The sequence below is a fragment of the Sus scrofa genome, chromosome 8 (assembly GCF_054392235.1).
Source record: "Sus scrofa isolate SSC_HxYL_T2T_F1_AM1 chromosome 8, Sscrofa_HxYL_maternal_Yorkshire_Landrace_v2.0, whole genome shotgun sequence".
Lineage (NCBI taxonomy): Eukaryota > Metazoa > Chordata > Mammalia > Artiodactyla > Suidae > Sus > Sus scrofa.
The window spans coordinates 20,108,302-20,178,351 of record NC_139390.1 but is presented as its reverse complement, the minus strand read 5'-3'; the positions used below and the strand labels follow the sequence as shown (position 1 = coordinate 20,178,351).

At 44.1% G+C, this 70,050-nt stretch overlaps 1 protein-coding gene and 1 long non-coding RNA gene across 5 annotated transcripts; one reads left to right on the top strand and one right to left on the bottom strand.

The window, feature by feature from the left end:
* Positions 1 to 24,740: 24,740 nt before the first annotated feature.
* On the bottom strand, positions 24,741 to 28,823 carry LOC146400360 (uncharacterized). Its single transcript, XR_014812283.1, has 2 exons — positions 27,604 to 28,823; positions 24,741 to 27,201 (listed from the first exon to the last, which is right to left on the bottom strand). It is a non-coding gene; the product is annotated as an uncharacterized LOC146400360 (long non-coding RNA).
* CCKAR (cholecystokinin A receptor) lies at positions 27,857 to 60,307 on the top strand. Of its 4 annotated transcripts, XM_084971714.1 has the most exons (7): positions 27,857 to 28,032; positions 34,392 to 34,467; positions 47,220 to 47,549; positions 48,253 to 48,504; positions 52,527 to 52,788; positions 54,924 to 55,051; positions 56,202 to 60,307. In XM_084971714.1, the coding sequence occupies exons 3-7, from the start codon at positions 47,438 to 47,440 to the stop codon at positions 56,732 to 56,734; spliced, it is 1,287 nt and encodes a 428-aa protein (XP_084827840.1). In that variant the 5' UTR covers positions 27,857 to 28,032; positions 34,392 to 34,467; positions 47,220 to 47,437; the 3' UTR covers positions 56,735 to 60,307. The 4 variants fall into 4 exon arrangements, with proteins under 4 accessions (XP_084827840.1, XP_003356934.1, XP_013834019.1 ...); XM_003356886.5 differs by lacking the exons at positions 27,857 to 28,032; positions 34,392 to 34,467 and having other exon boundaries at positions 47,199 to 47,549; XM_013978565.3 differs by lacking the exons at positions 27,857 to 28,032; positions 34,392 to 34,467; positions 47,220 to 47,549 and having other exon boundaries at positions 47,959 to 48,504.
* Positions 60,308 to 70,050: the final 9,743 nt, after the last annotated feature.

Sequence of the window (70,050 nt, the reverse complement as noted above, 5' to 3'; positions counted from 1 at the left end):
ATCACACAAGAGAAAAGGCTAAACAATTCCGCTGCAACCTATCATCAGAAGCCAGCATACTGTTGGCATAATGAGGTGTATTTTAGAAGTAAATATTCACTAAGACAATCATTTGAAAAGTTTCAATTTAATGGCAGGGTCTCATTCACGAAGACAATCATTTGAAAAGTTTCAATTTAATGGCAGGGTCTCTGGAACGCTAAGCCCTGAGTTCTACTGATTACTAACAGGAAGGAACATCCAAGTATAACTTGCGGTTTCATGGACTCACACCCATTTGTCCAAGAGTCCAGCCAACAAATCCCTGATGGCCAGAAAACAAGGGAGAAAAAACACACAAAATCAGGAAATTGTACTAAAGGAGAAAGATCTGTTCCAATCCCCATCTCCTCATCAGTCTTCAGAAGCGTCACTGCTCACAGCTACCAAACTTCTAACCACCACCAGCTTGGGCTTTGTTTCTTGTGTTTTTCCATTTGTTCATCCAAGCCTAATACCTTTAGGTTTGTATTAATTATTTGGGTGATGGACACAATTTAGGTCAACGCCTAAATAATCTGGGTCAGCCTTGTCAAATGTCACTCAAATATGCCTTCCCTGACCACCCAATCTACATATGACACCTCAACCCATTACAATGTTTTATTTTCTTCAAAACAACCATGTTAATCTAAACAGTCCTTTTAAAAAAATGTTTGTTTATGTATTTATACTGCATTTTCTCCTATGAGCCCTGTAAATCAGGGTCCTAGATGGTCAGGTTCCCTGCTAGACATCTGGTGTCTAGGGAAGAAACCTGATACATGAAAGACAGCCAGTAAATACTGGTTAAATAAATATCTGAAAGCCTAAGGCACATGGTCTTAATTAAATCTCTTTCTTTCCTTTGGAATGAAAACTAAGTAAGGGAGAAAATCCTTTAAGAAAAATTGAAAAATTGGAAAAAAGTTAGGAGTAACTAAAAATAAGATTGAATAAAACAAGCAGAGCCCAATGACTATGTGATAGAGAATATATATATATAGTGCTGCAATGAATATTAAGGTGCATGTGTCCATTCAAATTATGGTTTTCTCTAGATAGATACCCAGGAGTGGGATTGCTGGATTGTATGGTAGTTCCATTGATAGTTTTTTGAGGAACCTCCATACTGTTTCCCATGTTTGTTGCACCAATTTACATTCCCACCAACAGAGTAAGAGGGATCCCTTTTCTTCACACCCTCTCCAGCATTTATTATTTGTAGACTTTTTGATGATGGGCATTCTGGCTGGTATAGAGTGGTATCTCGTAGAAGTTTTGATTTGCTTTCCTCTAATAATTAGTGATGTTGAGCATCTTTTCAAGTGTTTTTTGTACATCCTTATGTCTTCTTTGGAGAAATGTCTATTTAGGTCTTCTGCCCATTTTTTGATTGAGTTGTTTGGGTTGTTGTTTTTTTTTATATTGAGCTACAGGAGGTGTTTGTATATTTTGGAGAGTAATCCCTTGTCAGTTGCTTCATTTGCAAATATTGTCTTCCATTCTGTGGTTTGTCTTTTTGCTTTGCTTATGGATTCCATTACTATGCAAAACCTTTTAAGTTTAATTAGGTCTGATTTGTTTATTTTGGGGTTTTTTGGTTTTTGGGGAGGGTTTTGTTTGTTTGTTTGTTTTGTCTTTTTAGGGCCACATCCACAGCATATGGAGGTTCCCAGGCTAGTGGTCTAATAGGAGCTGTAGCCACCAGCCTATACCACAGCCACAGCAACAGCAACATCAGATCCGTGCTGCATCTGTGACCTGCACAACAGCTCATGGTGACACCAGATACTCAACCCACTGAGTGAGGTCAGGGATGGAACCCGCAATCTCATTGATCCTACTTGGATTAGTTTCTGCTGCACCATGATGGGAACTCCTATTTTTGTTTTTATTGTCATTATTCTAAGAGGTGTATCTAAGAAGATATTGTTGTGGTTTATGTCAGAGAGTATTTGGCCTATGTTTTCCTCTAAGAGTTTTAAAGTGCCTGGTCTTAGATTTAGGTACAGCTTGGGTTTCTATCTGGAGAAAACCATAACTCAAAAAGATACGTGCACCCCAATGTTCATTGCAGCGCTATTTATAATTGCAAGATATGAAAGCCACCTACATGTCTATCAACAGAGGAATGTATAAAGAAGATGTGGTATGTGTATACAATGGAATATTACTTACCCATAAAAAAGAATGAAATAATGCCATTTTAAGGAACTTGGATGGATCTAGAAATTATCATACTAAGTGGAGTTAGTCAGACAGTGAAAGGCAAACATCATAGGATATCACTTATACATGGAAACAAAAAAATAGATACAAATGAACTTATTTGCAGAACAGAAACAGGTTCACAGGCTTTGAATACATACTTGTGGTCACCAAAGGGGACAGGTGTGTGGGGTGGGAAAGATGGACTGGTAGTTGGGACTGGCATATGCACAGTACAGTATTCAGAATGAGGACATGCTGTGTAGCACAGAGAACTCTGCCCAATATTCTGTGATGGTCAATATAGGGAAAGAAACTGAAAAAAATAAGATATATGTACATATATAGATGAATCACTTTGTTGTACAGCAGAAATTAGCACCACATTGTCAATCAGCTATACTGTAATAAATTTTTTAAATTAAAAAAAAAAACCCACATTGAGGAATTCCCACTGTAGCACAGTAGGTTAAAAATTGACTGAAGTGCCTTGGGTTTGCTGTGGAGGCATGAGTTCAATCCCTGGCTTGGGAGCTTCCAAGTGCTACAGGTGCAGCCATAAAGAAGAAAAAAACAGCATTGCTAGGCACTGGAATCTTTACCATCTACTGCTCAGATGTAGTTCAGTGGGATTTACGGAACAACCACCACCCCAACAACAACAACCAAGTATAGTTCACCCAGCCCTTGTCTAGACTGCAACAATGCATCCCAAGAGATTTTCCTGATCAATTTGAGCTTTAGTCTTTTCTGTTATCAGCTTCCTTGATTATTACAGCATTTGGATCTTGCGGCTCAGACTAATCAGATTTAGACTTCGTTGCTCTCAATTTTCTTATCTGTAAAATAAGAAGTTTGTTCAAAATAGCTCTAAGATTCTCTCATCTCTAAAATTCTGAATCTAGGTGTTCCCTTTGTGGCTCAGTGGTAACGAAACCAACTAGTATCCATGAGGAGGTAGATTTGATCCCTGGCCCCACTCAGTGGGTTAAGGATCCAGTATTGCTGTGAGCTGTGGTGTATGCTGCAGATGCAGCTCAACAACAACAACCAAGTATAGTTCACCCAGCCCTTGTATTGCTGTGAGCTGTCGTGTATGCTGCAGATGCAGCTCAGATCCCAAGTTGCTGTGACTGTGGCCGTAGCATAAGCTAGCAGCCGTAGCTCCAATTCAACCCCTAGCCTGGAAACTTCCATATGCTGCAGTGTGGCCCTAAAAAGACAAAAAAAAAAAAATTCTGCATCTATATTTTTGGATGAATTGAAAGCAGAGTCTTGACGAGATACTTGTATATCCACATTCATGGCAGAATTATTCACAGTAGCTAAAGAATGGAAAGTAACCCGAGCACCCACTGACAGATGAAAGAATAAAATGTGATATACACATACAATGGAATATTATTCAGACTTAAAAAGGAAGGAAATTCTGATATATGCTACAATATGGTTTGAAAAAATTCTGAGTCTTTATTTTTCGATGGTTTGGTTTCTAATTAATTAAATCCAACTAATCTAAGCAATGTATGTCATGAGCTATGCAGACCTGGAGAGAGAAATACTTTGCCAGAGAGCAAAATGTCTTCCTAAATGATTTCATTTTAGAGCTAAGAGAAGGACACTTTGAATCCTAGGCCCTCTCTTCCCCCAGAAAATCTCTCCTGCTGCCTGACCTATAGAATTACAGATTTATCTGTTTAACTTAAGACCTTATCTTCGGGTAAAATACAAATGCCTCTGAAAAGGTCACATATTAAACATTATCAGTCATTTTTACCTTTGTTTGAATGAATTTTTTTTCAGTATGACCCTGTCTTGTTTCATGTTTCATAAAGGATTTGAAGCTGATTACTGGGAGGGAGTCAAGCAAATGCATTTCTGAGATCGGATCTGATGAAAGCCTGTGGGGACCAGGGGAAAACATGAGGAGGCAGGTGCCACCAACAAGAAAAGTTTTATGTAAATTGTAAAGTGCTGTAAAAATATTAGAGATAGTCATTAATAAAAGGAGGAGGCTAGATGGCTAAACATAAACCTTCCTCATTTCCCAATAATTCGGAGCCTATTATGTCAACAGGTCAAATTATCTTTCATTCTTCTTATGGGGCTTAATGATCCTTGTCTAATTCTTTGGACATTTTGTTAGAAAAAGAAATCCATTCATAATTTGCTCTTTACCTTGCTCGTGTTGCTTTCCTATTTCCTCGATGTCATAAAAGTCTGTTAGCCACTGTGCTGTCTGGGTCCATTACTTCCACAGTTTCCTAATTGTCCCTATTTCCTGGAAATGCAAAGATCTGTTCTCTGTCTTTGCATAAATAGGTGTCTATTAAGCCCAGGAAGGAAAACATTACTCATTTTAAGTAGTTTTCTTGAATTTGCCAGAGCCGATTGTGGCAAAATGGATAGTTCTGCCATAAACAGAAAAGTCATAGCCCATTTTCAAATGACAAATTTTAGCCAAACACAAAAAATTCAAGAAACTTCTAAATTATAGACTATTTTGTAAAAATAAGGCAAAAGATTATTTTATTTGGGTCACAAAGATAACAAAACCTTGACAATGAAAGAAAAGGAGACTTTTAAATCCTGAGAATTAGACTAGAAATTGCTCACTTTAAGGGAAGAGCCACCCCAAGAATGAGACCTACTCTAGGATCCAGCAATTCCACTTCTGGGTTTGTGTCTTAAAGAATTGAAAGCAGAGTCTTGAAGAGATACTTGTATATCCACATTCATAGCAGAATTATTCACAGTAGCTAAAGAATGGAAGTAACCCAAACACCCACTGACAGATGAAAGAATAAAATGTGATATACACATACAATGGAATATTATTCAGACTTAAAAAGGAGGGAAATGCTGGCATATGCTACAATATGGATGAACCTTGAAGACATAAAGCGAAGTAAAATAAGCGAGGCACAAAAAAGGCAAACGTTATATGACTTCACTTATAAGAGGTGCTTTAGAGTAGTCAAATCATAGTGACAGAGAGCAGAATGATTGTTGCCAAGGACTGGTGGGAGAGGAGATAGACAGTTGTTGCTTAATGGGTATAGAATTTTTGTTTTGCAAGATGAAGAGTTCTGGGCATGGATGGTGGTGATAGTTGCACAAAAATATGAATGTTTATTAATATCCCTGAATTGCATATTTAAAAATGGTTCAGATGGTAAACTTTATGCTATGACACTTTATCATAATGAAAAGATCACTTATAATCCATTTTAAAATTAGAGTAACAAACTTATGATATATTAACCTAAATATTTTAAAAATGTGTTTTTGGAAACAAGTATTACTGAGAAAGGAGGCATTATTTTAGATTTCTGCACAGTTCTATTGATGTTCTCTTGGCTTAAGGGAAGACTGCTGGGTTCTTCATTCTCCTGTGGTATTCAATCAGTGGTGCTATGTTGTTTTTGGAAAAAATCCAGTGACACATAGACATGTAACTGGAAGAGGGAGGAGTATTTTAATATCCTTTTCCAATATAGTGGATATTCTCCTTTGATAATACAGCAAGTCATATAACAAAAAATCAAGCAGGAAAATCATGAAAGGCCCTTGTTGCTTCTCAGCAATATTTGGAAACATGTGATATCAATCTAGTATTAACAGCATTTTGTTAGATCAAATGATAAATATTTACAAATGGTTTTAGACCGAAACCAAACAAGCCACACACCAAAGACGGAAACATCATGACAGCTGCATCATTTGCAAAGATTTTTCTCCCATTCTTTGGGTTGTTTTTTCTTTTTTTTTTTTTTAAATGATTTCCTTTACTGTGCAAAAGCTTTTGAGTCTAATTAGGTCCCATTGGTTTGTTTTTGCCTTTATTGTCATTATTCTAACAGGTGTATCAAACGAGATGTTGCTGTGACTTATGTCAAAGAGCATTCTGCCTATGTTTTCCTGTAGGAGTTTTATAATATCTGGCCTTATATTTAGGTCTTTAAGCCATTTTTATTTTATTTTTATGTGTGGTGTTAGTAAGTGTTTTAATTTCACTCTTTTATGTGTAGCTTTCCAGTTTTCCAAGCACTGCTTATTGAAGATACTATCTTTCTTCCACTGTATGTTCTTGCCTCCTTTGTCATAGATTACTTGACCACAGTGCTTCAGTCTATTTATGGGCTTTCTATCCTGTTCAATTGATCTGTATTTCTGTTTTGTGCCAGTATCATATTGGTTTTATAACTGTAGTTTGTAGTATTGTCTGAAGTTAGGGAACCTGATTCCTCCATTTTCATTTTTTTTTTCAATATTTCTTTGGCTAATTGGGGTCTTTTATGTTTCTATGCAAATTTTACAACTCAGCAACAAACAAACAAACAACCCAATTGAAAAATGGAAAGAAGACCTAAATAGACATTTCTTCAAAGAAGACATACAGATGGCCAACAGACACATGACAAAATGCTCAACATCACTAATAATTAGAGAAATGCAAATCAAGACTACGATGAGGTACCACTTCACAGCAGTCAGAATGGCCATCATTAACAAGTCAACAAATAACAAATGCTGGAGGGGATACGGAGAAAAGTGTACCCTCCTTCACTGTTGGTGGGAATGAAAATTGGTATAACCGCTGTGGAAAACAGTATGGAGGAACCTCAGAAAACTAAACACAAAACTACTATATGATCCAGCAATCCCACTCCTGGGCATATATCCGTACAAAACATTCATTCAAAAAAAATACATGCATCCCTATGTTCATCGTAGCTCTATTCACAATAGCCAAGATATGGAAACAACCTAAATGTCTGTCAACAGATGAATGGATTAAGAAGATGTGGTACATATATACAATGGAATGCTACTCACCCATAAAAAGAACAAAATAATGCCTTTTTCAGCAACATGGATGAAACTAGAGATTCTCATACTAATTGAAGTTAGTCAGAAAGAAAAAGACAAATACTGGATGATATCACTTATTTGTGGGATCTAAAATATGGCACAAATGATCCTATCTACAAGACAGAAATGGATCACAGCCAAGGAGAGCAGACTTGTGGTTCCCAGGGGGTAGTGAGGAGGGAGTGGGATGAATGGGCATTTGGGGGATGAGGGGGTTGGATGCCAACTGTTATATTTGCAATGGATGGGCAATGTGGCTCTACCGTATAGCCCAGGGAACTGTGTGTGATTGGGTCACTTTGCTGTACAACAGGAATTGAAGAAACACTGTAAATCAACTATACTTTAATAATAAAAAAAGAAACATCATGGCAGCCAAATAGTTGAAATAATACATTAAGACAATAGGGTTACAAGCAATACATATTCTTCTGCCAGAAAATATTGCTAGAAGATGTACCAAAAAACTGCTGCAAAACTGGATAAAGAGTATTAGTACAAGTTAAGCAGATGAGAAGTTTGCTATTCTGTTGCAGGAAAACACAGTCATGTGACTGTGCTTCATTTGAGTTTGGGGGGTTCTGCTTCCGTAAACAAGGAAGGACAGGTTCATTGTGTGTGTGTGAAAGAAACCGTCTAAGGGGGTGTCCAGTAGAAGAATTCAATAATGAATTCATGGCAAAATGCCTTGGGGGAAGGATAAATTAGGGGTTTGGGATTAACAGATACCCCCTACTATGTAAAATAGACAAAAAGGACCTACTGTAGAGCACAGGGAACTATATTCAATATCTTGCAAGAACCTATAATGGAAAAGAATCTGAAAAAGAATATACATACACGCACATGTGTGTATAAGTCTATATACACACCCACATATATAACAATCATCTGCTGTACATCTGCTACTAACACAACATCGTAAATCCCGATTCTGCTTCAATAAAAAGTTGTTTGTTTTGAAAAAAATAGGGAGTTCTTTTCACTAGAGAGAGAGAGAGAGAGATGTTTTAGTTAAAGATGTGTTAGTGCAAACTACTGATAGGGCCAGAGCATTGATAGGAATAAATAAACACTTTCTGGGGAAAGATTACCAAGATAGCACTCTCTGTAAGAGCGTTTATATAATATGCTTTAGTGAGATGCGAAGTGACCCAAAAATCTTGGGAAATGGAGTTCCCGTTGTGGCTCAGCAGGTTAAGAACTCAATGTTGTCTCTGTGAGGATACAGGTTTGATCCCTGTCCCAGCTCAGTGGGTTAAGGATCTGGCATTGCTGCAAGCTGCAGCATAGGTCACAGAGGCAGCTCAGATCCAGTGTTGCTGTGGCTGTGGCATGGGCCTGCAGCTGCAGATCCAATTCGACCTCTGGACCAGGAACTTCCATATGCTGCAGGCATAGCTGTACAAATAAATATAAAAATAAAAAAATCTTGGGAACTTGTGGTAAATTGAATGATTGGTCTCAATTTTTCGTTTTCCTGCTAGAGAATATTCTGCCTCAACAGCTTTGACATAGACTCATGGTACGCGGAGTATTCCTTCCACTCTTGACTTTGGGTTTAGTGTGTGACTTGTTTTGGCCAATATGATGTTAGCGGCTGTCACGTGAGCAGAGGCTCAAAATGTGCTACCCAAGCCCTGCTCATTTCTATGGCCATCAAACAAATATGTCTTGAATTGCCGCTGCCTGTCAGCCTGGGTTCTGGAATAAGACACATGAAGCAGCCTGAGGCCAAGCTCAGTCACCCACAGCCAGGACCAGACCTTGAACTAGAAACAATGCTTATGCCATAGTTCATTGAGGTTCCATGGTGGCGATGCAGCATCGTTGTAACAACAGTAGACTGATTGGTACCCCACATACAAAGCAGTTATCCCAAGGTAAAATCATTGTCAACCTTAAAGATGATACTCATTTTTCTTTCACACAAAAAACCCCCAAAACAAACCCAAAACATAAGTACTACAGATCTGCTGACCTTTTCTATGATGACAAGTAAATGTCACTAGCATGCTTCCTAGCAAATATTTTTCAAACAAGTAGATATGTTTAATCTGTCCCTTCAAGGTGAGGGTATTTTTTGTTGTTGCCTTTTCAGGGCTGCACTTGTGGCATACGGAGGTTCCCAGGCTAGGGGTTGAATTGGAGCTGTATCTGCCAAGCTACACCACAGCCACAGCAGCATGGGATCCAAGCCATGTCTTTGATCTACACCAGAGCTCGTGGCAATCCCGGATCCTTAACCTACTGAGTGGGGCCAGGGATCAAAGCTGCATCTTCAAGGTTACTAGCTGGGTTAGTTAACCACTGAGCCACAACAGGAACTCCCAAGGCATTTTTAATGATGAGAAAAAGAAGTCATTGTTTTTAAAAATATATCTATGCTCTTGGGGCATCAGTTTTGAAACTGGTATTGGGAGTTTCCCATAGTTATTTTATGTTGCTGCTCCCAACAATTTATATTTGTTTACCTGTAAAAACAGCCACATGCCCACACTTGAAAAACTTGGAAACTGAATTTTCCACTGCTTAAAAATCCTCCACTAAGCCGAGGATCGGTGTATTTTACTATGCGTGTTATCCTATAATAAAAAATATATTTTTTTCTAAACAAAAAATTTCAATGGATTTTAAACCCGTTTGGTAAAAAGAAAGAGATAGAACACCTAACAATTAGTTTGCAAGAACAAAAATGGAAGATGGAAATTTCCAAGCTGAATTTCAGTAATAACCCTTGCATAATTGATGGGTGGGAATTAAAAAAGTGTACCACGAATTGGTAAGCAAAGCAAATGACAGATGACTTCCAGTCAGATCTGTAATATCTTTGTGAGGTACTTTTTCAGCTATGACAGACATAAAAGGAAATACCAAATTAAGCTGAAATTAGAACCAGACCTTTGAATCACTGTAGTACAAAATGTTAAATTGAGATTTTTCAGGAGTTCTCTGGAGGCTCAGTGGGTTAAGGACCTGGTGTTGTCACTGCTGTGGCTCCAGTCACTGCTCTGGCGTGGCTTTGACCCCTAGGCTGGAGAACTTCTGCCAAAAAAAATAAATAAAAATAAATAAATAAAGATTTTCAGAGTTCCCATCGTGCCTCAGCAAAAATGAATCCGACTAGTATCCATGAGGCCGAAGTTTCCATCCCTGGCCTTGCTAAGTGAGTTAAGGATCCGGCGTTGCCATGAGCTGTGGTGTAGGTCAAAGACTGGCTTGGATCCTGTGTTGCTGTGGCTGTGGCGTAGGCCAGCAGCTGTAGCTCCGATTCCACCCCCAGCCTGGGAACCTCCATATGCCATGGGTGTGGCCTAAAAAGACAAAAAAGCAAAAATTTTTTTTTCAAAAATAGTGCCTCATACTTAATGACTTTGCTGTGATAAAAAAAATATTATTATTAATAATAATAATATGCAGTCTTGGATATAAATACTATTTTGAAAACAAAGAGTTTAAGCATAAATAACTAAAACTATTTTAAAATATTTCATTTCAGGAGTTCCCGTTGTGGCGCAGTGGATAATGAATCTGACTAGAAACCATGAGGTTGCGGGTTCGATCTCTGGCCTTGCTCAGTGGGTTAAGGATCTGGCATTGCTGTGGTGTAAGTTGCAGATGTGGCTCGGATCCCGCATTGCTGTGGCTGTGGTGTAGGCCGGTGGCTACAGCTCCGATTAGCCCCCTAGCCTGGGAACCTCCATATGCCTTGGGAAGTGGCCCTAGAAAAGTTAAAAAGACCAAAAAAAAGAAAAAAATTTATTTCGCATCCTTATTTAAAGACACCCATTTTCACAATTTTATAATGATATAATAGTGACACATAAGGAAGAACTTCTGAATGCTGTGGGTGTGGCCCCCCAAAAAAGATTTTCAAAAATAGTGAAGCATACTTAATGACTTTGCCATAACTAAAAATATTATTAATAGTAATATGTAGTCTTAGATATAAATACTATTTCAAAAACAAATAATTTACTTATAATAAATAACTAAAGCTATTTTATTTCATATCCTCATTTAAAGATACCCATTTTCACAATTTTATAACCATATAATAGTGCCACATAAGCAATTTATAAGTAAATAAACATTCTTGAATTCAAAGTAAACCCTCAAAAACATTTTCTTGATAGGAATGGTGCAATCAGGAATTTCATGACCATTTACCTAAAAAACACCTGTTTGTCTTACATCAGTGGGCTCACACTTACTCCCTTCCCCTCCAGCATCCTTAGTTCCCTCTTGGTACCTCTTCCTTCCTATCCAAGTGTGCACACCTTCATCCCATCTCCATCACATAAGAGGACCCTCATTTGATCCTGTAACCTCCTCTGGCTGAGATTCTCTGTCTCTCCTTTTTATAGCTAAATTTCTGGACCAAGTGAGCACCAAGTGGTGTCCCTGTAGCTTGAATAATGGCACCTGCATTTCATCTTTTCATCCTCACCACCCTCCAGAGCCTTGTGCATGCACACACAGACCCTGTTGCTAAGACCCTACAAATATGACTCCATTCCTCTGAAACGGATGCTTTGGATGTCCCCATAGATCTTAATGCCAAATCTACAAATCTTTCCTTGCTCCTTGACCTCCTTGTTCCCAAAGTTATTAATTTTGGTGTTTCATTTTTAAGTGACATTAAAATAAAATCTTCTGTCCTCATTCTTAATCATTGCAAGAAATCCAGTGTCTTGCAAGATCCAGCTGAAGATTAGGGAGTGCGAGATCCTTGTCACCAAACTCAACATGGTGGTACCAGGCTACTCTGGTGGGTACCTCTTGCCATCCTTTTTTTTTTTTTAATGCACATTTTTTTTTGTCTTTTGTCTATTTAGGGCTGCACCCTCAGCATATGGAGGTTCCCAGGCTAGGGATCTAATTGGAGCCACAGCTACAGCAACGCAGGATCCGAGTCTGAGAGCTACACCTCAGCTCACAGCCACACCGGATCCTTAACCCTCTGAGCAAGGCCAGGGATCGAACCTGTGTTCTCATGCATGCTAGTTGGGTTCGTTAACCACTGAGCCATGACAGGAACTCCAATGCATATATTTTTTATTAAAATATAGTTGATTTACAATGTTGTGCCAATTTCTGCTATACAGCAAGGTGACCCAGTCATACATATATATACATTCTTTTTCTCATATTATCTTCCATCATGTTCTATCCCAAGAGATAGGATATTGCCCCCTGTCATCTATTGCCATCTTGGCACCCTTGACCCAGGGTGGACACCCTCCATACCCATGACCCTGCTAACAAAATTTACTGCCAGGTGTTATCACAGAGGGCTGAGGAATTAAATACCATATCAGTCATAAGTTAGATATCACAAACCCTAAAGTTTACTGGCTGGCCCTTTCATGGGGGGCAGGAGTGGAGCGGGCACTCGAGGGGATAGGTAATGTAGGCTCTCTCTTTAGCCCAAGGCCTGCCACCTGGAAGCTGAGGGTCCACTCCCCAATCAGATCAAAGAACCTGTTTTATCTTCTCTCTCCCAAGTTCCAGTTCCTCATCTTTAGCCCCAGGCAGAAATTAAACTTTTAAAAGCTTGTACGAACATTACATAAAACAGTTTAGGATGCAGCTTTGTCACTGCGGTGGTGTGGTTTCAATCCCTGGTCGGGGGAACTTCTGCATGCTGCAGGCGTTGCCATAAATAAGTAAGTAAGTAAGTAAATAAATACAAATAGTTGTGTTTAGCTCAATCCTGATTTCACGCTGGAGTAAAACTTTTAAAAAATTCCAGTGATTAGACTGTACCTGCAGAAATTCTGATTCACATACTCTGAATTCAGGTCAGGATAGGACTGTGTTTTCGAGGCCCCCCACCACCCCTCGTCTCAATTCCAGCCTGCGTTTGTGTTCTTTTTTGCATGGAAATCTAATCTCGTCTTTCTTTTACCAGAAGTGAGTCCCAACTGATGACCTTTAACAAAGTAAATACCAAGCAGAAGCTTTGCAACTATTCATTTTTCTGAAGGGCTGCAAAGATCTCAGATCAAATTCGTAGGCTGGGCTAGAGGCCAAGAGCTCAGGCGCTCAGGCTTTTCCTAAGGGGGAGAGCGTCCCCTCCCCCTCCAGTCTCAGTCAGGTCAGGAGTGATTGCGGTGGTGAGTTGAGCCTCATCTCTCTCTTCCAGAACAAATCTAGGGGACTGTGACTTTAAATTTTTTTTAAATCGTTTTCTGATTCACTGCAGTAAACATTGCCACCTCTCCCATTTTCAACGCAACTTTATCCTATTTGGCTAGAGTGATGCTTGGCAACAAGCCGAATCTCCCTCCTCCAGCTCCCTCTCTGTTTGGCTCCCCTTCCCTCTCATCTTCCCTCTAACTCAACCTAATTCAGGCCCTCCCCGAGCTCAAGTCCTTGGCTCTCAGCTTTGCTCTGTCTTCACACTTCCTCGAATAGCTTATTCATGGAGTTCCCTCATGGCTCAGCAGTTAAGGATCTGGCCTTGTCACTGCTGTGGCTCTGCTTACAGCTGTGGCACAGGTTCAATCCCTGCCAGGGAACTTCTGCATGCCACAGCATGGCCAAAAAAAAAAAAAATCTTACTCGTGTTGACGTCTTTAGCAATTATATCCATCCTTTATTCTAAGTACCATGTGTTCTGTGCTGGGGATACAATAGAGTGATCCCTTCCTCCCTTTGTAGGGGAGAACATCGGCTTATTCAAAACAGCCAAAGAGGGAATGTACCAGTGCAAGGTACCTTAAGGAGAGGGAGAGAACAGGAAAGAGCCATAAGAGTAACAAAGGGATGAGCCTCCTTTTGGAAATTAAGGACACCAGCATTGGGGCTGGGCTCCGAAGGGTGAGAAGGTGAAATCAGCCTGTGCTTTGGGCCTCCCCGTCTCTTTGACACCGGCTCTCAAAATTCTGCCGTTGCCAACCATCCGTGTCAATCTTTGGCAACTTGGTAAATATCGATTGAGGTAGGATTTGTTCCGAAGAGCAAAAGCATTTCTGAGGTGACTGGCTGTTGTTTTTGTCCATGTAGCGCAAATCCTCCAAGCCAAGGAACAAGCTTCCTCTTCTGAAGGATTGATGCCCCCCGACCCCTTCCCCAGCCCCTCAGCCTCTCTTCTGCGGAAGGCCACTGTCTCCCACTCCTCTGGCCACAGAGGATGGCTCAAAGGTGAGAAAGTGACCAGGCTGGGCCAAACATGGCCTTTCTCTGGATTTTTTCCACTTGGAGCTGAAGGGACAAGGACATTAAAAAAAAAGAAAGAAAGAAAGAAAGAAAAAAGTGAAACTGGAGCTGCTGGTGGCACTTTTCCCTTCCACATGGGGAAAGCTCATCTTCAACAGATGAGAATAAAGAGAGACCAGAAATATGATGGCAGATATATACAGCCCTGGGGCATTGGGGTCCAGTTCCAATCTCAGACGTCCCTGGAGCTGCCATGATGCCTACAAAGCTTGCTTTGTTTATTTATTTATTTATTTATTTATTTATTTACTTTTAGGGCCACACCCGCAGCATATGGAAGTTCCCAGGCTAGGGGTCGAATCAAAGCTGCAGCTCCCAATTATAGCCACACCAGAGGCGAGTAGCGTCTGCAACCTACACCACAGCTCATGGCCACACTGGATCCTTAACCAACTGAGCAAGCCAGAAATCAAAACCGCATCCTCATAGATACTAGTCAGGTTCATTATTGCTGAGCCACAACGGGAACTCCCAAAAAGCTTGCTTTAATTTTGTGAACTATCCTTTACAGGATCCACAACTAACTCCAGCCAATCTGAGTTAAAATTCTGCCCCAACAACTGACAGAGTCTTGACTAATACATCTTGGCCTAACTGTAATTTACAAAAAGATTTGGTGGGGGAGGAGCTAACTTTTCTTTCATTAATGTGCAAATTGGTGGCCATTATTTATTATAAGTGAAATCAACAAACCGTATAGCACTGGAACCACAGAGATAAAAAAGAAGCAGATGCTTGCAATCGGTAGAGGACACATTCAACAAATAGCTACAATACGGTATGGTAAGAACAACGACAAAATAGTACACAGGTTACAGTAATTCTACTACTACATTATAATTCCAGTCTCATTTTGTCATTTAAAATTCGTGGAGAACTAGTATTTAAATGGCATTTGCCTCTGTCTTCTGATGACCCCAAATATATAGGTGGAAAATTTATTTTAAAATGCAATGAAATTTTTATAATCTTTCAATTACCCTTTCCTATTCTATTGTATCACCATTCATATGTTCAAACAAAGTAGCCCATCAGCATGGCTTTTTCTCAGTTGCAAAGAAATCACTTTTTCAGAGCAGGAAGATTTAGGAAAAATCATTTCAACCCTTCTTCTTTACCATAGATTGCTTTTTATTCTTTCTTCACACATTTCCTTTCCTTTTGTTATTGTTGTTAGCTTTTTTTTAGATTTAAATTTTTTTATTTTATTTATTTTTAATAGGGTTACTTTTCTTTTTAAGTTTTATTGGAGTATAGTTGATTTACAAGGTTGTGGTAATTTCTAATGTAGAACAAATGGAATCAGTCATATATATACAAATATCCATTCCACAGAATACTGGGTAGAGTTCTCTCTGTTATACAGCAGATCCCCGTTGGGCAATCCATATACCTCAGTGTTCATATGCCAATCCACCAGCTACCTGTCCCCTTTGGTAACCATAAGTTTTTCAAAGTCTGTGAGTCTGTTTCTGTTCTGTAAATACATTCACTTGTATCCTTTTTTTAGATTCCACATATAAGTGATATCATATGATGTTTGTCTTTCACTGTCTGAATAACTTCACTTAGTATGATAATCTTCAGGTCCATTCCTGTTGCTGAACATGGCATTATTTAATTCTTTTTTATGGCTGGGTAGTATTCCACTGTATATAGGTACCACATTTTCTTTATCCTTTCCACTGTCCATGGACATTTAGGTTGCTTCCATGTCTTGGCTATTGTAAATAGTGCTGCAATGAATACTGAAGTACCTATATCTTTTTTTTTTTTTTTTGTCTTTTTGCCATTTCTTGGGCCGCTCCCATGGCACATGGAGGTTCCCAGGCTAGGGGTCCAATCGGAACTGTAGCCGCCAGCCTACGCCAGAGCCACAGCAACGTGGGATCCGAGCTGCGTCTGCAACCTACACCACAGCTCATGGCAACGCCGGATCGTTAACCCACTGAGCAAGGGCAGGGACTGAACCCGCAACCTCATGGTTCCTAGTCGGATTCGTCAACCACTGCGCCATGACGGGAACTCCTATATCTTTTTGAATTATGGTTTTCTCCAGCTAGATGCCCAGGAATGGAATTGCTGGATCATATGGTTGTTTTATTTTTAGTTTTTTGAGGAACCGCCATACTGTTTTCCATAGTGGTTGTGCCAATTTACATTCCCACCAACAGTTTGCTTCAAGACCCTGCATTATTATTCAGCAAGAGCAATCACTTCCATCAGCCTATGCTTCCTCATGTGTTTGACTTCAAGATAGGAAGCAGGTGTGCGTGTTTGGACAGGAAGGAAGAGACACCAAGGGGAACAGAAGATGTTGGCAAGGAAAGCTATAGGTGTGAGCCCACAAATGTAAGAAAAATAGGCATTTTTAGGTGACAAAGATGCCTGTGGCAAAGATACTTTTGGCAAAAATACCTAGAACCTATTTTTTCATCTAAATTAGTAAAGGTTTTGTTGCTGTTGTTTGTTTAGTAAAGGTTTTTTAAAGTTTTCATCAACTTGTAGTGGGTTGAATGGTGACTCCTCAAGAAATAAATGTTTATCCTAATCCCTGGAACCCATGAATGTTACCCTATTTTGGAGCAAGGTCTTCGTTGCTGTAATTAAGTTGGAAGTCTTGAGATGAAGAGGTCATCCTAAATTATCCAGCGCCCTAAATCCAATGATGAACGTCTTTCTGAGAAGGAAGTAGAGACACATTACACAGCCAGAAGAGGGTGAGACCATGTGAAGATGGAGGCAGAGACTGGAGTGACGCAGCCACAAGCTGAGGAAGCCAGGATATGCTGGGAACCACCAGAAGCTGGAAAAGGCAAGGAAGGTTTCTCTCCAGAATCCGTGGAGGAAGCCTGGCCCTGCCAATTCCTTGGGTTTGGACTTCTGGTCTCCAGAATTGTGAGAGAATCATTTCTATTGTTTCAAGCTGCTATGTTTTTGATACTTTGTTATTATGGCCTCAGAAAATAAATATGAAACTCTATGAAGAAGGTATGAGGAAACCAATTCTCTCACATGTTACTAATAGGGTAAATTGAAGGGCAGTGTTTAGGGAGGGCAGTATTTTGTAGTACTCAAAGCCCCCACTTCTTCCAGCCTGTGGCCTGTTCATTTTCTAGGGCCTCATCCTGCTCTGCTATTGGTGGAAAAGAGGAAAAGCACAGAGGATCCTGTGGATGCACTTTAGCTGGGAGGGTGGCTCTCACACTACTACTGCCCACACTCCATTGGTCACACAGCCATATAATCCCACCAAACTGCAAGGGCAGCTGGGAAATGTAGTCTGTGTACCCTGGGAATTGGAATGCATAGCATTGGCTCTACTGTATGGAGAATCCCAAAGTCGATTCTTACTCTCTCGAGATGCTTTCATGGATTCCCAGAGATACACCGAGTGATCACAGCTTCCTTAACAGAGAGGGTCCCCCTCCTTCCTCCACTGGCTACTTATAATTCTTCCTAAGGCTCTGGGCATCTGACTGTCCACTCCCTTTGTTGGAGTCACATTACTCTTCTAGAAAGTTCTCTTGAGTGAAGTCCAAGATGACTCCAAGCTGGTTCCTTCCAATTTGTCCCATAGCTGGTCCTCCAGGAAGCATCTGTGCTCCCCATCAATGAACTACAGTTTACACCTTGTGTGGACCTTTCTATTCAGCTGCCTCAAGCAGCATCACTCAGCCACCTGCCTGTAGAATTATTCAGAAGTGGGTCACCTACAACTTCCTGGGCTCCTTCACCTCCAGGGGACACATGTCACGCTTGTCTGCAACCTGCAGAATGTGGCTTACTGCCGGAAGGCAGTGCTCTCCTCCCCGCCCTCATGGAAGGAAGTCAGAATGCACAGCACACGTAGCTCTCTCCCAGCGCTGCCTCTCCAGCTCACTCATTTTGGGGGTCACAAGATAGGTTTTTCTAAACATCTTTTTGCAAGTCCTATATACATGTTTCTGCACCTCACTTTGAAATGTAGGGGCTCTTGATATATTGTTTTGCTTATAGTGTTTTTGTAAGTCTTTTTGTTTGTTTGTTTTTGCTTAAGGTAGTCAGATTTGTCAGGCTTTTGACCCTGAGTGCAAAAAAAAAAAAAAAAAAAAAAAAAAAAATCTTAATTCTACTCCCGGTCTTAGAGATTTCAATTCTCTTTCCCTTCTCCCATTACTAACTGAGCTGCTGTGGGCAAATTACTTTATAGGTTTAAACCTTGGTGTCTTTATCAGTAAAATGGCGTGATAACATGCAATTTCCAGAGTCCTTTTGTGGAGGTTATGGAATATTATTGGTGAGAGCATCTAACACTGTATGCTCAGACAGACTAAATATTCAGTGAAAGATCTTCTGTCTTCATTCTATTCTAGAACAGAGCTGTCCAAGCTGCTTCTAAACGATAAATAAATACATAAGGTTTTAGACTTATGTTGGTAATTTTCAAAAGGCTTTGAAGAGAGGCCCTAACAAGAGGACAAATTTGCTGGAAATCTAACCTGGACTTTCCCCTTTATGTTCCTGTGGGCTAGATGCTCATATTTTGCAGCTGCTGATTTAAGATAAACTCAGATCTTGGAATGAAAATGGCATTTAGATTTTACTTCATTCCAGTCGCCTCCAAACCCAATCCTGTATCAACCTTGCCAAACTGTAAAAGCTACCAACTGCTCCCTGGGAAGATCTCTTCTGAATATAATGTGCCCCCGGGGGGACTGATAATAGGATCTGAAACAAAACAAAGCAAATCTACCCCATTTGCAAGGGCCAACCTTGTTCCTGGTTGGTGTTTGGATACTATTTAGTCCTGACAGAAGCAGGGAGCTCTGTTAAGTTTGTGTTCAGTGGGATTTGAAGACCCCGAAATGGGTGGTCCTGCTGTGTTAAAGCCAGCCCCTGCCTATGCAGTTATTGAAATTGCAAGCCCAGCCTGAAGGGTTATTCTGACCTGCTGGGTGGCTTCTCTCACAGTTTGCTGTAAAAAGTATCCCTTTCTCTGAAAAACTCTATGCATCCCCCCAAAAAAGGGTAACTCAGATCATTCCAGAAATGAGAGGTAGAAATTTCAGCTGTTTTGGATTCCATGTAGTTCGATCAAGCTCCTACTGTGTGTTGGGGTACCTGCCAGGGCCCGATAAGTTCTGAGCCAATAGAGAAAGAAGACAAAGGAATTCTTTTTTAGCAAACGTGTTTATTTGCTCTTCTGCTATGTATTTGTCTCTATAAATTAGGGAGGAACTCAATGCTCATGTTTCCAACTAAGGTTGAACAAGGAAATGCTTTGCTTTCGTGTTGCAGCTCTCATACTGTAAACAAGCTAATTTTTGTAGTCTAGTTAGTGCCATGACTTTTGAATTTTTTCATTGGTGATGTCTCTAGTTAGAATAGTCCCCATGCATAACAGTGAAGTGATGTCTAGGGTTTCTAAGTGCGAGCAGAAGGCTGTGCTATGTATGCCCCATAGAGAGAATACAGATATAAGAGGCATTCAGGCATGAGTTATGGTGCCATTGGCCATGAGTTCAATGTCAGTGAATCAGCACTATAGGCTAACTAAGGTGTCTTCAAACAGAAGCACACATGAAATAAGGGATGTATTGATCAATTGATGAAAGCGTGACCAGGAGTTCCCATCGTGGCTCAGTGGTTAACAAATACGACTAGGAACCACGAGGTCACAGGTTCGACCCCTGGCCTTGTTCAATGGGTTAAGTATCTGGAGTTGCTGTGAGCTGTGGTGTAGGTCGCAGATGAGGCTCAGTTCTGGTGTTGCTGTGGTTCTGGTGTAGGCTGGCAGCTACAGCTCTGATTAGACCCCTAGCCTGGGAACCTCCATATGCCAGAGTGGGGCCCTAGAAAAAGACAAAAAAAAAAAAAAGAAAAGAAAAAAAAATGACCAAAGGCTTGCAGGTACCATACCTTGTATTTCTCCTCAGAGCAACGGTTCAGTATCCACTAATTTTAAAGCCTTTAGTAGCTCTTTAGAAAATAACTATTGCAAATTATAAGAATGAATTGTAATAGTAGCAATAAAAATACTATACCAATGGGATCATTCTGTTATCATTAATGATAACAATTAGAACTATTATTATTATGAAGGCAGAACAATTGGCAATGGAGCAGTCTGGTCCCTGGGGCTCATGTTATCAGAAGTTAAAACCTGCCCCTGGTTGTGGGATGGAAATCCTCCTATAAAAGTGGATTGTGATGATCATTGTACAACTACAAATGTAATAAATTCATTGAGTAATAAAATAAATAAATAAATAAAAAATAATAAATTAATAAATTAAATAAAATGGCTTCCAGATCGGAAAAAAAAAAAAAAAACCTGCCCCTGGATAAGAGTTGAGCAACAACTTAAGGTGTGGTTGGAATGTAAGCATTGCTGGAGGCCTTCAGGGGCCCATGTAGCCACTATTCTTCATTTAGCCCTTTCTCAGATGCACATGATCCAGCAAGTTTTATTTTAGACTCTCCAGGTATCCATTATAGGATTTGGTCAACCTGCTTTGATGGAGGTCAGGGAAATGTAATTATTTTTCATTGTTGGTGGGGTTGCCAATGGGACGTGCTAACATGATGAAAAGGTTGATAAAATTGGCTCTGGGAGAAAAGTCTAAAAAATTTGGTGTCATTTTCCCCAGGAATGAGGGAAAAATATCATAATAGTCTTCTAACAGTGGAGAAGCCATCATTAAGTGTTATGAGTAGGTATTCCCTTGGTCAGCCAAGGACAGAGGGGTCGAGCTGAGAGTATAGCAAAGATGTTACTGGAATTGAGACTTCTGGTGAATATATAAATCCCAAGTTCATAAACAGTTCTGAGCTATTTTTTTTATTTGAAATGGTTTTCTTGTTTCTACAATGATAAGAGCAAAATGTCCTTTTTAAAAATAAAACCTAAATGTTCATTGACAGAGGAGTGGATCAAGAAGATGTGGTACATATACACAATGGAATATTACTCAGCCATAAAAAGGAATGAAATACCAGCATTTTTAGCAACATGGATGGACCTAGAAATTATCATGCTGAGTGAAGTCAGTCAGACAATGAAACACCAATATCAAATGCTTTCACTGACATGTGGAATCTGAAAAAAGGACACAATGAACTTCTTTGCAGAACAGATACTGGCTCACAGACTTTGAAAAACTTATGGTCTCCAAAGGAAACAGTTCAGGAGGTGTGGGACGGAAATCCTATAAAATTGGATTGTGATGATCATTGTACAACTATAAATGTAATAAATTCATTGAGTAGTAAAAAATCAGAAAATACGGCAAAGTATAAAGAAAAATTTAAATGTGCTTGTCATCCCATCAGCAAAAAAGGACCACTGTTAATTTTTAAAGACTATTTTATGAGCAGTTCTAAGTTCTCAACAGAATCGAGAGAAACATAGAAAGATTCCCCATGTATCTCTCACACATAGAAAGCCTCCCCCATTACCGACATCACTCACCACAATGGTACATTTGTTAGCAAGGATGAAGTTACAATGACACAGCATAACCACCCAAAGCTTGTAGTTTACCTTAGGGCACTGGCAAAGTCAAGTAATGTCAGTCCTCCCACTTTGTCCTTCTCCTTCAATGTTGTGCTGGCTATTCTGAGTCTTCTGCCTCTCTACAGAAACCTTAGAATTAGTGTGTTGATATTTACAAAAATAATTTGTTGGAATTTTAATCGGGATGGCATTGACTCTGTAGATCAAGTTGGGAAGAACTCACATCTTGACAGTATTTAGTTTTCTAACCCGTGAACATGAAATAATTCTCCATTCATTTCGTTTTTTTTTTTTTTTTAATTTTACTTATTAGAGTTTTGTAGTTGTCCTCCTATAAATTCTGTACATATTTTGCTAGATTTACACCTAAGCTTAATTTGGGGGGATGCTAATGTAAATGATATGTATTTTTAATTTCAAATTCCACTTGTTCATTGTTGGTATATATATAGAAAAGCATTTGACTTTTGTATAAAAACCTTGTATCTTGCAAGCTTGCTATAATGGCTTATTAGTTCCAGGAGTTTTTTTTTTTTTTAATGTCAGATCTTTCAGGTTTTATACATAGATGACCATGTCATATTTTTATTTCTTCCTTCCCAGGCTGTACATCTTTTCTTTTCTTGCTTTATTGTATTAGCTGGAATTTCTAGCATGATGTTGAAAAGGAGTGGTGTGAGGGAATAACCTTGCCTTTTACCTGATCTTAGAAAGATTCAAATTTCTCACTTTTAATATTTCGATAGATAGCCTTCCTGAACTTTTTACCGGTATATTTCTGCTTCTGGGTGACTCCTAGAGACAAAGGCCCAAGCTACATCTGAGACCTGTGGCATGACCTTGTCGTGCTGATTCCCTTTTATGGAAACAGACAAATTTCTAAAGCAAGACATGCCAACTAAAGTCATTGCCTTTTTTCTTTGAATGAAGGAAAATTGGTGTCATCCAGAAATCCCTTGTTTAGACCTTCTGCTTAATAAGCTTGTTTGTTTGCCTTTCTGATATAGGGCTCATTAAATTACAGAGGAGCTTATTTCTTTTTATGCCAAATACGGAGAAAGGAAGTTTTAAGTGGACGTCTTCATTGGTCCCCATAGCAAGTGACCTAGTCTTTCCTCCCCCAGCTCCCTTCTCTGCTAACCTGCCACCAGAGGGGGTGCTAGAGGGTGGGATGCTATGTGAGCTTCTCTCTCTCTCGCTCTATCCATCTTTCTTTCTCTTCCTTTCTCATTCTCTTTTTTGCCCCTTCTCCTTCTCCCTCCAGGATTTTTCATCTTGTGCAATTCCACCAAACTTTTATTACCATATGACTTTAGTTCTGAATTTTACACTAACCCATGCAAACTTGACACACTGCTTAGCAAACAAAGCATCCTCCAGTTATTTTATTGGGAAATCTTGATATTTTATCAAAAATCGTGATTTTGATTACCTATGGCTATGCAGACCACTCCAAAACTTACTGGCTTAACCTAACAGCAAGCATCTATGATCTCTGCCCCAGTTCTTTGGGTAGGCTGGGCTCCGTCTGGTGGTTCCTCTGCTCCACGTGGTGTCAGCTGCGTTGCTATCATTGGGAGGATGAAAGGTACAAGGTGGTTCACGCCTATGCCTGCCAGTTGGCGCTGCCTCTCTCTGCTGGGAGCGAGGCTGAAGTGACCCAGTTCTCCCCCTCTGTGGCCTCTCCACTTCTCGGGCTTCTTGTATTGTGGCAACTGGATTCCCAGAGGGAACTTTCTAGGGACTTAAAAGGAGAAGCTGCCGTTCTCTTAAGGCGCAGCCCTGGAAGTTCTACAGTAAGAATTTCTACCACTTTCCACTGCTCAAAACTAGAGCCAGCTCAGATTAGAATTGGCACCATGTTTGGGTTTTTTTTTTTTTTTTTTTTTTGCCTTTTTTTTTTTAGGGTCATGCTCATAGCATATGGAAGTTTCCAGGCCAGGGGTTGAATCGGAACTATAGCTGCTTGCCAACACCACAGCCACAGCAGCATGAGACCTAAGCTGCGTCTGCAAGCTATGCCATAGCTCACATCAGCACCAGATCCTTAACCCACGAGCGAGGCCAGGGATAGAACCCACATCCTCACGGATACTAGTCGGTTCGTTACCACTGAGCCACGACGGGAACGCCAGATTTTGCACCGTCTTTAACTCACCACTCCTGCTATTGTGAAAAAAAGGGCTGACAATAACAAAATTAGCTGGCATATAATAATGCCAGAATGAAGTTTTCTGACTTTTTCTGAGTTTTGCCAGGAAATGGGTACATTGGTAGGTTTATGGGAGTGGAAATGCAAAGGATGGGAAGAAAGTACAAGCTGGGAATAGATGCTGGTTTTCATGTCTGCTTATAAGTACCCTTTTTTGCTTAACCTTAGATCACAAACTCCAAAACAATTAAGATCACTCTGATCAGATACCCCTTCCTAATCTCCTCCCATCTATGGGTTCTTGCGCATCCCTTCCCCTAACGCAGAGTGAGCTGCTCAGCGTGGGGGATGTGCCCCCGCACCTGCACTGCCCTAACCACCAGCCTCACCTCCCTGGGCACATCTGTGTCGAGATCCTGATTTGCTTTCCTTCTTTCCCTCATTCTCTTTGCAGATTATGTCGGTTATCAACTGAACCTGACCAGAAATCAAAAAATGTAACAACGTATATTTTATGCTGTCAGTAAAAAGCACTAGTCAGACCCCAGCCAGCCGCAAGAACCGGGTCCCAACATTCTCCCAGAGCTGTAATGAAAAGGAAGAAAGACAATTCTTTTTAACTGCCCTGCGTCGGTCTCCCCTTCAGCAATAATACTTTCAGCAATTACCTTGTAAACAGAGCGGAGAGAATTGCAGGAAATATCGACATGGTGACCCAAGCCGTTCTTCTTGCTAATTAAAAGAAACTCATAAGTCTAGATGTGGATTAACTTAAATTCCTCTAAAAGACAGAAAGTAATTTGGGCAATAAAAATAATTAAACTTCCCAAATATGTAAGAACAACTCTTAAGAGACTGGGGAAAACAAAGGCTTCTTCCTCAGAAGTATACGTCATCCTCCGGAGTAGAGCAGAGCTGGTTTGAAGATGATTCTGAGAGGACGCGAAGAGTTTCATTTGGACTCAAACCGTGTGGTCTCCGATGACCGTCCATGTATATTTCACTCAGATGACTTTGGCCTTATGCATGTGCTTATTTTAAAGGGGCAAATGTCACGTGGGGTGATCAGTCAAAAGGTTCATAGTTTGCTTATTGTAAGAAGGAATGGATTTTTTAAGTAGTTGAATTTATTGATCTGTTCCTTTGTGATTTCTTCTATGGCTTTTATGCTCAGAAAGTCCTTCTTTGTCCCAAGATCTGTTCAATATTTGCCTGTATCTTCTTCCAGTCTTTTTAGGGCTCCTTTTTTTTTTTTTTACAGTTAACTCTGCAATTTCTAGAATTTATTCTAAAGTATTATAGTGAATATTCATTATGTTTCTGGCTGAGTGGCAACTTGGACATAGTCCTTCCAGTGCGTGTGCGTGTGTGTGCGTGTGTGCGCACGCGCGCACGTGCGCGCGCGTAGGGAATGTTCCCACCTTATCTGTCTGGACCTCCCTTGTGGTGGAAGCCAGACGTTTGACATTCAGCTGCCCTTGCCAATAGGGCTCACACATGTGACCAAGGCTTTCCCGATCCACGTGAAATTTTGATTGAGAAACCAGTGATGGGTGGGGTAGGAGCCCGAAAATCCACCCTGGGCAGGGTGGGGGCAGGGGCCCCCAGACCTCAGAGGCAGCGATGGCAGAGGTTCTGATGGCAGCAGCTTTCCTGCAGCTCCAGGGCTGAGGTCTGGAGGTCGGTACTCAGGAGGGGAGCAGTAGGGTCTCCACTAGACCTGGCTTGTGCTGTAATTTGGGCTGTTCCTGGCTGCAAAGTCCTCAGGCCTGATTCCTGGCCTTCTTAGAGCGTCTTGGGGCCACTTAATACCCTTTAATAATTCCCTTTTCTGCTTACACTAGCTAGAGAGCGTTCCATTGTCTGTCACCAAGAACACTGGCTAATTCACGTATGCGGTGCAGTAAGAATAGAAGTTAATTTTTTCAAATAGCTCATCCATCGCTCCTACATGAATTGTTGAATAATAACAATAGTCTGTTTTCCTCTAACTCGAAATGCCATCTGCTATAGATTGAGTTTTTATATGCTGAAATTTGTATGCTGAAATCCCAATCCGCAGTGTGATAATATTTAGAGGGGGACCCTTTGGGAAGTACTTAGGTCAGAAAGGGGGCGCTCTAATGAACAGGATTAGCGCCCTTAAAAAAGAAACCCAGGAGACCCCCCCCCCCGGCCCCTCCACCACGTGAGGACATGGAGAAGACAGCTGTTCGTGAACCAGGAAGTCAGGAGGCTCTCGCCAGACGCTGAATCGCCCACATGTTGATCCTGGACTTCCCAGCCTCCAACACTGTAAGAAAGGAACTTCTGTTGTTTAGAAGCCACGTGGTGACGTGGTATTCTGCTTCGACAGCCCCAACGGACCAAGACATCATCTTATTTCCTTAGATCCACTGGGGTCAGTTCCCGTGCTCTCGACTGTGTTTGATCAACGGTCAGTTAGATTGTCTGGAAGAGGAAGGAACGCAGACGACCACAAACCTCGTTCTGCACTGTGACAGTGACCCGCTGCTTTCTGATTCCACCTGCAGATAATTGTATTCTTGCCTTGACTGCTATTCATATCATTTAAAGTAATGTGATTTTTACATTCTGAGTCACCGCTCTAATTTTTTTTTTCCTTCCACAAAGCCAACTATGGAGACATCTGACCTTCTCCATACCTGTGCCAAGCAGACATCCTGATGACAATTAGAGAATTCTGTTATTTGGCTGTTTAGGGTAGCAGATACAAACTGGGATGACGAACAGAATTTTTCCATTGCCTGGTGTTGAACAGGTTGTGCAGACAGCTCCCTTTCTCTCCTTTTCCTTGGAGGAAGGGTGGAAATTAAACCACAAGCACACTGAACAAGTAAGTCTATGATGAGGTCGACAGTGGTCAGGGTTGACCATATTGGGGGCTTTTGGTTGCCTGCTGCCTCCTTCTCCACTTTAATCAGGTGCTTCACATGACCTCCCGCTACATCCTTCAACCTAAAAAGCTAGAGGCAGGAGTCTTCATTCAGGCAGCACAAGGACCAGGTTCAAAACCCATTCTAGGAGTTCCCCTTGTGGTGCAGTGGAAATGAACCCAACTAGAAACCAGGAGGTTGCGAGTTCGATCCCTGGCCTCACTCAGTGGGTTAAGGATCCAGCGTTGCCGTGAGCTGTGGTGTAGGTCACAGACGTGGCTCGGATCTGGCATTGCTATGGCTCTGGCGTAGCCACAGGTATGGCCCTGAAAAGAAAAAAAAAATCAGAGAAAAACAAAACAAAATGCAAAAGCAACAGACAAAAGACAGTCCCACTAGGGCAGCTCTTAACTGTTTTTTTCTTTAATCTCTGTCTCTACAAATAGAAAGAATGACAGAGAATAGCTAGAAGCTGAACACACTCTAATTAGCCGAGTCTGATAGCATTTATTCTAAGGTCCTCAGGGAATGGGCAGATATTACTGCAAAGCTATTAACTATTGTTTTTCAGTTCTTCAGAAGGAGAAAGGAAACTCTCAAACTATGAGAAAGGTCATCTACCTACTCAAAATGGAATAAAAAAAGGGTGACTTTGGGTTTACAAGCTAGACATTTTTAACTCTTTTTTTTTTTCAATCACTAAATTGGTTGTTTTATTATTCACTCACCTTACATATTTTCCTCCTTAAAACCTGAGGATCTTTGATCATATGAAGAGTGGCTCTAACCTCGTTCTGTTCACCAGCTTTCAGCCCAGCATTCCCGTCCCTGTCAGCTGGGTCACTGTTTTGCCCTCTTCCCTTTGAAAGTTCTGCATCCTCTTTTGCTGATTCCTCCCCACTCGTTCACCTCTTCCAAGGCTAAAAGCCTCTTCAGCAGGCTCCTCACGTGCAAGTTCTGAGGAGGGGCTGTCTTGGGTGTAGTGACAGCTCGGGAATCCAGTTGTCTTAGTTTGCTGGGGCTGCCAGAGTAAAATACCACAGATGGCGGAGCTTAAATGCAAACTTGTTTTCTCACAGTTTGGAAGCTGGAAGCCTGTTCAGAGTCTTGGTAAGGGTCTGCTTCCTGGCTTGTAGACATCTGCCTTCTTGCTTTGGGTGAGTGAGGGTGAGAGGGAGGAGAGGGAAGGGAGTTTAACTCTGTTTTTATCCCGGGAAAGATGGTAGGGAGACCCGTTAAACAGGTAGAAATGCAGTTGGTGGGCTGAACATGAAGATCTGGGGGCAGAGGAAGCGGGGACATTGCAATGAAGTGGCCCCTCATGCTTTCTGGTCACACTCAGACGGTGGGAGGCTGGTCCCCTGAAGGTGGCTCTGAGCCAGGGCAAACCCTCCAGGGCTGGAATCAGGTGAGCTGGGTCACATGGCTGGGCTGCTATGAGCACAAGGGGTGGGATTCCAGACTCAACCACAGAAACCCAGCTCACTGGCTTAAGCTGGAAAGGGTGGGGTCTTGGCTTTATGGCATCTTCCTTCTGGATTCTCTCTACTGGGTTTTTTTTTTTTTTCTTGGTTTTTTGTTTTGTTTTGTTTTGTTTTTGGAGTGTAGTTGACTTACGATGTTGTATTAGTTTCAAGCGTACAGCAAAGTGGCTGTTTCTGGCTCTGTGTCCTTCTGCGTCAACTCCATTTCAGCATCTGTTTTCTCCTGTGGAGTCTGAGGTTTCATGTTTCATGAAAAGAAGGACCTTCTCCAGATCACTCCCAGGATGAGCTTTGGTCACCTCTGAGGAGGTCACTGATCAATTTTTAATGAGGCTCAGGTGGTGCATTGCTTGAATAAGCATTGGTGGGACCATTGGCTGACTCAGCTTCATGAAGGACCTCACGCTCTAAGACTGGGAAGTCAACTCCAACAAAAATTGGGACTATGTGGAGTTCCCATCGTCGCGCAGTGGTTAAACGAATCTGACTAGGAACCATGAGGTTTCGGGTTCCATCCCTGGCCTTGCTCAGTGGATTAAAGATCTGGCGTTGCCGGGAGCTGTGGTGTAGGTCACAGATGCGGCTTGGATCCCATGTTGCTGTGGCTCTGGCGTAGGCTGGCAGCTACATCTCCGATTCGACCCCTAGCCTGGGAACCTCCATATGCCGAGGGAGTGGCCCAAGAAATGGCAAAAAGACAAAAAAAAAAAAAAATTGGAAAGGTGTTAGAAAAAGGAGAAATGGATCTTAAGTGAACAACAAATGTCACTATAATCACAATGGACCAATCACCAAAAATATCCGAGTCTCAATTTCCTCATCTGTGTAATGGGTATAGAAAACCCATCTCATGAAACACTGGTGAGGATTAAAGCAAGTAAACAGAAACACTTGTAACTCAGGGAGCACTATTCAAACAAAGTTAATGTCACTGTTAACTTTGAATAACAGGAAGAAAAAAAAAGCAAGCAAAGAGAAAAAAAAAAATGTAGAGAGAAATGAACCCAGAAGAAGGTATGTCATTCACAAGAGAAATGATTATGGCAGTGGAAAAAAATTAACCTGGGCCACAAAGGAAGGAGTCACACGGCCATCTGCTGAAGAATTATTCCTGGCATTGGCCCAGAGACTGTCTGTCTGGAGCTGGGAGCAAGCGCCACCGTCTCAGTACCCTGAGGATGAAGCGGAGCGCTCTGTCTTAGCAGCTGGGAAGGGGGAGCAGCAGTAGCAAAGAGTGGTGAGGCCCCAGAAGCTGCTCTGCGGACAGATGTAAGCGTTCTTCCGTAGACAAGAAAAATGCTGAACGGCCCTCTGCAAATGTAAATAAAGGCTTACTCCTGCCTCTGTTCCCTGGCTCCCTGAACGCCTTGTCGACACGACACACATTTGGAAAGATAAAGGCATTAAGGTTTGTTTTATGAAAAGCAAACATTTGTCCAACAGTTAACTCGTTAGGGGCTGTGTGGGCAGAGTCATTAGATAACACATTTCTTCCCAGGGGAATAGGCCTTTTCACTCCAGCAGGAGAATGGTGTCTCCTTAGAGTAGCAGCTTTTTTTTTTTTTTTTTTTTTTTTTTTTTGAGTGTAGTTGACTTACGATGTTGTGTTAGTTTCAAACGTACAGCAAAGTGAATCAGTTGTATATATACATTCCTTTTTCCCATATGGGCCATTACAGAATATTGAGCAGATTTCCCAGTGCTGTACAGGAGGTCCGTATAATCCAGCAATCCCACTCCTGGGCATCTATCCAGAGAAAACCATAATTCGAAAAGATACACGCACCCCAATGTTCACTACAGCATTAATCACAATCGCCAAGACATGGAAGCAATCTAAATATCCATTGACAGAGGAAGGGACAAAGAAGAGGTAGTATACACACACAAACACAGTGGAATATTACTCAGCCATGAAAAACAATGAAATAATGCCATTTGCAGCAACATGGATTCAAGTAGAGATTATCATACTAAGTGGAGTAGCAGCTTTAAAGGCCAACATCTGGTTCAAATCTCACCTCTGCCAAAATTTGCTAAGTGCTTCAAGACCTTTGTGCTCCATTGACCTCATCTTTAAAATGAGGGTAATACAGATACTTGCTTTATAGGCATTAGGTAAGGATGTAGTGCATTAAAACAAACAACAACAAAACCCTCCTCCCCCTCACCCAAGGAAAACTCCTCAAGAGCAAGCAACAAATATTAGCCAAGATTATTAATTTATCAGACAACCAAAGGGATTGCTCATCTATGCAGGTATGATATCACGGTCGCAATGAGATGCCAAATTCCCTTTTGGTTGTGTTATCTCCTACATCGAATGCTTCCTTAGAAGGAAGATAAAAAACATGACCACTTATTAAGATCCATAAGGACAAGACTCTATGTGTCCTGTAAATCACTTCGTTTCTACCGCATAGACTAGTGACAGGTCCATTGCAAACGCTCAGTCTGTTGTATGTGAAGCAATTCGTGTTGTGCTTTATTGAGTCCTCAGGCTACCAAAAGGTGGATGTTAATTGCACTTTTACCTGTAACGCAAATAAAACAAAGCCACCCTAAAGAAGCATGAGTCTGACCTGCCGGCACGGAAAGCATCGTGAATCTCTCCCGAAGGTTGTATCAGGGCGGGTGCAGGATAGGGAAGTACAGACGGGATTACGTGGCACATGCACTGCAGACTCTGTTTCCATGATTAAAACCCCTGCTGCTCAAGGATTGTGGATCTCATCTCCTCTCCCCCTCCACAACACCCTCCTTTCTCAGCCACCTTCCCTTCCTCTCCCTACCCTCTCTTTTTCTCTCTCTCTCTTTCTTTTTTAGGGCTGCACCAGTAGCAAGCAGAAGTTCTACGGCCAGGGAGCAAACCTAAGCCACGGTAGCGACCCAAACCACAGAAGGGACAGTGCCAGCTCCTTAACTAGCTGAGCCACCAGAGAACTACTAAAATGCCACTTTTTTCTTTTCCTTTTTACAGCCACACCTGCGGCATGCAGAAGTTCCTGGGCCAGAGGTTGAATCTGAGCCACAGCTGCCAGCTTACACCACAGCCACAGCCACACGGGATCCCAGCTGCATCTGCGACTACACCACAGCTCATGGCAACGCCAGATCCTTAACCCGATGAGCAGGGTCAGCAATGGAACCCGCGTCCTCAAGGATACCAGTAGGGTTCTTAATCTGCTGAGCCACAACGGGAACTCCCTTACCCTCTCTTCTCTCTCTGCTTGTGAGTCCTTTTCCTTCAGTGGCAGACCAATACTTTTCTTCTTTGTTTCCAAAAAAAAAAAAAAAATTGTTTTCATTTAGACAGTGTATTAAATTACTTTCTAGTAAATCCCCAATGTTCATGTTCATGGTGAATTAAATGCAAGTCCTGCTGCAGTCTCCCCAAGGACCGTGGTCCTTCATAGGCCATCTGCCTTGACCACTCTCACTCCCCTGCAGGGATGGTTTCTGACCCTGAAGGAAACATTTCCTTGCGATCCCACAAAGCTCCATCTTGAAGCTTGTCCTTGCTTTCCCCCCGCCCCCCGCCTCGCAGAAGTCAATGCTCATCAACACTCTGAGCCTACTGTTTACTCTAAAATCACCAGGCTGGAGCTCCCGTGATGGCTCAGCGGTAACGAACCTGGCTAGTATCCATGAGGATGCGGGTTCAATCCCTGGCCTCTCCCAGTGGGTTAAGAATCTGGCATTGCTGTGGCTGCGGTGCAAGCTGGCAGCTGCAGCTCCAATTCGACTCCTAGCCTGGGAACCTCCATATGCCATAGGTTCAGCCCTAAAAATGCAAAAAAAAAAAAAAAAGACTAAAATCGCCAGCTTCCCCCAGCCTGCTCCTGCATCTTCCTTTTTAACACTCACGGTCAGAATGAGGGTGGCTCCTCGCTGCGCACCAGGACTCCCTTGGAAACTTTTAATTCCGGAATGATTCCTTCTTCACTGCCTCCTCAGAGACATTTGGAATAGATTCATCCTATATCCATTTACAAATGAATTCACTCAACTCAACGATTCTTGCAATACATATGATTAAAAGAGAAGGCTTTGGGGAGTTCCCATTGTAGCGCGGCGGAAATGAATCCGATTAGTATCCGTGAGAATGCAGGTTCAATCGCTGGCCCCATGCAGTGGGTGAAGGATCTGGACTTGCTGTGGCTGTGGTATAGGCCAGCAGCTATAGCTCCCGGCTACAGCTCTGACTTGACCCCTCTCCTGGGACCTTCCATATGCAGAAGTTTTGGCGCTAAAAAGAAAAAGGAAAAAACAAAAAAACAGAGAAGGCTTTTAAAAGTAAATGTGCTGGGCTTTCCCTTACAACAGAGACGTTCCCTCTCTGCCTGTTGCTGTAGGAACAGAGCTCTGCCTGTCTTGCAGCCACAGTTCAATGACTTTTGACTCTAAGACCAAAGTCCTCCATAGCTTGATTCTTTGGCTTTACTTACCAATACTGTCTGTGAAATGGTAATGAAAACCATGAACGGACACAGACAAATGGATTTTTTCACATTTCTCCTGCTTTGTTACCTGTATATTCAAATGACTCACTTGCTCTCTGATTTGGATTTTTCCCCAGTTAGAATTCTCTGCTTGTCAATAAGGTTGAGCTATGACAGGCAGAAGACGTGGCCAGATTCAGAGGTTTCCCATTGATTTTGATATTAAATCAATGAAATTTACAGCTAAGAGTAGTTCCACCTTCATTCCAGGGAGGGCATTCGGAAACCAAGACAGGGAGGCAGGCAGGGGCTGCCTCTCCCAAGGCCCCTTACGGACGGCTGCCTCCAGGACCCTGGAGTGCAGGGAGGACCTCGGCACTCTGAAGGGTGCAGGGAGGGGGCGTTAGAGGAGGCGAGCCTGAAGGAAAGATCCCGTCCCAAGAGAAGGGGGAAAAGGAGGTGCTTGTGAAGCTGTTGTGGTACAAAGGTGAGAATGCGTGATACAGCCACTCTGGAAGACCCTTTGGTAATGTCTTTAATTGACCGTAGGACTCAGCCATACCATGACTGGGCGTTTGCCCTCAAGAGATGAAAACTTGGGTTCACATGAAACCTGTTCGTACGTGTTCAGAGCATCTCTACTTGTAATTGCCCCAAACCGGAAGCAACCTAAATGGTCTTCTACAGGTGAATGGATAAATGCCTGCCGGTTCAGCCACACAAAGACCTCGTTCTCAGCATAGAAAAGAATGAACTCCCCCTACACAGAGCAACCTAACTGCTCCTCTAATGCATTATATACTGAATGAAAGGAAAGAGTCTCAGGGTTCATTTATTTATTCTTTAAAGACAAAATGCTAGTGATGGAGGGCAGACCAGCAGTTTCCAGAGGCAAGGGTGGGGGAGGGTGTGACTATGAAAGGCAATGCCAGGACGTTTTCAGTGATAATCGTACAGGTCTGTCACTTAATTGTGACAGCGAGCATGTGAATCCCTACATGTGCTAAAATTCATACAATTCTAAGTGACAATCTAAACTCACTTAGAAAGAAAATGGTAATAGCTTGATGCATCCATACTGTGAAAAATTACACAGTAGCCTAAAAGGATAAAGCAGACCTATACAGGCTGAAAAACCTCCAAGTTGATTCATAAGTGGAAAAATCTAGCTGCAGAAAAAAAGATGCAATACAATTATCATTTCTGTAAACTCTCCAATAACATGCAACCACACCAAGTAATTTCCATGGGTACAGAGGAAAGCATTGAATGGATACTAAATGGATATAAAGTGAACCACTAGCAATGGTTACTTCTTGGAAGAGTCTGGGAATTAACTGGTCAGAGGGAATTTACACATCACCTCTAACGTTTGGATTTTCACCAAAGGGCATGTACTCCAGTATTTGTTCTTAACAATCACTGCTTTAAAGAAAAGGAAAGAAACTAGATTCTCTGACTCCAAAGCCTGAGGATATTTTCACATTGGTCATTAACCTATGGTTTATGGTTAGATGTTTGCAAGTTTACAAACTTCCTGAAACAGTGCATGACTGTGTATGTTTCAAGGCATGTTCATTTTTGCCTTAGGTGGAAATTCATGATATTAGATTCCTGAGGAGCATGTATGACCTGAGGAAGGTGAGGAAAGAGTCTAACGCAACAGGTACCTTTTCTGTTGTGGTCTTGGGGAAATTACTCAGCCTCTCTGAAAAATGGGGATTATAGGAGTTCCTCCCTCAGGAGGTAAGCTGAAGGATTACCTGAATCAGTGTTTATAAAGCTCTTGAAACAGAAGTCCATCGGTGTTAGCTATTATTATTACTTTTGTTGTTGCGGCCATATTATCAATGACCTGAAAACAGCCTTTCATCCAAGAGAATATATCACAATATTTACCTGTGAGTAAATTTACAATATTTACTGAGTTTTCAAAACGGTTATATCTCCAGTAAAATAAGGAAGATGATTCCATCCAGTCTGGAAAAATCCCAGACTCCAAAATTGTCTTCTGTCTGTAAGAACGATAAAACGACATGAAATAATATCAATTCCTCCCTCTGTTCATGCATTAAATGCTTGCAATGCACCAGCTGTTGCAGAACAGCTGGAGATACAATTGCAGCAAACATCGCTCCAGGTCCTGCCCTCAAGGATCAGGAAGCATCCCCTCCCATGAAGCAGGAACGTATTGGGCCGTGAAGGGGGCTGAGGTGAAGAGCTCTGTTCTGACCCTCCTTCGGGCAGTAATTAGGCCAGATCAGCATTAAAGCACTGAAACCTTTCAAGGCATTTGTGCTTCCAGTTGCTTTCACTTTTAGTCCAGTTAATGGATTCGGTAGCTGTTACAATCCTGAAATAGCCAGCGGATACGGGGGTGGATCAGAAGACACCTGTCTCTCAAAGGTTCCCCTAAGAGCAGTGTGGCTGGCGCCCCACACCTCCGAGGCACGTGAACCTTGGGTCGTTCGTGACCTACCCGTGTGCAGCAGCCCTGTCCTGCCATGACTAGCAATGATAATAATAGCAGAGGAGGACATTAGGCTGGCAGAGTTGAAGACACAGACCTCCCACCACCTCTGGGGAGGGACATCCAGCCCTTTGCAGCCACTACCGTCCCCGGAGGGTTGTGGTCTTTTAACTCAGGGAGGAGAAAGGCGTTTGGGTTGGGGGAGCGCAACGGGGGAGTGGGAGATGGAGAGCTAGGGTAACTTTTGGGTGGGATCCCAGGACCGGAGCTGATGGAACTGTTTTCTCAGGGGCTTTCTGAGGTTCTGACTCAGAAAGTTACCTCTTGATGTCCTGCTCTGAGTGGTCCTTGGAGACCCTAAGCAAGAGCGGGCAAATGTCTAAGCAACTTCTAGTTTGTCTTCCTGCCAACTCTTACATCATAGGATCCTCTGCCCTGAAGTGTCGCCCCCAGTGTCTGTCATCCGCTGTGAAATTCCATTCTGAGATTCAGGCCCTTGGGTCTGGAAGACTCACTGCCCCTTCACAACTGCGCTGAGGACCAGATGGGGTGGAAGCAAGTCAGTTGTTGGTCTCTGTACCCATCAGACCCTGAGAAGTGTTAGGGGGTGTTTATACCGCTGTCGTGGAATGAAATGAGCATAGATGTTGGCGCCAGTCCTCCTTGGGTCTGAATACTGATGCTGCATTTCCCATCTCCTTGTGATGGATCTTCCTCATCTGCAGAAGGAAATGATAACAAGAGCTAATGATTACTTCCTAGAGGTTTTACAAGGACTGGTGCTGGACATTTGGATTGAGGAGCTACTAGAGGGATGTGCGAAAGAGACATAGCCCTTACCTTCACGGTGCCTCAGGCTAGTGGGTGACAGACCCTGCAAACACACAAAGGTAATACTGCCAACCACAGTCAGTGCCCTGGAGCGCACAGTAAAGGAAAAAGAGCTCTGGGGGCCGTGTAGACACCCCAAAGGGAACCTTGTTCCAGTCTGGGCCCAGGGGAGAATTCCCTAAGAATGTGGCTTTGGTGGGTACGGGTGAGTGAGGGTGAGAGAACTGGCAGAACCGCCTGGGCAGAGAGAACAACGTGTGCAAAGATTATAGGGAAGAGAGGGAGCCAGGCGCGTGGCACAGGAGAGAGAAGAAAGTATGTGTGGCATACACGGGCCCTGGGAGTGGGTGGGGAAGAGTGTCAGATGAAGCCGGGGGGGAGGCAGAGACCATCCGCTCTGATGGGGCTGGAGAGTTTCAGGTAGGCAATAACATTCACACACACACACACACACACACATGTACACATACACTTATATACACATATATACATACACACATGTATACATGCACATGCATGTATACATACACACATACATATACACACATATATACATATACACACGCACACACATACACACACACACACACACACACACACACACACATACACATATGTATTTTTTAGGGCTGCACCTGTGGCCCATGGAAGTTCCCAGGCTAGGGAGTTGAATCAGAGCCACAGCTGGGAGCCTACACCACAACCACAGCAACACCAGATCCAAGCCGAGTCTGCGACCTACACCTCAGGTCATGGCAATACTGGATCCTTAACTTGCTGAGAGAGGCCAGAGATAGAACCTGCATCCTTATGAATACCAGTCGGGTTCGTGACCACTGAGCCACAACGGGAACTCCCAGGTCTATATTTTTAAACCACTACTCAGGTGATTGCATCAAGAAGGGATGCGAGAAGTCAAAGGGGATGTGGGGACATTGATTAAGGGTCACGTGGACTGGGGTAGGGTAGTGGGGATGGAGAGACGTGAAATAACTGGACAGAGATTTATCTTCAACTTGAGACAGAATAAGGCAATTTGGTAGGACAGGCTGTGGCAGTCAGGAGCAAAGGCAGAGCCATGAGGGCTGTAAACTGGAGATGGCTGCTTGGAGATGGGGTGAAGTTGGGCCCTGAAGAATGGTACCCTGGAGTTCCCATTGTGGCTCAGCGTGTTAAGAACCCGACCTAGCGTCAGTGAGGATGCGGGGTCGATCCCTGGCCTGGCTCAGTGAGTTAAGGATCCAGCATTGCCACAAGTTGTGGTATAGGTTGCAGATGTGGCTCAGATCTACCACTGCTGTGGCATATGCTGGCAGCTGCAGCTCCAATTTGACCCCTGGCCTGGGAACCTCCATATGCCGCAGGTGCGGCCCTAAAAAGAAAAAAAGAGAAAAAAAGAATGGTACCCTGACTAGGTGGGAGGGGATCAGACCTGCTGGAGGCTGGGATATATAAGCACAGTCAGTGAGGTGACTACTACCCTGAAGCATCCTGAGGGCAGTTGAGGAATCATGTAAGAAAAGATCAGAACTAAATACGCAGACTCTAACTCACACTGTTTTAGTTCAGATTATTGCAAGTGGCAGAAAACCCAAAATATTGGCTTAATGAAACAAATTCATTTTTATTACTTACATAAATGAAGTCTAAAGGTAAGCAGTTCAGGGCTGGCTGGCATATAAGTTTTAAGACCATCGGAGATCCCAGTTTCTGTTCGTATCCAAGCTTCTGCTACATTTAATGTCTGGTGTCCACCTCAGGGTACAATGTGGCTGCTTTAGCTCCAGCGTTCTAATCCTCATTCTAGCCAGAGGGAGGATGGAAAGGGTATGCTCCTTCTCTGTAAAGATACTTTTCAGGAGCTTCATATTCATGTCTGCCTATTTCTCATTGGCCAGATCTTGTCATAGAGCCACATCTAAGTGCAAAGGAGGCTGGAAATACAAAAATCAATTCTAAGCAGTTATGCACCCAATTAAAAGTTGAGGATCCATTTCCAAAATCCACAAGCAGCTCATTTGACTCAATATCAAAAAACCCCAAACCCCTCAATCACAAAACAGGCAGAGGAGTTCCCGTCGCGACTAGGAACCATGAGGTTGTGGGTTCGGTCCCTGCCCTTGCTCAGTGGGTTAATGATCCGGCGTTGCCGTGAGCTGTGGTGTAGGTTGCAGACGCGGCTTGGATCCTGCGTTGCTGTGGCTCTGGCGTAGGCCGGTGGCTACAGCTCCGATTCAACTCCTAGCCTGGGAACCTCCATATGCCGCGGGAGCGGCCCAAGAAATAGCAACAACAACAACAAAAACAACAAAAGACAAAAAGACAAAAGACAAAAAAAAAAAAAAAAAAAAACAGGCAGAACATTTAAATAGACATTTCTCCAAAGAAGATGTGCAGATGGCCAACAGGCACGTGAAAAGATGCTCAACATTGCTAATTATTAGAGAAATGCAAATCAAAACTACAGTAAGATATCACCTCACACTAGTCAGAATGGCCATCATCAAAAAGTCTACAAACAATAAATGCTGGAGGGGGTACTGGGGAAAAGGGAACCCCTCCTACACTGTTGGTGGGAATGTAAATTGGTACAGCCACTGTGGAGAACAGTATAGAGATTCCTCTCAAAAAACTAAAAATAGAGTTACTCTATGATCCAGCAATCCCATTCCTGGGCATACATGTGTCCAGAAAAAATGAAAACTCTTAATTCGAAAAGACATATACACCCCAGTGTTAATGGCAGCACTATTTACAATAACCAAGACAAGAAAGCAATATAAGTGCCCACCAAAAGAGGAATGGATAAAGATGTAGTTTATATATACAATGGAATAGTACTCAGCCATAAAAAAAGAATGAAATAATGCTATTTACAGCAACATTCTTGGGCCTAAAGATTATCATATTAAGTGAAGTTAAGTCAGAGAAATACAAATATCATATGATATCACTTATATGTAAAATCTTTTAAAAATTATACAAATGAACTTATTTACAAAACAAAAATGGAGTTCCTGCTATGGCACAGTGGGTTAAGAATCCAACTACAATGGCTCGGGGGGCTATGGAGGTGCAGGTTCAATCCCCAGCCTGGTGCAGTGTTAAAGGATGCTTTGCTGCAGCTATGGCGTAGGTGGGCAGCTGCAACTTGAATTCTTTCCCTGGCCTGGGAACTTCCATATGCCACTGGTGTGGCCATAAAAACAAAAAACAAACAAACAAAAAACCAAGACTCACTGACATAGAAAACTAGATTATGGTTACCGGAGGGAAAGCAAGGGGAAGCATAAATTCGGAGTTTGGGATTAACCAATACACACCACGATGTCAGAAATAAACAGCAAAGACCTCGTGTAGAGCACAGGGAACTATATTCAATATCTTCTAATAACCTACAATGGAAGAGAATCTGAAAAAAATGCTTGTGTGGGTGTATATATATCTGAATCACTTTGCTATACAACTGAAACTAACACGACAATGTAAATCAACTATACTTCAATAAAAAGAAATGAATTGGGGCTCCTATTATCATATAAGAAGGAAAAGGGGAACAGTCTTGCAACACAGCAGTTTATGACAGTACTTTGTAAATTAAATGGCATTGTCATCTCTTTAAGTAGCATTCTTGTCAAGCGATGAGAAAAAAAATATATATATATATATTTGTCTTTTTAGGGCCGCTCCCGTGGCATATGGAGGTTCCCAGGCTAGGGGTCCAATTGGAGCTGTAGCCACCGGCCTGCACCAGAGCCACAGCAACGCGGGATCCAAGCCGAGTCTGCAACCTACACCGCAGCTCACGGCAACGCCAGATCCTTAACCCACTGAGCAAGGCCAGGGATCGAACCCGTAACCTCATGGTTTCTAGTCAGATTTGTTAACCACTGAGCCATGACGGGAACTCCAAGAAAAATATTTTAAGATGACATTAAATTCCCAGAAAGTCATGCAACGCATTCCTTCAATTCAAATGTCACCTCCTCAGAACGGCCTTCTCTGGTCCTGCATCACTCTCCAGCCCTTCATCTGGCTTTATTTCCCTGCAGAGCACTTAGCACTCTCTGCCCTTAACAGCTCTATTTATGTCTGTGTTCATCTCAGGTCCCTCACTAGAATGGGGGCCCAGGAAAGGCGGGGTCTTTGGTTTCTTCACTGCTGTGAACAGTACCCGCCTGAGTTCTTGCCACAGAGTAGATGTTCCATAGATATTTGTTGATCGAACAAAGAAGTGGGCAAAGCACATAAACAATGCACTTAACATGCTCTGGCTTATCTTAGGTTTACCTAAGTGACAGAAGAAGAAAGACAACTGGGAAACAAACCCATGGAAAATATGGAGCATCTTTGGTAATAAAAGACATCCAAATTATATTAGCCAGAAAAAAGAATGAAATGTGGCCATGTGCAACCTCATGGATGGACCTGGAAGGTATTATGCCTTGAGAAGGAAATCAGACAGAGAAAGACAAATACTGGAGGTTTTTACTTATAGGGGAAAGCTAAAAAATAAAACAAACGAATGAATATAATAAAACAGAAACAGACACAGATACCAGGTACAAATTAGTGGTTATCAGTAGGGGGTGGAGGGGAAGAAGCTAGAGGTAGGGAATTAACAGGTACAAAGTATGAGACAGACAAATGAATAAGATACAAGAATGTCATGGACAGCACAGGGAATGTAGCCAGTGTTTTATAATAACTTGAATGGAGTATAATCTATACATTTTGAACCACTATGTTGTACACCCGAAACTAACGTGATACTGTGAATCGACTATACTTCCTTAAAAAGGAAAGACATGCAAATGAAAGCAACTGTGAGATTTATTTAGATTATTCAATTAACAAAATGATACTATTAACTGAAACTATGCCGATAAAAGAACACACCAGTACTAATAAATAGCGACCTTACAATTGAGTATGATCTCAGGGACGGCTATGTGCTGAGGCCTCAGGACACCAGCGCCAGGGAGTCCCCCACATTGTGCTGGCAGCTCTAGGAAGTGGCGCTGACGATGCGTTCAACACGAATGCTGCCCCCAAAATATGTATGCACAAGTGTTTCACTACAGTGTCACTTGTAAAAGCAGAAGGCTGTGGGAGTTCCCTGGTGGCCTCGCAGTTAAGGATCCAGCATTGTCGCTGCCCTGGCGTGAGTTCGATCCCTGACAACTTCTGCATGCTGCAGGTGCCGCCAAAAAAAAGCAGGCTACAAATAATAACTACATATCCAACGTACGGAAATTCTTTAGTGGATTGAAGTACACGTTCTTAATGAAATAATAGACATCCCTAAAAATAATACCATAGAGAAGTACTAAAACATGATGATGAAAAACTGAGAGAAACTAATGAATATACAAGGTAGAATGTAAGTAAAACACTTTTCAAATTGTTTGGATGATGGCATTATATATTTTTTTTACTTATTGAAAATTTCAAAAAATTAGTACATTTTTCAGAACCCTACAAAAACTATATTTCTCATTTTGAGGGAAAATTCTACTTTCAAAATATATTTTCAAAAAACGGTAAGTAGGATGAATACCATACATAAAGTATGATTCCAAATTTGCTTTTTTTTGGCCACACCTGTGGCATATGGAAATTCCTGGGCCAGGGATCAAACCCAAGCCACAACTGTAACCAGAGCCACAGCAGTGACAACACCCAATCCTTAACCCACTGAGCCATGAGAGAACTCCCAAATTTGTTTTTTTTTAAACCATGTTTAGAGGTAAAGGCCAGAAGGAGAGCCACAAAATCTGATAACAAATGTTATCTTGAGCAGTGGTGTTAAGGACGATTTTCCTGTTCCTATCAACGTGAAATATGGCATATTACTATTACTGCTACTATTACTATTATTATTTACTGAGCCTTATGACATGGCAAACACTCTGCTGGCTGATTTACATGTAATGTCCCAGCAGCCCGCTGAGGGAGGCATTACCCCTGTTAGCCCATTTTGCAGGTGAGGAAATAGAGACAGATGCAAAGCTACTTGCCCAAACCCAGCCAGGAGTTGCTAAGTGACAGCCACATCAGACAGGCAGACATGGGGCTTGCCTTCCTCTGCGGCAAGGAGGGGTTTTTCACTTACCAAAAAGGATCCACTGATGATTTCTCCAGAAGGGCAGCCAGTGGGAGAAGGACGTCAGCGGGCGGTTTTGCACAGGCCTCTGGGGGGCAGTGGGGCTGCACCCGAACCTCATCACATCCACCCTCCCAAGGCTGGGCAGGGGGAGGGGAGTTCCAGTCAGGTGCTTCCAGAAGTCTGAGGCGGACAGAAAGAGGAAAGGCCTAGCGTGCAGCCTTCTGAGTGGCTTGGGAAGAGAATGAGGAGTGAGGAATTTAGAGCAACAGTCCTGAAGGCAGAGGAGGGGGGAATTGCAAGGAGAGGAATTTTAAGAAATGTCAGGCTGCCCTATGAATTGGGTAACCTGCAACCTGCCATCACCTGTTAACTACCTCGGGCTTCTGGACTGTGTTTCTCTGAGATTAAATCATGTGGGACCCTGAACTGTATGTGCGTATATTTATATGGATCTATTTTTCTTTATTTAAAAAAATTTACCATGAGCATGTGATTCATTTTATAATGAGAACAAAAAAAATCCATATAAATCTTTTCGATGTTTCAGAATAATTGTTTCTGAAGCTGGAGAATGGCTTGGGGAGCAGCTACCAATTTCCTCATCCAGGGGTCTATCAAGCTGGCTCGTGTCCCATCTTCTGAAGAGTTTTGCCAGAAAAGAGTCCCTGGCACCCAAAAGGCAACTGGACCTCAGGAGGCACCCGACCTGTGTGCCTCGGAGGGAGGAGAGACAATTAAACCATTTCAACTCAATTTAGTAAATTTCTTTTTTTCTTTCTAGGGCCACACCCATGGCATATGGAAGTTCCCAGGCTAGGGGTCGAATTGGAGCTGCAGCTGCCAGCTTACGCCAGAGCCACAGCAACGGGGATCCAAGCCACATCTGTGACCTCAGCTTGCCAGATCCTTAACCCACTGAGCGAGGCCAAGGATCAAACCTGCATCCTCATGGATACTAGTCGGGTTCTTAACACGCTGAGTCATAATAGGAACTCCAATTTAGTAAATTTTATCAATTCGCCTGAGCTGGTCCCTAGAGAATGGGGCTTCAAGGCGAGAGGGCCCCTTCTGTTTTGCCCCATCTATTTCTCTCCTGCCTCCTGAAGTGGACTGAGAAGTTCCTAGAGGCAGAATTCCATTTACTCGGCTCCGGGCTGATCCCCAGCACCTGGCATCATGCCTGGCACTTAGACATTCAATAACTATGTGCTGAGGAATGAGATGAAGGCTAACTCCCTGAAAAATGCATCAGCTCTTCCCTTGAAAGCCCTAATGTCTCTTGCTGGAATTCTCTCTCTTTTAAATTTAACTCTACAGTAACACTGGCTCAGAGTGAAAAATCTGGAGTTGGCTGGGAAAAGAACCAGTAAAAAGGTAGCCTAAGTGATGCAATACTGGCGCTCCTGCTTTTCAACACATTCCCATCTCCCAAGCACATACTACTCGCCAGACACGGTGCTCGCGCACTGGAGCTACAAACCCTTACCTTGGCCATGCCGATGGGAATAAATAGAGCATCCCTAGGATTAGTCTTATCCCACTAATAACAACGATTAGGGTCCAGGTCTGTGTTACAGGCACTATCTGAGGTGCTTTGCTAGGTTTATAGGTAGTGCTATGTTATGCCAATTTCACAGATCAGCAGGCGGAGACTCAGAAAAGTCAAGATGTTTGTTCACGTTCACAGCTATTGGTGAAGACCAAGCTTAGGTTCCCGCTGCCTTCCTGAGAGGCCATCCTGAGATGGCCAGCCTCCAAATCACCAGGATTGCTGGATTAAAATGAAGATTCCCAGGCCTAGGGCTGAAGGATCAGAATCCATAGGAGCAGGAGCTCACGCAGTGGCTTGGCCGTTTCGAACCCTACTAGTATCCATGAGGATGTGGGTTCAATCCCTGGCCTCACTCAGTGGGTTAAGGATCCGGAATTGCCGTGAGCTATGGTGTAGGGGGCAGACACAGCTCAGATCCTGCATTGCTGTGGCTGTGGCATGGACTCCAGCTGCAGAGCTGATTCAACCCCTAGCCTGGGAACCTCCATATGCTGCAGGTGTGGCCCTAAAAAGAAAAAAAAAAAAAGAATCCCTAGGAGGGGAGCCTGGGAATCCTCATTTTTTTAAATTCCAGTTTGGGGTAAATTATTTATTTATTTGTTTAAAGTATAGCTGATTTACAATGTTCCTTCAGTTGTTGCTGTACAGCAGAGTGACCCAGCCATACATATATATTTTTTCTTTTTTTAATACAATCTTCCATCATGTTTTAACCTGAGACTGTACACAGTTCCCTGTGCTGGGCAATAGGATCTCATTGCTCAGCTACTTTAAATGTAAGAGTTTGCATCTCCTAACCCCAAACTCCCTGTCCATGCCCTTCTCTCCCCGTCCCCCTGGCAAACACAAGTCTGTTCTTCATGCCCACGATCTGTTTCTGTTTTATAGATGGGATCATTTGTGCCATAATTTAGATTCCACATATAAGTGATAGCATATGGCATTTGTCTTTCTCTTTCTGACTTACTTCACGTAGTATGAGAATCTCTAATTGCATCTATGTTGCTGCAAATGGCATTATTTTGTCCTTTTTTATGGCTGAGTAGTATTTCATTGTATAGGAATCCCCATTTTTGAACCCCTACCCTGGGTGATTCAGATTTGCCCTGAAGTTTGTAATTTGCATGGCAGCATTCCAATGGGCCACACTTACTCTTGGTGAGTTTACAAAACCCTCCTCCACTCCACCCTTGCTTCCTGCCAAGTGATGAACAGAATGGAATGGAAAGGAAGGGAGGGGAAAAGGAGGCAGGAGGGGGGAAGGAAGGAACTTGCTCCAAAGTGGGCTCCATTTCAGCTCAGGGTGGGCTGAGAGGGAGCCCCCTGCTCTTTTGCTCTTGGACCCGCAGCAGCAGGCTCTGTGCAGTGGCTGAAGCAGCAGCCACGGTGCCCGAACAGGAAGCGCCCTCTGTGGCTGGTGATGTCAGCTCCGTGAAAGCAGCTGAAGCAGCGGGCTCCTGGGATCAGCCGTGCTGTGAAATTTAGCTGTACCCACAGCTCAGACCCTGAATGTGCATCCCTCCTCAAATCAGAACAGTCCCGCACTGGGTCCCCTCCTGGTGGGCAGGGTCCGTATCAGTCATAGTTTTTATTGTCTGTGATTTATTGAACACTTTCTCTGTTTCGAGGCGATCAGTGATTCTTTATCACAAACATCCATGAGGTCATTTTGATCCCCACTTGACAAAAGAAGGAAAAGAGTCTTAGGTAGGAAACCTGCCCAGGAGTTCCTGTCGCAGCACAGAGGAAACGAACCCTACTGGTAGCCACAAAGATGCGGGTTCCATCCCTGGCCCCGCTCAGTGGGTTAAGCATCCGGTGTTGCCATGAGCTGTGGTGTAGGTCGCAGATGCGGCTCAGATCCTGCAATGCTATGGCTGTGGCATAGGATGGCGGCCACAGAACCTCCATATGTCACAGGAGCCACCCTGAAAAGCAAAAAAACAAAAACAAAAACAAACAAGAAAGAAAGAAAGAAAAAGCAAAGCAAAAAAAAAAAAAAAAAAAAAAAAAAAGACAGACAGACAAGAAAGAAAAAGAAAGAAACCCACCCAGTATTTCCCAGCAAGTAACCAGTGAAGCCAGGATTTGATCCCGGGTCTGTTGCCAGAACCTGTCCTCTTAAGAATTACTGAGAGCTTCTCCATTTCTAATTCCCATGACTAAGGGCCTCCCACATGAGTTGTTCGTGATTTCAAAGACAAGAGGTACCCCTCTCTTCCCAGCCCCACATCCTGAGCCTGGGCAGTAAACATGCCCCTTAGTTCATCTGTGCCGGCCAGGGATCCAGCAAATATAAAACAAGCTGCCCTGTCAACTGAGAGCGCTGTGTGTCCAGTCCAGGTCTCTGCTGGGCCTGGCGGCATGTGAGAAACACAGCGCCCTCTGCTGTCCTCTGCTTTCCCAAAGGGGAGACCAAGTGTATGATGGGGTCGGAGCAGTTTGACAACAGCACAAAGCCTCACAGAAAAGCCAGAGCCCTTGGTCGCCGCCCCCCCCCGCCCCCCGCAATCTCACCTCCCACAGTCCACCCTTACTCATTCCTACATCTAACTGTTCCTCAAAAGGCCAAGTTCATTCCCACCTCAGGGCCTTTGCTCGTGCCATCACCTCTGCCAAAAAGACTGGCAGCAGTTTTCCCCAGATCACCAAAGCCTTCCTCCTCCTGGTCACCCAGCTCTCTGATCATGGCCCCCTCCTGCGGGAGGCCCTTCCTGATACCACGTATAAATTAACCACCCCCATCCATCCCTCTCCTTTACTCCATCCTGCTTTATTTCTTTGGGGGTGCTTCACACATTTGAAATATCCTATTCATTATTTGCTTATGTGTTTAAAAAAGTACCTGGCAAACAGCTGACTCTTATGAACACGGGTGAATGAATGGACGCATGAATAAATGAAAGCATGAAACATCTTCCTAAGTGCTTCTGTAACAAGGATCCAGGCACCTAGAGCCAAAGCACCCCCTGGCTTCAGTTAACAAGGGCAGAGACCACAAGAAATCACCCCCTGGTTGGTAACAACTTAACAACCAGCCAGCAGTTATATCCACACACATTGCTGGGCATCGTTCCAAAGCTAAAAAGGCACTAATTGCTTTTATATAAGGAGGTAGAAACTCCATCTCCTTAGGTCCTGATGCTCTGTATTATGGTATCTGTTAATTGTTAATTGTTCCTGCCTCACACAGCCACGGCGGGCTTTCTTCTGCTTGTGTCTGGGATGGTGACAGGTTCCTATACAGAGAAGAGAGGTACCGGGGAAGCATGTGCGTCTGTGCCCATGCATGTGTCTGTCCACGCACGTGTGCACGCGAGTGTCAACGCAGCGATCACTCCAGGAAGGGTTAACTCACAGGAAGGCTGGCTGCGCTCAGGGCCCTGCGCTGGCCCAGGAATGGGGTGGGCCTGGAAGGTGGAGTGGGCTTGGCTCACATCAGCTGCTCTTTCCAAGACAGGAGTGCACATGCTTGCCCAGCCGGACTGAGTGTGCTGAACTCCAGTCCCTTTAAGAATGGCTGCAGAAGCCCGCACCTGGAATTCACTGCCCCACCTCCCTGCCCCGCAGGGCAGGTTGCACTTGGGAGACTCTGCAGTCCGTCTTTAGAGGAATGAGCCGAGCAGGAGCCATTCACCAGCTCGCCAGCACTTGGGGGAAAGCAGCAGGCAAGGATGGATGTGGTCCACAGCCTTCTTATGAATGGAAGCAACATCACTCCCCCCTGCGAACTGGGGATCGAAAATGAGACGCTTTTCTGTTTGGATCAGCCCCATCCTTCCCAAGGTAGGTGGCAGAGACCATTCTTTTTATGCAGAAAACTATTCAGTTGGGGTGGTGGGGGTGGGGGAGACATCCGTAACGGCAAGGCTGATTGAGCAAAATAGAACCAGGTCCTCGTGAGGCCAGGCTGGATAAAGTCACCTGCTCAGAAGTTTGGATAAGAGGTCAAAAAGCAGGATCGAGTTCAGGGCTCTTATTGTTCCCCCACGGGAGAGCTGGGATTCATGGATAGAACTTGGGGGCACAAAAGGGGTAGGAGGAGGAGCTGAAGGGTGGCCAGAAGGGAGGACAAGTGTCGAAGCTTGGACTTACAAGCATCACAGAAAAGGCGCTGTCACAATCCAGCTGTGGCCTTTTCTCGGGGAAAATCAGTGTGAAGAAGCGATTAAAGCGAAAACTGCTTAGCAGCTAGGGAAGAGAGCAATCCTGATTCACTGGAGGAGCACTGTTCTTAAGAAAAAGTGGTTCCCCGAGGGATCCTTTAACAGACCAACCATTTAAGCCTCGACGACATCGCTCTGTGCTCTCCTCACTTTGTTTCTGCAAAATAGTGTAAGTATGGGGAGAGCTGGGTTCCATGATGTACGCCCTGCAACCCCCCACCCCCCAAAATCGGCAGGACATACGTTTGCTTGGTGGGCTCAGGTTTTAACATCCTGCTCCCACAACCTCCTTCCCTCCGGCTCGTCGGTGCCGGTCGCGGCAGAGTGGCAGCCGGCCGTGCAGATTCTCCTGTACTCGGTGATATTCCTGCTCAGCATCCTGGGGAACACGCTGGTCATTACTGTGCTGATTCGGAACAAGAGGATGAGGACCGTCACCAACATCTTCCTGCTCTCCCTGGCCGTCAGCGACCTCCTGCTCTGCCTCGTCTGCATGCCGTTCAACCTCATCCCCAACCTGCTCAAGGACTTCATCTTTGGGAGTGCCGTCTGCAAGATCACCACCTACTTCATGGGTGAGTAGCTGCTGGTGACGAGTCCTGGAGCTCCCCCAAGACCCCATGCGGCCCCAGACGTTCCCAAACCCCTGACAGCCTCAGGGCAGGAGCCCTGCTGAGGTTTAAAAAAAAAAAAAATTCCCTAAGGTTAAAAAAAAAAAAAAAAAACCCTAAACACCCGGTTGTGTGGGGCTATGAGTAAGAACAGAGGAGCTGGCTTTGTGAGGATCAGGCCTCCCATCTCCCCCAAAGTCAGTCCCCCGTTTCAGAGGTCTGAGTCTCAGCGTGGGAATAAGTTGGTGAGAAGCCACAGAGGAGATGGCTTTCCTTGCTGCTGTTAGAAAGACAGGTTCCAGCTGCTCTGTCCATTCCTGGAAGGTGTTGATTGTACTCTGAGCTCTACCCACCTTGAGGTGTGGCTGTTGGGGTGGCCAGGGGGGCTGGAAGAGCAGCTCTTCCTGCTGGTGCTCGGACTGTCCTAGGGAACTGGGGCTATTTGAGAATCAGTGTCATCATCAGAGGTTGGATTCCCTTCTCAAGATCCACTTCCCAGCCTGTTTTCCTAGGAGCAGGGATCATCGAGAGAGAGAGAGAGAGAGAGAGCACGCTCTGCCACTAGGCTGGGAGTTGAATTTGCTCCCGGAGCCTGTGGGTCACTAGGCTGACCTGACCCTGATTTGTTGAGATACACAGCTCTCTGCCTTTGCCCTTCAAAATGACAGTGATGATAAGAACCATCGCAAGAGTTAACATTTTTGAGTACTTTTTTTTTTTTTTGAGTACCAGCTGTCCTACTAATTGCTTTAAGATTTTACTTCCAGGATCATATTTTATCTCCCAACACCCTATGCAGCATATACAGTTAATCATTCTTGTCTCATTGAGAAGGGAAGAGAGGCACAGAGAGGTTACCCATGTGCTCAAGGACACACAGATGGTAAGCCACTGAGCTGACTTGAACCCAGATCGGTAGCCACCACAGTGGTTGGTGAGGACACAGCCTCGCTTTGCCGACTGTCGTGGCTCTCCTGCCACTGAAATAAGACGTGTCTCTTGGTCCCTTCTGTCTGCCAGAATGCCTTGTCCCTTCCCCGTTGGGAGAACAGAGGAGAGGTGGGAAGTGAGGGAAGAGGCAGTTCTGGTTCTGACCTAAGCCTGGCAAAATACGCAGAGCTGAGCTGGGCTAGGGCAGACTTCAAAGACAGGAAAGCTTCAAAAGCCTTTATTTCTCCCAGTTGAGGAAGCGGGATCCAGGACTGACGAAGTGATGATGAATTACCGATCTGGGTGCCACAAATAACCAAGAACGTGTCGATCTGGGGTCCACGTCCTCCGAAAAGAAAAATGGACCACGAGTGAAAAGGATCACTGTTAAACAGTGTCACAGTCACAATAACCAGCATCTCAGAGCGCTTTAGGCTTGCGGGACCTGTCCATATAGAGCTTACGATAATATTTAATAATCTTAACCGGGGTTTGTGCAAGGAGATTTAAAACGAGGGCTTGTGGAGCAGCACAGCACTGGGGATGTGCTAAATGCCATGGAACTGTTCACTTTAAAATGATTAATGTTATGTGAATGCGACCTCCATAAAAACTGTTTTTAAAATAGCCAGGGTCTGAGCTGGGAGCATTAAAACTCTTCCTGAACATTTCTACTACAGACTATTCTAGAAAATGAAAAGCAAGATACTTCTGAAAGTGTCTGCAATACCATAATGGTGTGGTGGCATTTCTTATTACAGTGATTTCAATTCTTCTCTTAATTTTGTCTTCTCTTCAGTCCTGCTCCTAATAAGGAACACTCATTAAACTCCTAACACGTAGCCAAAAGAAGACTGCTGGCCTGGCGGGGGCTTAGAATTACAATGAACCCATTTTATAGATTTGGTTCTGAGAGGTTTGGGGCTGTACCCTCGAATCGAAATGTCCTCAACTCCTTAGGGTAAAGACCTATGAAACACAGCAAATCTTGTCTCAGAACATGAGTTCTTACCTAATGGTTTGGGGGTTATAGGTTTCTCTAAGGAGCACTACTGGGTATTCCCTTCAGAAAAAGAACATTTTCATATGTAGTTTCCCAAAAGGCCTCAGGCCAAGAATGTCTCTCAATCTCAGATTAATTCTAAGGTTTAAGAAATGATGGTAAGAGATAAGAGAAGAATCGACAGAATTCAGGATTCAGGAGAAGAATTAAAGGGAATTTTAATGGAATAAGTATATTATACTTATATACTTATAATGCTATAGGATATATAGTATTATACCATAGTATAGGATATATACTTTATACTACTATATACTATGGTATAATACTATATATATTAGTATATTATAATATACTAAAATAATAATATACTAATTCCCTTTAATTTTAGTATACTAATATAATCATATACTAATAATATGCTGATATAATATTATACTAATTCCCTTTAATATATTATATTAAGTATGCACATAATAATAGTAATATTATTATAATAAGCATACACATACAAAATACAAAAATTAAGGAAAAGTAAGCTTTTTGACTCTGTGTAAGTACACCCTTTCTTGGTTTGGTTTTGTTAATTTTTTGTATTGAAGTCTAGTTGGTTTACAATGTTGTGTTAGTTTTCAGTGTAGAGCGAAGTGATTCAGTTATACATACACACACATCCATTCTTTTTCAGATTTTTTTCCCATATAGGTTATTACAGAATATTAAGTAGAATTCCCTGCACTATACAGCAGGTCCTGAATTATTTATTTTGTATATACAGTGTGCCTTTTAAATGAGGGGTTTTGATGTCTTTCTCACTGATAATCTATGTTCCTTTTAAAAAACACAGAAGAGCAAAATGAATAAGGAAGCCCTAGTCCTCCCACCCAGGGAAAACTTTTAAATATGGAAATTTTCCCCCCCTTTTTACTATGTATTTTTTCAACACTCTCCTTTGAAATTTAGAATGTTTCACTCTTGAAAACTGTCTGGGGGATTTCCCATCGTGGCTCAGTGGTTAACGAATCCGGCTGGGAACCATGAGGTTTCAGGTTCGATCCCTGGCCTTGCTCAGTGGGTTAAAGATCTGGCGTTGCCATAAGCTGTGGTGTAGGTCGCAGATGCAGCTTGGATCCTGTGTTGCTGTGGCTCTGGCATAGGCAGGCAGCTACAGCTCTGATTCAACCCCTAGCCTGGGAACCTCCATATGCCGTGCGAGCGGCCCTAGAAAAGGCAAAAACAAAAAAACAAAAAAACAAAAAACAGTCTGGGGACTTCCCATTGTGGCTCAGTGGGTTAAGGACCCAGCATTGCCCTAAGCTGCAGTGTAGGTCGCAGAAGTGGCTTGGATCTGGCGTTGCAGTGGCTGTGGCACAGGCCAGCAGCTGCAGCTCCAATTCGACCCCTCGCCTGGGAGCTTCCGTATGCCACATTTGTGGCATAAAAGGAAAAAAAAAAAAAAACAAACTCCTGCTCAAAATTAGACTTGGGAGACAGCTGCTAGTTCAGGAGGCTCAAGTGGGGGAAAAAAATTAAAAAATAAAAGTAAAAACAGTCTGTACTAGAAATTTTCAGCAAGAGTTTTAATGCTCCCAGCTTAGATCCCAGTGAACTTCAGGGGTCACGGTCCTTGAGAACATTAAGTTAAAAGGTCAACTTAACTATGCAGATCATGCTCAAAATTAAAGATATTCGACGGGTTACTCAGAAACCTCTTCTGTGGGATAGGAGCCCATTTCGTCCACTTGGTTATTAATTAATGAGCGCTTTCAGTCTAGGCAGGAGCTAGGTTGTAATCAAAGTTCAATAAACCTATCTGAAAACTGACCATAAGATGTATTTGCCAGTACATTTTTTAACTGTCTCAGATCCTTTTTGGAACACAGCTGGGAATACCTCATTTTTTAAAGATACACACACACACAGTTTCTTTACCCTCTGAGCATTTTCCTTTGATATCTGTTAAACCTGTGCAGATCAGGTGTGCTTAAGCTGCTGTGCAAACAAACTTTGGATTTCGGAGCCTGCATAACCCGCTTCTTTGTTTCTTTTCCAGGCACCTCTGTGAGCGTATCCACTTTCAATCTGGTAGCCATATCGCTGGAGAGATACGGTGCCATTTGCAAACCCTTACAGTCCCGAGTCTGGCAGACGAAATCCCACGCTTTGAAGGTGATCGCCGCTACCTGGTGCCTCTCCTTTACCATCATGACTCCGTACCCAATCTACAGCAGCCTGGTGCCTTTCACCAAAAGTAACAACCAGACTGCGAACATGTGCCGCTTCCTCCTGCCGAATGATGTTATGCAGCAGTCCTGGTAAGGCTTCGTGGGTTTCTTTGTTCCATGCAACTGGATATCATTTTGCAGTTTTGAGTAAACCTGGAGTGTCTTGTCCAGAATGTCTGGGGGGATCAGTTTCCTGGAGGCGTTTCAAGAAGGATTGTTTCAACCTCTCTCTAGGATGACAGTGATGGCAACCACTTAGGGTGCTGTGTGTTAAATGCCATACATATATTAATTCAATAATCCTCTCAAAACCCGATAGTGGAGGGTAGGTACTATTATTGTCCCCATTTACAGATGAGGAAACTGAGACATGGAGAGGTTAAGAAAGTTGCTCAAGGTCCCAAACCTGAAGAGATCACAGCGCCTCTGGGCTTAACCCCGAGGCAGCGTGCTTCTGGATGGCCTGGTGGGGGTTCTGATTAGAGGACCGGAAGGTTTTCCAAGACGGTGATTTTCCAAGAATTGGAGGTGGGGCTGAGGATAAGTCCCAGATCCCATGTGATTTTTACTTAGCGCTTCAGTTATGGCACTTACACAGAACACTTTAGGAGAAATAAAAAGCCAAGGTTCTAATATCTGTCTCTTTGTTCACTAGCAGGTGATGCTGGTTAAGGTCATATTACCTCCCTGAGATTCAAGTTTTTTATCTACACAAGGATTTAACGATGGAGAGATTTTTCAGTCTGCCTCATTAGATGGATATGATTCAAACAAGACTCTGTTTATGAAAATGTCTTTAAATATATTTTAAAAGGCTGTACAATTGCCAGGCGTTATGTTTACATACTGCAGGGCACTATGTTTTAGAAGGAGGGAGCTAGACATTCAAAAATGGCTCAAAACTGAGATAAGCTCTGCTTTCTTTGCCTCTCCCTGCCCCCCCCTCCTCCCCCTTTTCATTTCAATCAAGTAACACACACACACACAAAGAATTATGTTGCAAATGAGGGACATTTCCAAGACTTGAAAAGAAATCTTATCAAAACATGTCCAATTGAAATAAGAAATGGCTTGGCCACTATGAGCCTCTGACAATTTTATGGCCTAATCGTGTAACCTTACACATGCCAGACTGCAAAAGTGATTTAGGGGCTAGACTCATAAAGAGGCTGCAGTTCTTCAGGAATCAAACATGTTTAGAGAAAGCATAGCTCTGGCCCGCCAGGCACTGGAATGAGCTCACTGCTGTACCAACAAGTTGAAAGAGCCAGAATGTCTTATTTTGCAAAAAACAAGGAGGTTCTCCATCATTGCTACCGATGCATTTGATGATTCTGTTGTTATGAAGTCAACAAATGGTATATTGTGATGCTCAGGGGCATAGGTTCTAGAATCATATTGCCTGGGTGCAAACTCTACCTTTGCCACCAGCTGTGTGACTTTGGATAAATTATCCAATCTCTGTGAGTCTCAGTTTCCTCATCTGCAAAATGGGTATAATGTTAACAGTACCTATCTCAATGCTTATTATGAGAATTAAATATAGTAATACATTTATAGTATATTGACATTTAATAAGTCATCAGTAAATGAATGCATTTAATTATTATCATAATTATTCAGTAACAGCTTTATTGAGAAATTCCCTTACTCTCATGGGCTTGTGTTTTTGGGTTTTCATTGCTGTTTTTTGCTTTTTAGGGCCACACGTGTGGCCTATAGAAGTTCCCAGGCCAGGGGTTGAATCGGAGTTGCAGCTGCCAGCCTACACCACAGCTCACGGCAAAGCCAGATCTGAGCCACGTCTGTGACCTACACCACAGCTCACGGCAAAGCCAGATCCTAAACCCACCGAGCGAGGTCGGGGATCAAACCCTCATCCTCATGGATGTTAGTCAGGCTTGTTACTGCTGAGCCACAACGGGATCTCCCAGATTATTGTTTTTTTAAGCTCTCATTAGCTTTAAATGTAGACTTCTTTCAGGCACTGACTTATACCAAACTTTTCCAATTTAACTAGCCCTTCATAAGAGATTTTATTTGAAATTAAAAAAAAAAAGTAACCAATTTTGAATGAGGGACCCTCCAGAATTTCCAAGGATATTAAATACTAGTAATGTGTTTGCTTGGACTCATTCAAATGGAGATGAACCCTTTTTATTCCATGCCATCTGAGTCTGAAATGCTGGAGCTGCTGGTTATTGGATTGCTTTTTATTTTATTAGGCACACGTTCCTATTACTCATCCTTTTTCTTATTCCTGGAATTGTGATGATGGTGGCATATGGATTAATCTCGTTGGAACTCTACCAAGGGATAAAATTTGATGCTAGCCAGAAGAAGTCTGCTAGAGGTAACTATCTCTTAGCTGTTACAAAAGCTTGTTTTCTATAACTTAAATAGATATACTCAGAGCGTGTATAGAGTATATTAGAGGTTTTCAAAAGTTTTCTTAGGAGACTCTGTGTCATAAGACATAGTCGTGAGGTCCAGTGTCTCTATTTCCTCATCTATTCAGATGGAGAAATTATTCCTCTCAAAAGGGTGCTGAGCGGAATAAAATGAGATAATACACACATCACCCGATTACAAGCTGAGGGTCCACGGGTCCAGGCTCTCAGTGATGGTGCCTCCAAATGGACCCCCTTCCACAACCAAAGCTGATTGTAATTCCAGTCCCCATCCTCTCTCTCCCTTCACTCCCCTTGCAGATGCCCCAGGGCCTCCCTCCCACTCCACTCATTACAATCCACTCTCCACCAAAACCTACCTGACACCTTTGTTGGCATCACTCACCCACTTCTCACGCCACCCTTTACTCAGCTCTTTACCATGTATACAACGTACATGTCTTCCTTGTTTTGTTTGTTTTGTTTTTAGGGCTGCACCTAGAGCCTATGGAAGTTCCTGGCCAGGGGTGGAATCGGAGCGGTAGTGGCCAACGAACGCCACAGTCACAGCAACACAGGATCGGAGCCACGTCTGCAATCTACACCACAGCACTTGGCAACACCAGATCTTTAACCCACTGAGCAGGGCCAGGGATCCAACCCACATCCTCATGGCTACGAATCAGGGTCTTTACCTCTGAGCCACAATGGGAACTCCCTTTGTTTGGTTTTTGATGATTTCTGCCGGTTAGCCGGAGTGCTCACAGTAAAAGCAGTCTGGAGCAGGCAGGAAACTTCCCCCTGAGGAGCTGGAGAAAGGAAGAAGAATGTGAATATTCATTCTTTACCAATTGTTTATCCCTAGGATCTATATACATATTATTTTCCTTTCACATTCTCTACATCACATACTGTATTTTACTAGTTTTCATTTAAAGGAGAGGACTAGTGTAGACAATATCTACCCACATCAGTGCAGGCTCAAAGTTGCCCGCCCGATAATGCAGCTCAGGTCTGGTTTAGCCTCTTGATGGTGTGGGCAGGGGTTCCATGCCTTCCGTCTGGCATGACCCATCCCGAACGAAAACTAAGTGATGGCACTTGCCCACCCAGAAAGGAACCCGAGCACGGGCAGCAGCGGCAGATACGAGGACAGCGATGGGTGTTACCTGCAGAAGTCCAAGTCCCCAAGGAAGCTGCAGCTGCAGCAGCTGTCCACCAGCGGTGGCAGCAAGGTCAACCGCATCAGGAGCAGCAGCCCCGCGGCCAACCTGATGGCCAAGAAGCGGGTGATCCGCATGCTCGTGGTCATCGTGATTCTCTTCTTCCTGTGCTGGATGCCCATCTTCAGCGCCAACGCCTGGCGGGCCTTCGACGCGGCCTCGGCGGAGCGCCGCCTCTCGGGGGCCCCCATCTCCTTCATCCTCTTGCTCTCCTACACCTCCTCCTGCGTCAACCCCATCATCTACTGCTTCATGAACCAGCGCTTCCGGCTCGGCTTCCTGGCCACGTTCCCCTGCTGCCCCAACCCCGGTCCCCCAGGAGCGCGAGGGGAGCTGGGGGAGGAGGCGGAAAGCAGGACCACGCGGGCCTCTCTGTCCAGGTGCTCGTACAGCCACGCGAGCCCCGCCGCGCCGCCCCCGTGAGCGGCCGCCCTGGCCGCCGGCGCCGCAGGAAGGAGCGGGGACCGAGCGGGGACGCAGAGGAGGCAGCGGAAGCAGGAATTGAAGGAGAAGCAAGGGCCCTCCCGGCGGAAACTACTCCTTGTCTGCCTGGCCTCCGTCATTCGTCGTCCGGGCTCCAGGGAGACACTACGGCGGGTGGGGCCGTGGCTGGGTTTCCAGGCGGTGCAGGCAGGGCATTTTTGGAAACGGTCACCCTCAGAACAACCTCAGCAGGCCAGTGACGGGAGTCCCAGAGGACTCCGGCTGCACGTGTCATTGCCAAGCATGTGTTCAGACGGGGAGGTGGGCCCTACTGAGCTTTAGAAGGTTCTAGAACATCCAGGGTGACCGCTCCCTCTGCACGGGGCCCCCGTTGTGTGCTCTGCTGCCTCTGCTGATGCAGAATTGTGGAGATTGCTTGGCTTCCCAGGAGTCCGACGCTCTTTCATGTCCATTCTGTCGCCACCCACCTCATCATGACCGCAAGCTGGAACGCGAAGCGAACCCTCTTCTGGCTGTTTTCTGTAGTATGAGAACAGCCCGACTTACTCTCCTCGAGGTCGGTCAGGAAATGTCAGAGATATGCGTTTATGCTCTTCGCAGAATAGCATAAGGACCGTTGTCTAAAAGTTGGAATTTTTGGAACTTATGTTTCTGGAAAGACAAGACTAAGTGGGAAGCAGCTGGATGGAAGATGCCTTATCATAGCGAAAGTTAAATGCTGCCAAGGGCATAGAAATATTTTTCTACGTTAATAGTATGTGTTGCTTAACTCCACCTTTATGTGGTGATATTAAACCTGATGGCTTCTTTGCCTCAACTTAATTTTCCATACTCATCCTCTTTTCTGGAAAGACCTCCAGGTACGAAGGAGAGCTGTAACCTATGTACCTGGCCAAGCTGGAAACATGTGGAGTTGGGCCCAGAATAGAAACTGGCACACTTGGACTCAATTTACAAATAGCTTTTGAATGTCAAAGCTGTCCGTGCCTTTAAATGCAATCTGTGTGTTTATTCATAAGTGTAATTTTGTCCGTAAGATGAACATAGGAGTGTGTTCTTTTCCTATAAGTCTACTCTTGGGTGTATTTTAAAAAAGAATAGTGAATGGAGGTTGGATTCAGAAACGATATCATTCTGCATTCCTCTGCAGCAATTGGTGTTTGCATGGGAGCTTCTTTTCTTTGCAAACTGAGTGTTGAAATCTCTCTCCTCCAGCATAGAAATCTCAACTTAAAGGAAGCACGGGCTATACATGTAGATGCCAGGACATACCCTTCTAGAAAAGAATCTAGCAAGCCTCTTCCCTCCCACTCCCCCTCTCCCATGCTTGCTCGCTCCTGTGCTCTCTCCCTCTCTCTCCCCTCCCTCTCTCCTTCCCTTTTTTTTCATAGTTTTCATGCCTCTGGGCATCTGAGAAGTGAGCTTTTCTTTTTTCCTGGGTCCATGACTGATACCCTTTGTGGTGTGCAAGGGCTAGTGATTTCAATTATCAAAAAAAAAAAAAAGAGAATCAATATGGTAGGGGGAGGGGCAGAGCATGGCAGGAAGTGATCATGAATGGGCAAGGGGTGTTGTGTAGTTTAGCAAGACATGAGTGTTGCCGTTTGTTGTGGGGTTTTTTTTTGTTTTGTTTTTTGTGGAGGGAGAGTGGAGAGTCTAATGGAGAAGAAATTATTGAGGATGTGATCATTTATCATGAGGGACTTTTCAAGCCAGATATTAGTTTTTTTCTCTTCCTCAGACTGCAATCTAAGTTTCCTGTTTCTTGAGTTCCCATTGTAGCTCAGAGGTAATGAACCTGACTAGTATTCATGAGGATGCAGGTTCGATCCCTGGCCTCACTCCATGGGTTAGGAATCTGGCATTGCAAGTGTTGGGTAGGTTGCAGACATGGCTTGGATTTTGTACTGCTGTGGCTGTGGCATAGGCTTCAGCTGCAGCTCCAACATGACCCCTAGCATAGGAATCTCTCTGTGCTGCAGGTGTGGCCCTAAAAAAGCTAAATAAATAAATACATAAATAGATAAATAAATTTCATATTTCTAATCTGTCACCTCAGTCAAAAATTTCAAGGTAGACACTCACTGATTAAAACATGCACTACTAAAATGGGAATTATAAAAGTGTAAGAAAGGAAGATGTCTCTAATATTTGAGTAAATCCTATAAAACCTACAATTTTCCTGCTAGAAAAATAAGCCTTGGAGTTACCACTATGGTGCAGTAGGTTAAAGATGCTGTGTTGTCTCTGTGGTGGCAAAGGACCCTGGCCCAGGACAGTGGGTTAAGGAACCAATGTTGCTGCAGCTGTGCTGTAGGTTGCACTTGCAACTTGGATTCAATCCATAGCCAGGGAACGTCCATATGCCATGGGTGTGGAAGAAAAAAAAAAAAAAAAGAAAAAGAATAAACCTTTCTCTCCGACAATGTTAGCATACAAATGAAGATAAATTACCCCTCCCCTGATATTGGAAAACTCTGGAAATTCCAAAAGTAAGTTAACCTAAAAATAGTGTGCCAGACAGCAAATAAAATACAGGATGTCCTGTTAAATTCTAATTTCAAATAAACAGCCAGTATTTTTTTTTGTATGAATATGTCCCATGTACTAAAATATATCTTGTATTTATCTGGCAGCCCTACTTTAAAATAACTTTAAAAGCACGTAAGAATATAAACAAGATTTCCCAAATACAGAGCACTAAAATGCCTCTGTTCGTTAAATTCATTGGAAAGTCTTTCACAGAAGCATTTTTCAAAAAGAAGAAAAATGCTATTAACTTTCAGAATCTGTGTCCGACCTTTGGAAATAGTACTATCAACACGCTGATTTTTTTTTTAATTGTTTTAACATAAAGCTCTTCTAGTACTTTGTTGAGTCAACTGCCTTTATTTCATGCTCAACTGAATTATTAACTTGAATTTGAAATAAAGTGACCAACAGTTAAGAAAACAGATTTGGGAGTTCCCGTCATGGCACAGGGGAAACGAATGTGACTAGGAACCATGAGTTTGCGAGTTCAATCCCTGGCCTTGCTCAGTGGGTTAAGGATCTTGCGTTGTGTGGCTGTGATGTGGTCCGGCAGCTGCAGCTCCAATTCACCCCCTAGCCTGGGAACCTCCGCATGCCATGGGTGTGGCCTAAAAAGCAAAAAAAAAAAAAAAAAAAGAAAAGAAAGAAAACAGATTTGCTAAGTTTCTGGTATTTTCTAGTGTCTTCTGGTAGCTTCCACTCCTCACAAGAGTGGGAAGTCAGAACTTGAGCCCTGAAATATATCTTTGACCTTGACTTAACCCATGTGTCCCCATGGCTTCTCCTGCACTAGTTACAGTGGCAAACTCTCATCATAACTTGTAGTGGTAAGTGAGCAATATATGTATCTAGATGTCCATTCAACACGTTTGAGTGTGTATGTGTATCTTCTCCATTCACTTAAAATGTAACCACGACGCGAGTGACAGTACCTGCTGAATCTCCACTGTATTTCCCTCCAGTGTTCTGCCCAGAACTCTGTACACCATGAGTGCTCAATAAATGCTGTGACTGACTGTCCTCTGTCCACCCTGGTGCATCTCCACAAGGGAAGGCATACTCTTGGGAGAGTATCAGAATTTCTTTTTTTTTTTTAATAATTTATTTATTTAAATTACTCAAATGAATTTATCACATCTATAGTTGTATAATGATCATAACAATCTGACTTCACAGGCTTTCCATCCCACAGCCCAAGCACATCCCCCCACCCCCCAAACTGTCTCCTCCAGAGATCATAAGTTTTTCAATGTCTGAGTCAGCATCTTTTCTGCAAAGAAGTTCCGTCTGTCCTTTTTTCAGATTCCACGTCAGTGAAATCATTTGATGTTGGTGTTTCATTGTATGGCTGACTTCACTTAGCATGATAGTTTCTAGGTCCATCCATGTTGCTAAAAATGCCAGTATTTCATTCTTTTTAATGGCTGAGTAATATTCCATTGTGCATATGTACCACATCTTCTTGGAGAGTATCAGAATTTCTGGAGGGCTTATGCTGACTCTGCATGTGTGTATCCCCAAACCGAGATTTGGCTCTATGACATTTGCTACCATCTCTTCCTCCCTTTTGCTCTCCCCTGGGTGCGTGTGCATGGGAAGCCCCCTTCCCATTGAAATGCAGGCATGAAAATCCACTCCCAAAACCGATTTGGCCTGGGGCAGGGAGGGGTACCAAGACTCATCAAGTCTGCTGCGTGCCTTGTGAGGTCACTGTGACAGCAGGTGAATACTGTGCAGAGATGGAGAATGTCTGGGGCATGTGGGGTTAGAGGTCACCAGAAAGACATTACCACTAGGTGACCCTTGAGTTGGACCCGGACAACTAGGCCCCCCCCACACTCCCCAGGCCTTGGGATATGCTTCTCACTTGCCTGCCCTGCTCCCAGAAGTTGCCTCAAGATAGTGCTCAGCTCAAAGGCGGTGCTGAGGCTATTGCACTGAACCAGGCCAGGACCCCGGGGAAATTCTCAGAGTTGGGTGGGCAGGTGCAGAGATCTATCCTCGCTGCTGCCTGAGAAAGTTCCCTTGCTGATTTCACCTGCCACTGACCAATCAGGAGGGGCTGGGTTGCTTGCCAAGCAGCATCTGGTTTCTTTAATTCTCAAGACAACGTGGAAAGCATCATTGTCCACACGTCACAGGTGAAGAGGTTGAGGCTCAGGGAACTGGAGATGTGTTCAGGGTTGGACAGCTTGGAAATGGCAGAGTCAGATCGGGCCCATTCTAATGCTACTGGGCTGCTGTCGGGATTAGGTGACACTTAGTAGCCTATGTAATCAATGGCTGGTGACTACATTTCCCATAATGCTCCGCAGCTCGTGGACCTGGCGCTAGAGCAGACTCAAGGATGAGAAATCTCGTCTCAGTCCCTCCCTCCTCCTTCCCCCATGGATTTTGGTCCTTGCTCTGAGCTCCCTGAAGGTGGAGGACTGGAAAGCTGGCCTCTCGCCCTTATATCTTGGATGCGTCTATGTCTATGTTTATTTTCAGCAGGAAGGTAACAGGCTTTGCCATCTCACGGGAAAGCTGAGAGATACCATCAGTCAATGAGCTTTCACCTCTTGGGTGAATTATCAACATTATTAAAGTAGATCTAGTTTATCAGAAAAATCAGAGAGGAGGCAAATACTGGCCAACTTATCCATGAGCCTGTGATGTAAAGCTTCCTGTCTGCCCTTCCCCTGCTACCTTTCTAGCAAGTCCCCCTTCCCCAGTGATTATCTGGGTGTTATATTCAGGGGAAAAAGTTCTGGTTCCGAGGGGGAAACCCTGGTGGATCTCTGCGATGCATGACAGTCTCATTCCCTTTTGCCAGTTAATGGTTTAGGAGTACGTTTGTGTCCCATTTCTAGCCACTGAAATTAACAATGTGCCCTCCAGTTTAAAAAAAAAAAAAAAAGGCCTTGACTTATACTGGGTTTGCTGAGTTCCATGGTGAAAATATTCCCACCATGGCCAAGGTCAAGCTACCAGTGTGACATTACTGAGCTCAGAGCTTGGAAGAGCAGTACAGCAGCACAGCAGCTTGTAGGATTTCTTCCATGCCAATCCATACACGTAAATAGCATTCGGAGCATAGATAACACCTAGAGGCAATAAAATAATTAGAAAGCAATGGATTTTTAGTATTACCAAGTTTCCTGAAAAATCTGCAATTGGCTCTTGCAAGCCCACCCTAACTCATCACTGGTTGTAGCCAACCACTATAGACAGAGTATTTGTGAAATTCATATATAGAAATCTAACCCCGAAGGTGATGGTATTAGGGTCTTTGGGGTGATTAGGTCATGAAGGTAGAGTCCTTAAGAATGGGATTAGTTCCCTAATAAAAAAGACCCCAATGGACTCCTCACTGCTCCAGCCACATGAGGACACAGCAAAAATATGGCCATCTATGAAACAGGAAGGGGGCTTTCATCAGCCATCTAATCTGCCAGCATTTTGATCTTGGACTCCCCAGCTTCCAGGACTGTGAGAAACAAATGTTTGTTGTTTAAGCCACCCCATCTGTGGTAATTTTCTAAGACTAAGACACCAATGAAAGGTAAGGGTGAATCTGCTTGGGTTTATGGGACAGTTTGGTTGCCCTCTGTTCCAATAACCAACAATCCAAATCTAGCACCAAGGACCATATATGAAGATGCTCAAAACATGTTTTGTTTTGTTTTTGTTTTGTCCTTTTCTTCGAGGGCTGCACCTGCGGCACATGGAGGTTCCCAGGCTAGGGGTCTAATCAGAGCCATAGCCGCCGGCCTACACCAGAGCCACAGCAACAACGGATCCGAGCCGAGTCTGCGAACTACACCATGGCTCACAGCAACACTGGATCCTTAACCCACTGAGCAAGGCCAGGGATTGAACCCACAATCTCATGGTTTCTAGTCAGATTCGTTAGCCACTGAGCCACAACGGGAACTCCTCAAAACATGTTTGATGAAAGAATCCATCCCCTATAAAATAAAGCATGGGGACTAAATTAGTGATTTAAAAATTTTAACACAGAGGACCTTCCCTTTTTTTCACAAGCAATTCTGTAGGAAAGCCCCCACAGAAAAGAGATGAAGATATGGGAGCTTCAAGATTACTTCCTTGAAATCTTATTGAAACCCCTGGGTTTCCACAGTATGTGGTTTGAAAACCACTAATTTAGCTCCATTCCAGGACTAATCATCCATGACCCTAGGACCATCAGTGTGGGAGTTCCCATTGTGGCTCAGCAGAAATGAATCCAACTAATATCCATGAAGACATGGGTTCGATCCCTGGCCTTGCTCCTTGGGTTAAGGATCCAGAGTTGCTGTGAGCTGCAGTGTTGATCATAGATGCGGCTTGGACCCCAAGTTGCTATGACTGTGGTGTAGGCTGGCATCTGTAGCTCTGATTTGACCTCTAGCCTGGAAACTTCCATATGCTGCAGGTTCAACCCTACAAAGCAAACAAAAACAAACAAACAAAAAAACTAGCCAGTGACTTCAGTTAAGCTTGGCCTCACAAATTCAGAATCTTGCTTTCCAGACTCTGCTCCTTTGGCTTTGTTGAGTGAATGGACCACTCAACACACCTCGGCATTCCGCTGTGAGGGGACCCCGGGACTGTATATCCATCATGGCTACTGTTGTGAGCTCAGATGCACCCCCCCCCAATTCACTGGTTGAGGTCCTAAGCCCCAGTACCCTAGAATGTAACTGTATTTTGGAAATGGGGCCTTGAAAGAGTAATTAAAATGAGGCTGTGAGGGTTGGGCCCTAATCCAATCTGACTGGGGTCCTCATAAGAGGAAATGGACACACAGAGAGAAACCTGGGCTGCAGGTGCACAGAGAGATGACAGTGTGAAGATGCAGCAAGAAGTGGCCACCTGCAAGCCAAGGAGAGGCCTCAGAGGAAACCAGTTCTGCTCATCCTGGACTTCCAGCTTCCAGAACTGTGAGAACATAAATCTCTGTTGTATAAGCCCCCAGTCTGTGGTATTTTTGTTATGCAGCCAGAGCTGACTAATACACCTTGCCTTCCAGAAGGGTGCAGGGCTCAGAGGGCCACACTCATTCCTAAGGCCCCAAACCATGCCAAACTAGCCAGAGAAGATGGAGATTCAGGGATGCCCCTTGCCCAGCACCACCAGAACCCCTGAGGGTTTGAGCAGAGTCCTAACCCACCCATAGGTCTCTTCTCCCCCAACTGCTCTGTCTTACACTCTGAGACCCCAATTTGAGTTACATCCCCCCAAGCACAGCAGCAATAAGGGAAGAGCCAGCAGGGATGGGGGTGGGGGACAAGTGAGAGCAGGAATGGCCACTGAGGGGGTGCAGCTCAGCTGAAAAACTCCCCCCGGGTAGAGCCAAAGGATCCAAAGACTAACTCAGCAGGTGTTTCCCTGGGCGCCTTCCAGGTGGGGGGTTGCCGAATAAAATACAAGACGCCATCTAGTTTTGATTTCAGATAAGCAATGAATAATGTTTTAGCATAGGCATGTCCTGGCAGTGTTGTATTTATTCGCTGTATTTGGTAACTGCATCCAGGGGCTCTCCGGTGCTGGGGGCAAGGAAGGAAGGTCAGGAAATGGACTGAGAGGAAAGAAATTAAATATGATGGTGTGCCACACACACGGAGGACACGATCCACGCTACTTACGCAGGTGGTTCTGGGGTGCACTGTCAGCATCTCTGTTCTGCAACTTTCCGTTCTTTCAAAGGTTTGACTCCCTGTTCCCCAAGACAAGGATTTATGGGGCAACAGGTCTCACCACAGCCCCCTGGGCATGAGCCACTTGGTGGGGGGGGGGGTCTGAGTCATGGGCTGTAGCTGATCGAGGAATCAGGTGCACAGGGCAGGGGTGACCATCTGTTCCACGGTGGAAAGAGGAGAACCGCAGCACTGCCAGCAACAGTGGTACCATGGACGTGCAGTGTCACCTCGCTCTCCCAGCCCTCCTGCCAGATGCTCCCTTTCAGGCTGCACCCAGGTGGACCCAGAACTTTCAAATAACAGCGGGTAGTTGGTGAGACGCCACACAAGCTAAGGCCCCATTCTAGCTAAGTAAGAGAGCCAGTCCCATGGGAACAAGGAGAAAAGGGGTAGGGTCAGCAACCACAAGCAAGACTTGGGAGCCAGACCACCTGGGTTCATTCTGGATCCTTCCTCTTGCTCACCGTGAGCCCTCAGGCACGTGAGCAACCTCTCTGTGCCTCAGTCTGTCGTTTGTGCAATGGGGGAAGGATGCAGTGTCCAGCTCTGAGAAAACTGCAGAGAATGAAGGAGGTTATCTTTTTAAAATGCTCTTACCCGGAGTTCCTGTTGTGTCTCAGCGGGTTAAGAGCCCCACTAGTATCCATGAGGATGCAGGTTCGATCCCTGGCCTTGCTCAGTGGGTTAAGGATCTGGTGCTGCTGCAAGCTGTGGCGTAGGTCACAGATGTGGCTCGGATCTGGTGTTGCTTGTAGCGTAGGCTGACAGCTACAGCTATGATTTGATCCCTGGCCTGAGAACCTCCATATGCAGCAGGTTCAACTCCCCCCCCTCAAATAAAATAAAATAAAATAAAATAAAATAAAATAATATAAAATAAAATAAAATAAAATAAAAAGCACTTACCATACCAAAGGTGCTCAAAAGTGTCAGCTAAAATTGTTAACCCATGAGTCTAGGCTGGAATTGTTACTTTGGCTTCTGATAAGCCCATAAATAAGTAAATGCCACACACTAGATATTCAGTGCATGCGGGCTGAATTCAGTTGTGCGGGTGTTTGTAAACTTTGCGCTGCTCCTGTATCCACCCCCAGATCTGAAGCACCAGAGGTCAAGGCCCTCTGATCTTCTCCAGGGTCCTGGCCCAAGGTTTGCCCCAACTAGGTCCCAGTGAACAGAATCCCAGCAGGAGCTGGATCCCAGGAGGGCCCCATCATTTTCCCTAGCCCCTCCCCTCACAGTTTAAAAGTGGACTCACCAGGGCTTCATTCCCCATAAAACTTTCCAAGACTGGAAAGTCTGATTGCTAATTCTTCCTTCTGAGTCTCCTTCGCTCTCCTAACGATTTTACTGAGGAACACACAGGACCTGCCTCCTTTCTCGCCCAAGCCCCAGGTGAGGCCAGAGGGGAGCCAGACAGCGGGCTGTGTGGCTGCTGGTGTATATATAGGTTCAGATTAGGAAAATGGCAAATATGGGGAGAAATGCATTTCAGATGAACTCAAGACAATTATGAGTTCGCGCCATTTAAATATCTAATCGGAACATTCCGTGTTTCACTGGTTTTCCTGCCACTGGTTTCTCTCCCACTGGGTGAATTTCACTGGGTGAACTGGGTCTCATTGATTCCGTAGAGCCCACTGTGCTCAGGAACCGGCACCGCCAGAGGAAGAGAAACACGGCTGCTGGCCGCCCTGGCTGGTGCCTTTCCTCCTGCTTACCTAAGTGGGTGCTGAGCCACCCCCAAAGCCAAAGGCAGGAGGCTCTGCGCAGGCACACTGCGGGGCAACCAGGAAGATAGGTTTAGGTCTCCCGATATCACTCTTCACCTGTCAGTGTCTTACCTTTAGCTCCTCGATATCAACACACCCCTATTAACTATGAAAATAATGTTCTGATTGAATTTCTTGTGGGAAAGCTCATCTCTTTAAGGGGAGTCCAGCTCCTAGCCCCCTTACCTCTTTTTTCAAGAAATTCGGGTATACTTGACGATGGATTTTTCTTTGCGGGGTGGGGGTGGGGTTGTTTGTTTGTTTGTTGTCTTTTTAGGGCCGGACCTGCGGCATATAGAAGTTCCTGAGCTAGCAGTTGAATCAGAGTCGACACCTGCACTACACCGCAGCCACAGCAATGCCAGATCCCAGCGGCATCCGCGACCTACCCTGCACCTGCTGCAACGCCGGATCCTTAACCCACGGAGTGAAGCCAAACCCACATCCTCTTGGATACTAGTCGGGTTCTTAACATGCTGAGTCACAACAGGGACGCCAATGGATGGTTTTTTCCTTTGGGAGGGAGGTGCTGTTGGTCTTCCAGGATCTGAAACAAGAATAAAAAGGTCCAGAGAGGGAAATGGAATCTGGGCCCAAAGAAGCAGGCTAAGTGGAGCGTGGAGCCCTGGAGTTTGCAGTGAGAGACGGCAAGGGGAGGAGCAGAGGGGGGTCCTTCACAGAATAAAATCACGATGCATGACTTAAAGACCCCGGGCCCCATTTTTGATTCACCATCCTAATTCTATAGGGACCTAATGAAACTGAAAGGGGCTGGTGCAATGGGAGGCTCATTGTGAGGTTGGTAAAAATGGCCTTTGATACCCAAGGCGGTGAAAGATTATCGTTCAGCAAATAGTCTTTTTCTTGATGCCACCCCCTCCTCCACAGGAGGCATATACTTCCCTGCCCCACAGATATTGAGATTGGCCAAGTGGCATGCTTTGGCCAAAAGAATGACAGACACTTGATCAAGAAATAAACCCTTATCAGAGTTCCTGTCATGGCTCAGTGGTAATGAACCCGACTAGTATCCATGAGGATACAGGTTTGATCTCTGGCTTCGATCAGGGGGTTAAGGATCCAGCATTGCTATGAGCTGTGGCGTAGATCATAGACACGGCTTGGACCCCACGTTGCCGTGGCTGTGGTGTAGGCTGGCAGCTATAGTTCCAGTTTGACCCCTAGTCTGGGAACTTCCATATGCCACATTGGGGCCCTTAAAAAAAAAAAGAAAAAAGAAAAGAATAAGCCCTTATTATATATCCGTGTGTGGTGTGGGGTGTGGATGATTTGTTACACAGCATTACTGTAGCAGTGGTTGATTGATGCATCGCCCTTTCTCTGTTTTCTGCCGCCTCTCTCGTGTCTCCCATCCTCTCTCCTCTGCCTTCTACCAAAATCTTTCAACCAAAAAGCTCTGAGATCAACCTCCTATCTCCTAGGCTGAATTTCACTTATACTCTTTCCTTTGCCAAACACACATGCTTCTCAAATCACATCTCTTTGCAAAAACACAGACTTTGCCGTTGGGACTTCAGTGAGCAGGCATTTACAGATGAGGGAGGCTTTTTATAAGTCTTCCGATTTCACTCTCCTAGCAGCCTAAGGGGAGGCAGACCCCAACAAATACTTGAGTTTCCGGGAAGGCTTGAAATCCTGAAAGAAGGACTCCACGAAAGCCACACACCTGCTTCATTCTGCTGTTTGCTTGGGAGAAGTGGCAGCATAGGTGGGCGATCCTAGCTGCCCCCCCTCCCTTAAAGTTTGGCCAGCTCCCGGTCCAAATAGCAGCATGTGTTCAGGAAGATGATTAATGTTAGCAGAAGGCTCCAGAGACTCTCTCGGGGCCCTTTTGTTTATTAAATATAAAACCCCATGTTTAAATATAGTGTCAAAACTACGACAGAGACCGGGATGGTCTGAGACAGGCTGCTGCCTCTAATCGTCGACAACTAGATGTTCCTCAATTTCTGGCTTCTGGGCGCTAAAGATTTTCCGGGAAGGCTCAAACTACGCATCGAGGAGGTCAGCGGAGGCCACCAAACCCCATCTCTTTCTTCCATCGTCTGTTCTTAATGGCAGAGGCTGTGGCTTTCGTGTTGGGGACTAGAATGCAGCTGGGTCTAAATCGTGCCCCGTGGAAGGCAGCTGTTTCTGACTGCCTGGCCTGGGCTCTGGTCTCCCCCTGAACACAGACTCCATGTTTGCGGATTCCCTCCTTTAATGTAGGGCTATTGAGGAGTTCCCACTGTGGCTCAGCAGTAATGAACCTGACTAGGATGCATGAGGACGCGGGTTCCATCCCTCGCCTCATTCAGTGAGTTCTGGATCCCAGGACAGTTAAAGGTTAAGGAGCTGTGGTGGAGGTCACAGGTGTGGCTCGGATCTGGCATTGCTGTGGCTGTGGCATAAGCTGGCAGCTGCAGTTCCAACTCAACCCCTAGCCTTAGCCTGGGAAATTTCACAGGCTGTGGGGGAAGCCCTAAAAAGACTAAAAAGAAAAAGAAAAAAAAAAAAGCTATTGAGAGCCCACTAGGTGCCAGGCCCACCTCCAGGACCTGGAGGCACAAGGAAGGGAGAAATGCCAGGTCCCCTGGTTAGACTCGGGAGGTGACACAGACCACGCAAAGTAAACACAGAGCAGTGTGGTAACAAGGACTAGGAAGAAAACAGGGTGACACGATACATGCGACTAAAAGAGGGTCCATCACAGTCGGGCAGGGTGCGCAGGGAATGAGAGAATTGGAAACATCCACGCTGTTTACCTTGTAACAGATGCTGCTTTGAGTACTTCCTGTGTGTTACTCACTTAATTCCCACAGCACCCGCTGGGGTAGGTTTGATTATTTTGCCCTTTTACAGGTAAGGACGCCGAAGCGGAGAAGCAGAGTAACTCGCTGTGTATCACACAGCCAGGAAGTGGAGGAGATGCAGGCGGGTCTAGGGCTGGTGCCACAGTCTGAACTGTCACCACCATGGGACATACCGCCTCATAGGGCTGACGTCTGGGTGAGAGGCAGGGGCCAGCCGTGTCAAGATCTGGGGGAACGTGTCCTCCTCAGGGGAAGAAGAGACCAGTGGAGGCCCCCGGAACCAGAGTGGCAGCTCTGGATGCAGGGAGGAGTGGCAGCTTTGGGATCTGTTTTTCCCCTTGGTGTTATTTCCTCATTCAAAAGCCACCTTTCCTGCTAAAACCCATGAGGGCTGGTCCATCACCTGTTTTGCTCACCTTATGTCCTACCACCTCTTGACAGTGGCGGCAGAGGTCACAGGCATATTTAATCACTCTTTTTTGGCTCAATGAATG

Coding starts and splice junctions, on each gene's coding strand:
- CCKAR (XM_013978565.3), top strand. CDS start 48,105: ATGGGGAGAGCTGGGTTCCATGATGTACGCCCTGCAACCCCCCACCCC. Junction 52,789..54,923: donor GATGTTATGCAGCAGTCCTG/GTAAGGCTTCGT, acceptor TTATTTTATTAG/GCACACGTTCCTATTACTCA. Junction 55,052..56,201: donor CCAGAAGAAGTCTGCTAGAG/GTAACTATCTCT, acceptor TTGCCCACCCAG/AAAGGAACCCGAGCACGGGC.